The 72,089-nt window shown below is 40.2% G+C and overlaps 1 protein-coding gene and 1 non-coding gene across 3 annotated transcripts; both read left to right on the forward strand.

Moving 5' to 3' along the window:
• The first annotated feature begins 2,660 nt into the window (after positions 1-2,660).
• Positions 2,661-39,763, forward strand: NDUFAF6 (NADH:ubiquinone oxidoreductase complex assembly factor 6). Of its 2 annotated transcripts, XM_065895454.1 has the most exons (9): positions 2,661-2,857; positions 7,999-8,098; positions 20,424-20,546; positions 25,341-25,397; positions 29,154-29,256; positions 31,131-31,264; positions 32,313-32,414; positions 34,906-34,962; positions 39,635-39,763. In XM_065895454.1, the coding sequence occupies exons 1-9, from the start codon at positions 2,661-2,663 to the stop codon at positions 39,761-39,763; spliced, it is 1,002 nt and encodes a 333-aa protein (XP_065751526.1). The 2 variants fall into 2 exon arrangements, with proteins under 2 accessions (XP_065751526.1, XP_065751527.1); XM_065895455.1 differs by lacking the exons at positions 2,661-2,857; positions 7,999-8,098; positions 34,906-34,962 and having other exon boundaries at positions 20,430-20,546.
• On the forward strand, positions 33,012-33,134 carry LOC136137401 (small nucleolar RNA SNORA14). The gene has a single exon (XR_010656735.1). It is a non-coding gene; the product is annotated as a small nucleolar RNA SNORA14 (small nucleolar RNA).
• Positions 39,764-72,089: the final 32,326 nt, after the last annotated feature.

Here is a 72,089-nt window from a genome sequence, read left to right on the forward strand (position 1 = left end):
CAGCTTGACTCTTAACATAAAGAATGAAACTCACTTCTTAACAGAGGCCATGGAAAAAGTAAGAGGTGGAGCAATATTCTGGAACAATAATGCATAGCTCTTTACAACGTAGCAACAATCATAAAACAATCTTTATTGGGCTAAAGCTTGGAAATAAATTTTATTATATTTCATTCACAATTACACAGATGAATCAGTTATAGTCACCATGAAGAGAGTCATAAACTCAAAGATGACAGAGTAAGCAACTGCCACAGCTAAAGGCCAAGTTAACAAATTGTGCTTCTGTGGGCGTTAATTTCTTAATGTTAATTTTTTGTTAAGCACTGAGCTTCTGCCTTGATTATAACCTTGATTGAAGAAAAGTGTACGCATATTTCAAATACACTGATTTTAATACCAAGAAATTACACTAAGGACATATTTTCATGTATTCATAATTCTAAAAAAAATTAACTTCAAGATTGGCAAATAATAGATGCTCAATAAATGTTAATTGGTGACAGTGTGTTATCCACAGAATAATTTTAAAGGTTCTTAATTTTTCCTCTATTGCCATTAATTGAAATTCTGCCTTCAAGTTTAAATATGTAAAGGCTCATAACATCTTTAGTATGCATTTATGATTATGTGAATTATTAGAAACGGCTATATTTTTTGATATAGATTGACTGGCCTGGAGACAAGAAAACAAATGAAAGAGGTCCATCAGAAAGATGTGAAATTGGGTACGGGAAATAAGACAAGAGAAGTTAATAATAGCCAATGATAACTGTTAAGAAATAATTTTTAACAAGACTGTATAGTCATGATCTCATACAGATATAAAGTCCACACATGTTAAAAATTTCATTTAACTCATTAATTAGTGGGGGAACCAGTAAGATTTTGCAACCAATTCGAAGAAGTATTTTAAAAAAATGTATTCAAACTACTAGACATCTATAGGCAGTCAGGAATGCTTAAGTAAATCTGCTTAATAGATATGAAACTGGCAAAAACAGATAATATCCATAGAACAATAACCAACTGAATCTCCTATGGATATAATTTGCATAAGTTATGGACAAGAATTATTTGCATTATTGTCAATATTCTGCAACTTACAGAATTGTAAAATAGTTCAAAGACAATGAAAGGCACAAAACCCCCATAAAATTAGATAAACTGGACAATGTCTAACTTTCCCTTCAGGCACCCAACAATCCTTTTGGTCCCTTTAAACAGCCTTTCTTCATGGTTTCCCTACACAGATGACTTGTTTTGAGTGCTATTTATGGGCCAGGCATTGCCCTAGATGCCTTGAAGATATTAACTCATTTAATTCTCACAAGACCTTTATGAGGCAGGTTCTATTACTATTACCATTTCACAGGGGAGGGATCTAAAGCACAAGAAAACGTAAGTCTGTCACCCAAGGTCACAGTGATAGTAGGAGGTAGAACCAGGATCTGAATCCAGGTAGTTTTGCACAAGTTATGCTGCCATGCATGTGAGTATATGAAGATAAAAGAATTGACAGGACCTGACAAGTTAGATAACATTAGATATAGAAGCAGGATAGAGGTAATGGTGACTCCAAAGTGTTTCCCCTGGTTGTGAGAAGGGGGACACTGTCCAGATAAAAAGACTAAGAAGAGGAGTCAGTTTAATTTGGTTTTTAGACATATACTTTGAAGTAATGGCAAGATGTGGAGATGGAAACGTCCAGCTAGGCAGGAGACCAGAACTAGAGATGTAGATGTGATTTTTTTTAAATTGAGCAGGTTTATTAGACTTTGGTATCAGAAACACTAGTGTGTGTCTGTCAGAACTAAAGGACAGAAGCCCAGAGAGAAAAGAGAATATTATGCAGGAGGACTGAGGTCCTGCATAGGCTGAAGAGAGCCAGTGTCAGGGAGTAAAACCAAAGCAGGGTGAATTGACTGGAGTTCTTAGGTCCAGACAACAGAGTACTCTCCCATGGGTTTAAGGAGAAACATTAAAATGGAGTCACAAATGCAGATAGCTAGGGTTGAGGCTGAAAGGTAAAAAGAGGCTACTATCGTGGAGGAGCTTTATCCAACACGCCGTAAAACTGGTCAAGCAGGGAGGGGTCATGATCAGAGGCACCCTTTAGAAAGAACAAGTGTGGCTGCAGCGCGAAAAATCTGGTCAAATCTGGAGGCAGGAGGTGTTACTGGGAAACAAATGTAGGCAGCTGCTGGCTTGGACCAAGTCAGGTCGTGGCAACTAGACCCAACGATAATATTTGAGGTGCCTGATGGTAAGAGTGCCAAAAGAGGCTCATATACCATGTGAATAAGGGTTTAAAAGTTATAAATCAAGGTAGTAAACTGTCAAATTATTCTCTTTCCTACTGCCTCGATGAATATCAATACATCCTCAGAAGAACCTGGAAGGAAGGGGGAGAGCCCGGGCGAGATCCGTCGAATTTAGGCGGGGCTTTCCTGGAACCTATAAGGCCGAGGAGCGCGGCGGCGGCGGCGCAGATGCAGGGGACCACAGCGACACCTGTCTCATCTCCGACGGGCGCCCAGCGGTCTCCTTCCCGCCACTAAGAGGTGCGCAGACAGAGCTGCCGGGGGCGCGGCGTGGCGAGGAGAGGCGTGTCCGCGCGCTAACAGCGCGAGGTCGAAGGGCACGGCGGCGTCCCTGTCATGGCGGCCTCCACGCTGGTGTCGGCGTGGGGCCCGCTACGGCCCGGCGTCCCCGGCCTGTGCCGCTGCCGGCAGCCCAGGGGCCTGTGGGCGCACGCATGGCGGCTCCCGGAGCCCGCGGGGTCCGGGCGGAGCGTGGCCGCGGTTAGCGGACCTGGCATCTCGGGCACTGACCGCTACTGCTTGGAGCTGCTGCGGTGAGCGAGCCGGACTGCCCCCGGCCAGGAGGTCGGGGAGCAGGCCGAAAGGGACGCTGGTGGGCGCGGCGGGCCTCGGGGCGGACCTGCACCTTCCCTGTGTCCCTCAGCGTGTGAGCTCGGGTTGATGGGGCAGTGAGGCAACAGGAGCTTTCACACTGGTCACAAATTTGTGGCAAAATGCCTTCGTCTGTCACCTTGCCCGAGCCTTAACTCTACCTAATTAAACGCTTTGCATGAATAGCTTTTTAAAATTCGAAAGATGGCTAGTAACTAATTTCGATTAAGCAGTAGTTAACTTTGAGTTCTTCCTATGTGTCGGGCACTATACAAAGTAGTTTACAAGTAAATTATCTAATTTTCGTTACAAAGTGTGAGGGAACAGTTGTAGACCTACCACTTACAGTTATGTGGATTAGAGCATTTAGAACAATGCCTGGCGCAAAGCAGGGGTACAGTGAGTACGGTATAAACTTTGTTATCTCATCTAGCAGACATGGAAATGAAGGTTTAGAGAGATTATGGAATTTACCTGAGTTCAGTGGAATCTAAGCCTCATAAAGTCAGTTATTCTGGTAACACGCGAAAGGTATAGCAGCACATAGCAGTCGCTGTTAATCATTTTTGGGATAAATTGGATGAATCAGGTTACCTGGTACATGTGGGCAGGGGCCTGCCTTGGAATCCAGGCCTGACTTCAGGAGTGAATGGCTTACCACCACCACCCCCCGGCCCCGCCCCCGCTGCCCTTTTGCTGCCCTTAATTCGTAACAGTGGCAAAAAGTCTCAAAGTACCTGGTCTCAAGGACTTCTGAGAAGTGCTAGAATAGTTAAACTATCTTGAATTTGATTGGGCTAGTATATCCAATTTTTTTGAATTCCATTGTAGCAAAATGTAGCATAACGACAACATTCCCATGCATTTCAGTGTTTTGTTTCGTTTTTAATCACTTTTTAAAATAGTGTTCCTACCCCACCTTATTTACTTGTTGATTGCTTGTAGGAGAAACAAGGTAGCATTAGTGGAAATCGGGTCGTTAAGAATTGTAAAAGCCAAAAAGATTATATTCATCTATATAATTTTTTTTTTAACATCTTTATTGGGGTATAATTGCTTTACAATCTATATAATTTTTAAGTTATCATTTTTTGATGGTAAGACATTTAAGTTACCAAAATGTATACCATCCATATCCACTCGTTCAGTGCAATTTTTCTTTGACGCCAGTAGTATCCTAACTTTCCTATCCAGGGTTGAATCACTCTTACTAATTTCTTATATATTCTTTTAGAAATTGTCTGTGGATATCACATAACAGCTTTTCTCAAATATATGTTTATAAATGGCCAGATACTTAATCTGTCCATATTGGTATTTAAGTGGAATGGAGGCTGTTGACTCTAGCGATTTATTGAAAAGCAGGCAGCAGGCAGACCTTATCTGAGTTTATTAATCCTAGCTCTGTCACTTGGGAAAGTTAATTACTTTAAGAGTCAGCTATTTCCTCATTTGTAGATTTCTACTTCTACTTTATAACATGGTTGTGAGGATTAAATTACATGATGTATATAAAAATGCTGGTACATAACAAATGCTCAATAAATAGTTTAAAATAAAAACAAAATGAACTTCAAAGGAAGATTAGAACGTTTAGCTTCTAATTGTCCATTAATCTTTGCAAGATTTGGCCTCCGAAATTGTGTGTGCAGGGTTGTTTTGGACATGTATCTTATGCAAGGCCTCCAAATATCAGACAAGATACTAGGCTATAACTTCAGATTAAGCCGAGGATCTTCTAGGAATCAAGGTTCCTGGGAAAATCTCAAGCCTAATTTACATAGGCTTCTTGGGGTTTGGTTTGAGGAGCACCACCTCAGGCCTTGGGATTAGTGTTATAATAAGATGAGGAGGTGGCAGTGGTGATATCTGGAAGTGCAGTTCTCCAGCCTCACTGAGGAACCACTTCTTCTTTTGTGCTTCAGTGGCACAGGTCCATGGAATTAGCATAGCAGTCCTGGCACTAGATATGCTTACTTCTCATATGTCTGTCTCTCCCTGCTAGATTGAAGTCTATACCTATCTTCAGTGTCTAGCGCAGTGCCTGGCACGTGCTAGGCACTGAATAAATGTTTGAATGAATGAATGAATGAAAGGTTATTGACCCTGCTGCTGTATAAAGCCATCATAGCATAGCATTTCTCATTATCTGGAACAGTTCTTAGGTAACTGGACCTTGGTTAGCTATTTATAGGTTATCCTTGTATACCAGTAATCAACGTTGATAACAATGATCCTGATTGATGAAGAAATGGTTAAATAGTATATCCTATTTAATGTAAAGAAGAGGGTAATGTTGTTTAGAAAAATTTCCAAAGTATTTTAAAAATTGTTAACAGGGCAAACCATTAGCTGTGTAGAATATCTTATTTCCCAGAGACTGTTACAGTTCTGTTATGTCTTCATTTCATTTTTCATTTTCGTGTAAGAAACTTGAAGTATTTCACATGTTGGTTATTTTTAAGGAGATACGAAACAGGTAGAATATCAAGCCTCATTTTTCAAGTTAGGAAATACACATGACTGGTATCATTTCTGTCAATAACTAGTTGAATGATGGAAATTAAGATTGTAGTTTGATTCCTGTTCAGTGTTTTCTTACTGTCTCATATTAACTTTCACATGTTTTAAACACTTTTGAAGTTTAGAGACTGTTTATAATAAAATAAAATTTAGAAATGTTTACATCTGTATATATTTACAAGTATGAGCTATAAAGTTTTGTCTGAACTCTCCATATTGTAGCTGAAACCGCATATGGTGAGATTTTTTAGTAGAGCTGTCTTGTGATAACAAGGTTACTGCTATCTATTCATGATCTCTCCCTTTTGTTTATGTGGAAGTTGGGGGAATTGTGAAGGTTTAAGGTCTCTGTTAGCTGCAGGACAAAGTGTGAACCAATTGAAAAGTGGGAGTAGTCTGAATTTCAAACCTAAACTCCGTGGAATGAGGTTGGACCCATTTTATACTGAGTACTGTTTTATAGGAAATGCTGTTATATTAAGGTTCCAGTGTATTACAGTGAAAATAGGCTTGTCAATAGGCAGTCTGGTAAGCACTTTATATTTATGTATGTATGTATGTATGTATGTATGGCTGCACTGGGTCTTCGTTGCTGTGCGCAGGCTTTTCTCTAGTTGTGGTCAGCGGGTGCTACTCTTCGTTGTGGTGCGTGGGCATCTCATTGCAGTGGCCTCTCTTGTTGCGGAGCACCGGCTCTAGGCACGCAGGCTTCAGTAGTTGTGGCACATGGACTTCAGTAGCTGTGGCTCATGGGCTCTAGAGCGCAGGCTCAGTAGTGGTGGCGCATGGGCTTAGTTGCTCTGCGGCATGTGGGATCTTCCTGGACCAGGGCTCGAACCCGTGTCCCCTGCATTGGCAGGCAGATTCTTAACCACTGTGCCACCAGGGAAGCCCTGGTAAGCACTTTATACTTAAGTCATCCTAGAATGAATATAGTTAAGGATTATATATTTTTAACTTTTCATTTTAAAGTAATTTCAAATTCACATAAAAGTTACAGAAATAGTACACAGAGCTGCAATGTACTCTTCACCCAAATTCCCTCACTGTTGACGTTTTGAACCACTTGAGAATAAGATGTAGATGCCCCATTATCCCCCTTTTTATTTTGGTTAAAATTGATCCAGTATTACCATCTAATCCACAGACTCCATTGACATTTTGCTAATTAGTCTGTTATGTCTTCTGTGTATCCAGGATCACGTGTTACATTTAGTTGTCACGTGTCTTTAGTCTTCTCCAATCTGGAACAGTTTCTCAGTCCTTATCTTTCATGAACTTGACTTTTTTTTTTTTTTCTTTAAGAGAACAGGACAGGCTACTTTGTAGACTTTCAGTTTGGGTTTATTTAATGTTTACTCATGATTTATACAATTTTTGCAGGAATATTACAGAAGTTATGCTGTTCTTTTCTCAGTATCATGTCAGAAAGCACATGGTGTTGATTTATCCTGTTACTGTGGAGTGAACTTTTTGTTACTTGGTTCTCAAATGTCTTTCAGGTTTCTCCCTTGTAAATTAATAAGAATGTTAGCAAATAATATTTATTTTGTGAGAAGATACTTTAATACTATGTAAATATTCTTTTTCTATCAAACTTTCACCTGTTTAACATTTTCAGACATTTAGTGATATTTGCTTGAATCAGTTTTTACTTTGATAGTTATCAAGTGGTGATTTTAAAAATTCAATCATGTCTTCTAGTTTTATCAGTTGGCATTGTACTGGTTGTCAAATTTTTCCTTCTCTTTGCATTTATTCATTCATTTATGTTGGTATGAGCTCATTGGGTCCTGTTACAATCTTTTACTGTCATTATTTTTTTGATGCTCAAATTGTCCCAGACTTGGCCAATAGAACTTTATCAAGCCAATTTCTTTGTCCTTTTAACAAGTCTCTCCATTCTTTGAACATTTGTTTACTTTCTGCTCAAGAAGATGTTTCAGGCTTATTTGGTATTTTCCTTCCACCAGCCCTGGAGACAGTCATTCCTTCAAGGAGCCTTAGTTTCTTTCAGTGGAGAAATCAAGGTGTGTTCTCTGATACTGCAGGTATGGGGGCGGATATCATTGTTTCTAGGCTTTGTCAGCAGATGCTGTAGGGAAATAGAAGTAAGTGTGAGTGTGTGCGCATACACACAGGCGCACCCTCCCACACACCCCCCACATTGTTCTCTTTGTCTTATGTATATATCTATCTATGCATTCAAAACCGTGAGTTCATACCAATACTTGCTGGCACTGTTTTCTTGATTTCTATATCTGTAACTCATTTGAATTCTTACTAAAACCAAAGTGATTCTGAAACAGTTAAAATTATATATATATATATATATTATATAAGTCAAAATAAATTAATAGAGATTGATTATTCATTTTAACTGGTCTGGGATTGGAAGCAGATAAACATTTTATAATTGTAGAGAAACAGATATAAAATATAGGAAACTTGGGGGCTATTTTGAGTTGAAGCCTTGTTTTCGGTTCATTTTGGTCAGTATTTTTTTGTGTGCAGTTTGGAAAGTGAAAAGTAATTATCTTTTTTTGCTTATTTATTATAGGAAACGAGATTATGAAGGCTATTTATGCTCCCTGCTACTCCCTGCAGAATCCAGAAGCTCTGCTTTTGCACTGAGAGCTTTCAATGTGGAACTGGCTCAGGCTGGTATTAAAATACCTTAAAAATGATTTGTAAAAATAGTGATGTAATATGTTTAATGCTGAACAATAAAGAAATATAGCAGTAATTTATATGTTAGATGTGTTTAAGGTTTCTGCTGGTGATTTCTTTCTCCTGCTTAACAGTTCAATTCCAACAATAAAACTAGCTAATGAACTTAATGTTTTTGGAAAGACCATCCTGGAATTTCTTTTTTTAAGGATATTATAAAACTATGCAGTTAACATTGCACATTTGTCTGTTAATTGAATAGGTTAATCAGAGTATTACTGCTTATTCTTTACACATTTGCATAATTCACTTGTATATAGCAGTTCTTCAAAGCACTTTTTAAATTGAGTTTTTAGCTTTAAAGTGAAATGGAAATTGAAGCAATTATAGCAAACCCAGACCTTATATCATACTTATATCTTTTCTAAAGAATATATCTTTTCTAAAGAATTACAAACAAAGGAGTGACTCTTCTTTTTCTTAGACTGGAAAGAATGTGTGCTGATATAAGAGAAATTGAAATGGAGAATGTAAATGAGGGAGTTGAGATAGAATTGCATTGATCTTCTCAGTAAATGAAATGGAGAGGTTGGTTATTGAGAGTGAGGGAGCACGGGAGGGTTTGGAGTCTTCAAGAGTATGACAAGTTTTGACACAGCCTCTCTGGTGAATATGATAGGACGTGAAGTAGGAGCACATGAAAGGATGTGAGTATAGTACTGAGGCATAATTGTGGTTAAACACTATAAATCTGCAGAGAGTAATAGAGTCTGGCTGTTTGTCCTCGGTGTATTTCTAGAAGTCATGGGTGTGTATTTTTTTACTTCATCCTTTTTCAGGTATAAACTATACTTCAGCATCTTAAGTCAGTCACAATTTAACGATAAATAGTACCCAATGTGATCTTCCATTATAACTGTAAAATAATTAAAATTCCATTTTTAATAAATAAATCTTCCATATTTTCCCTGATTCTCTGTCACCTTATAGGAATGTCTTGCTTTTTTTTTTTTTTAATTTAAATAAATTCAACTGTGCAGGTAGCCTTGCACCTGTGTGCCACTCCAGGCAGTGTCCACCTGGCTGCCCCTTGGTCCCACTGCCCTGCACAAGATGCCACTTCCGTCTCCTGATGGCTGTCTGTCTGTCTTACTGCTTTTTTGTACACACAGTCTTGTTCATTCATTCATTCAACAAGTATTGTCCAAAATATGCTAGGCACTATTTTAGGTACTGGGTTATAGCATTGAATAAAACATATAAAGTCCCTGTATTCAAGGAACAAGTAAATACTGTACAGAAAAATTAAGGAGGATATGGAAGGCTAGGTATAGCAGGGGTTCCTGTGTTAAGTAGGGTGATCAGGAAAAACCTCACTGAGACAGTGGCATTTTAGCAAAGATTTGAAGGAGGCAAGGGAGTGAGATATGTGTCTGAAGAGTCTTCTAGACAGAAGGAGCAGCAAGTGCAAAGGCCCTGAGATGTAAGTGTGCCTGACATATTCAAAGACAAGAAGGCCAGTGTGGCACAACAAAGAAAGGAGGGAGAGTGTGGGAGGAGATTAGGTTAGAGGTATCTGGGACAGAAAAGTAAGGTCTTGGAGACCACTTCAGTCACTTTGGCATTTACTCTGAGATGGAAAACCATTGGAAGGTTCTGAGCAGAGAAAGACATCACATCTTTGTCATGTTTCTAAAGGATTACCCTTAAAAAAATTTTTTTTATTAAAGTATAGTTGATTTACAATATTAGTTTCATGTGTACAACCATGGTTCAATATTTTTGATAGATTATACTCCATTTAAAATTATTACAAAGTATTGGTTGTATTCCCTGTGCTGTACAGTGTATCCTTGTATCTTATTTATTTTATACATAGTAGTTTGTACTTCTTAATCCCTTATCCCTATCTTGTCTCTCCCCTCATCCCTCTTCCCACTGGTAGCCACTACTTTGTTCTCTATATCTGTGAGTCTGCTTCTCTTTTTTTGTTGTTTTATTCATTTGTGTTATTTTTTAGATTCTACATGCAAGTGATAATGTACATTATTTTTGATTAATTTGGATATATATCCAGGATTGGAGTTGCTGAATCATATGGTAGTTCAGTTATTAGTTTTTTGAGGAACCTCCATACTGCTTTCACAGTGGGTATACCAATTTACATTCCCACCAACAGTGTACTAGAGCTCCCTTTTCTCTACATCCATGCCAACATTTCTTAATTTGTGGTCTTTTCCATGACAGCTATTCTGACAGATGTGAGGTGATATCTCATTGTGGTTTTGATGTGCATTTCCCTGATGCTTAGTGATGTTCAGCATTTTTGCATATACCTCTTGACCGTCTGTATATCTTCTTTGGAAAAGTGTCTATTCAGGTCATCTGCCCATTTTTTAATTGAATTGTTTGTTTTTTTTAATATCGAGTTGTATGAGCTGTTTATATATTTTGGATATTAACCCCTCAACAGACATACCATTTGCAAATATTTGCAAATGTTTTCTCCCATTCAGTAGGTGGTCTTTCCACTTTGTTAATGGTTTCTTTTGCTGTGCAAAAGCTTTTAAGTTTAATTAGGCCCCATTTGTTTATTTTTGCCTTTGTTTTCTTTGCCTGAGGAGAAAGATCCAAAAAAATATTGCTATGACATAGGTCAGAGGGTGATCTGCCTATTTTCTAGGAGTTTTATGGTGTCCAGTCTTACATTTAGGTCTTTAATCCATTTTGAGTTTATTTTCATATATAGTATGAGAAAATGTTCTAATTTCATTCTTTTACATGTAGCTGTCCAGTTTTCTCAGTACCACTTATTGAAGGGACTGTCTTTCCCCATTGTATATTTTTGCCTCTTTTGTCAAAGATTAATTGACCATAAATACATGGGTTTATTTCTGGGCTCTCTATTCTGTTCCATTGATCTATGTGTCTGTTTTAATGCCAGCACCATACTGTTTCGATCACTGTACCTTGGTAGTATAGTCTGAAATCAAGGAGTGTGGTATGTCCAGCTTTATGCTTTTTTATCAAGATTGCTTCAGCTGTTCAGGGTCTTTGTGGTTCCATATAAATTTTAGGATTATATGTTCTAGTTCTGTGAAAAATGTCATGGGTATTTTTATAGGGATTACATTAAATCTGTACATTGCTTTGGGTAGTATTGACATTTTAACAATATTAATTCTTCCAATCCATGGACATGGGATATCTTTCCATTTCTTTGTATTATCTTCAGTTTTCTTCATCAGTATTTTTTAGTTTTCAGAGTATAGGTCTCTCACCTCCTTGGTTAAATTTATTCCTATGATTTTATTCTTTCTGATGTGATTTTAAATGGGATTTTCTTTTGTTTTTTCTTTCCTATAGTTCATTATTGGTATATTAGAAAGACAAAAAATTTCTGTAGATTAATTTTAGATCCTGTAACTTTACTGACTTCATTTCTTAGTTCTAATAGCTTTTTGGTGGAGACTTTAGGATTTTCTTTCTTTAGTATCATGTCATCTGCAAATAGTGACAGTTTTACTTCTTACCTTCCAGTTTGGATGCCTTTCATTTCTTTTTCTTGTCTAATTGCTGTGACTAGGACTTTCAATACCATATTAAATAGAAGTGGTGAGAGTGGGTATCCTTGTCTTGTTCCTGATTTTAGAGAAGAAACTTCTCACCATTGAGTATGATGTTAGCTATGGGGTTGTCATAATTGGCCTTTATTATGTTGAGATGTTTCCTCTATACCAACTTTGATGAGCGTTTTTATCATGAATGCATGAATGTTGAATTTTGTCACATGTTTTTTTCTGAGTCTATTGAGATAATCATGTGATTTTTATCCTTTGTTTTATTAATATTGTGTATCACATTAATTGATTTGTGGATATTGAACCATCCTTTTCATCATTTTAGTAAATCCCACTTGGCCATGGTGTATGATCCTTTTTACATATTGTTGAATTTGGTTTGCTAATATTTTGTTGAAGATTTTTACATCTACATTCTAGATATATTGGCCTATAATTTTCTTTTTCTGTAGTGTCTTTGTCTAGTTTTGGTATCAGGGTAATGGTGGCCTCATAATTGGGAATCTTCCCTCCTCTTCAGTACTTTGGAGTAGTTTGAGAAGGATAAGTATTAGTTCCTCTTTGTGTATTTGGTTTAATTCCCCTGTGAAGCTCTCCAGTCCTGGACTTTGGTTTGCTGGGAGTTTTTTGGTTACTGATTCAATTTCATTGCTAGTGATCTGTCTGTTCAGATTATCTATTTCTTTTAGTCTAGTTTCAGAAGATTGTAGTTTCTAGGAATTTATCCATTTCTTCTAGATTGTCCAATTTGTTGGCATATAACTGTTCATAGTTTTCCCTTCTGATTTTTTTTGTGTCTGTGATATCAGTTGTAATTTCTTCCCTTTTATTTCTTACTTTGTTTATTTGGGTTCTCTCTCTTTTTCTTAATGAGCTTGACTAAGGGCTTATCAATTTTGTTTATCTTTTCAAAAAGCCAGCTCTTGGTTTCATTGAACTTTTTTCTTTTTTTTTCCTGGTCTCTATTTTATTTGTTTCTCCTCTGATCTTTATTATTTCTTTCCTTCTGCTGACTTTGGGCTTTGTTTGTTCTTCTTTTTCTAATTCCTTTAGATGGTAGGTTAGGTTGTTTATTTGAGATTTTTCTTGTTTCTTGAGATGGGCCTGTATCACTATAAACTTTCCTCTTAGAACTTCTTTGCTGTGTGTCCTATAGATTTTGGAAAGTTGTGCTTTTATTTTCATTTGTCCTCAGGTATTTTCTGATTACCTCTTTGATTTCTTCATTGACCCATTGGTTTTTTAGTCTCCATGTGTTAGTGTTTTTCCCATTTTTCTTCCTGTGATAGATCTCTAGTTTCATACTATTGTGGTCAGAAAAGATGCTTGATATAATTTCTATCCTCTTAAATTTTTTCAGACTTGTTTTGTGGCCGAGCATGTGATCTGTCCTAGAGAATGTTCCATGTGCACTTGCAAAGAATTTGTATTCTGTTTTTGTATGGAATGTCTTATAGATATCTATTAATTCTAACTGGTCTAATGTGTCATTTAAGACCATTGTTTACTCATTGATTTTCTTTCTGGATTGTCTGTCCTTTGATGTAAATGGGGTGTTAAAGTCTTCTACTATTACTGTGTTTTTGTCAATTTCTCACTTTATGTCTGTTGATATTTGCTTTATGTATGTAGATGTTCCTATATTACGTGCATATATGATAATGAATGTTATATCCTCTTGCTGTATTGGTTCCTTTATCATTATACAATGCTCTTCTTTTTCTTTTGTTATAGCCTTTGTTTTAAAGTCTATTTTGTCTGATACGCGTATTGCTACTCCTGATTTCTTGTTGTCTCTGTTTGCATGAAATATCTTTTTCCATTCCCTCACTTTCACTCTGTGTGTGTCTTTATCCCTGAAGTGAGTCTGTTGTAGGCAGCATGTTGAAGGGTCTTGTTTTTTTAATCCAGTCAGCCACCCTGTGTCTTTTGACATTTAAAGTAATTGTAGTCCACTGACATTTAAAGTAATTAGTGATAGGTATGTACTTATTGCCATTTTATTACTTGTTTTCCAATTGTTTTTGTAGTTCTTCTCTGTTAATTTCTTCTTCATTTTGTTTCTTCCATTGTGGTTATATGATTTTCTTTTGTAGTATGCTTGGGTTCGTTTCTTACTGGTTTTCGTGTATCTATTGTAGGGTTTTTTTTTTTGTTTTTTTTTTGTGTGTGTGTGGTACGCGGGCCTCTCACTGTTGTGGCCTCTCCCGTTGTGGAGCACAGGCTCCGGACGCGCAGGCTCAGTGGCCATGGCTCACGGGCCCAGCCGCTCTGCAGCACGTGGGATCTTCCCGGACCGGGGCATGAACCCGTGCCCCCTGCATCGGCAGGTGGACTCTCAACCACTGAGCCACCAGGGAAGCCCTATTATAGGTTTTTGATTTGTGGTTACCATGGGGTTCATATATGTTGACCAATAATTATATCTACGTGACTTAAACTGATAGTCTTTTAAGTTAAAACGCATTCTAAAAGATCTACGTTTTTTACTCCCCTGCCTCATATTTTGTGTTTTTTATGTCATATTTTACATCTTCATGTCTGTCTCTTTACTGTTTATTATGGTTATGGTTGCTTTTACAGTTTCTTTTTGTTTTATAATCTGCATACTGGCTTTAATATTTAAGTGGTTGATCCACAGCCTTTACTATATGATTTGTCTTTATTAGTGGGATTTTTTTTTTTCGCCTATAAATTCTTACTTCTTGTAGCCTTTTCTTTTCCACTTAAAGAAGACCATTTAATACTTCTTGTAAGGTTGGTGTAGTACTGATAATCTTTTAGTTTTTTCCTTATCCAAGAAGTTCTTTATCTCTCTTTCAGTTCTGAAAGATAACCTTCCTGGGTAGAGTATCCTAGGTTGTAGGTTTTTTCCTTTCAGCTGTTTAAGTATATCATGCCACTCACTCCCTTATGGCCTGCAAAGCGTCTGCAGAAACATCAGCTGATAGCCTTAGGGGGATTCCCTTGTATGTTTTTCTGCTTTTCTCTCTCTCTCTCTTTTTTTTTTTTTCTCTTGCTGCCTCTAAGATTCTCTTTAACTTTTGCCATTTTAATTATGATGTGTCCTGGTGTGGGTCTCTTTGTGTTCATCTTGCTTGGGACTCTGTGCTTCCTGTACCTGGAAATCTGTTTCCTTCTTCAGCTTCAAGAAGTTTTCAGCCATAATTTCATCAAATACATTTTCTACCCCTTTCTCACTCTCTTCTTCTGGAATCCTTATAATGTGAATGTTAGTACACTTGATGTTGGCTCAGAGGTGCCTTACGCTATCGTCATTTTTTAAAATTTGTTTTTCTTTTTGCTGTTCTGATTGGGTGATTTCCATTATTCTTTCTTCCAGATCACTTATGTGTTCTTCTCTATCACCTAGTCTGCTGTTCATTCCTTCTAGTGCATTTTTCATTTCATTTATTGTATTTTTCATCTCTGACTGGTTCTTTTTAGTATTTTCTAGTTCCTTGTTAAAATTCTCAGTGTGTTCATTCATTCTTTTCCCAAATTTAGTTAGCATTCTTTTTACTATGGCTTTGAATACTTTATGTGGTAAATTATTTATGTCTGTTTCATTAGGGTTTTTTTCAGGGTTTTTTCTTGTTCTTCCATTTGAAACATATTCCTTTGTTTTCTCATATTGTTTAACTTTCTCTGTCTCTATGAGTTAGGTGATAAGATTGGTTACCTGTCCCAATCTTGAAGGGGTGTCCTTGGGTGGGACTGCCCCTATGCAGTCTGCTTGCCCAGTCACTTTGGTGGGAGAGCTGGATCTGAAGTGAGCATAGGTCATGTCTTCTCCTGGGGTGTGCTGGCAGCTACCACTTTGGTGGGAGGTAGGGCTATAGATGAAGGGGCTATAGCCAGAGCCAGGTGTGAGCTGGGGCTTTTCCTTTGCTCTTCCAGTGGCAGTCACCATCCTGTCTGGGTGGGGTCTGGCGCCCAAGGTGCTGGAGCACAAGCCCTGACGGTTGGTCTGAGCCAGCTCCCATCCTTCTAAGTGTGTGCACTCCTCTAGCAATGGCACCTCATCCCTAGTCGAGAGCAAGAGGGGCTGGAGCAGGCGCCTGGTGTGGGCTGGGGTGTGTGCTGGAATGGTCTGGGAAGCCAGTCAGAGCCCCAGGCAGTTTTCAGCCTGCAGCCTGATGTGCATGCTGTTAATGGCTGCCTTCACGCTATTCAGAGGCAGAGTCAGGTCCAAGCTGGCTTCCTTTTCTTTAAGTGTGTGCACTCCCCTTAGCAATGACAGCCTTCGCCCTAGTGGAGAGCAGTGCTGGAGCAGGAGAGGCTGGAGCAGGCAGCTGGTCAGAGCCTCAGGCAGTTTTCAGTCTGCAGCCTCCATGCTATTCCCGGGAATAAGTAAGTGTGTGCATACTCTTCACAAGCAGAGTCTTGGTTTCTTACAGCCCTCCAGTAAGTCCCACTGGTTTTCAAACCAGCTAAGGGTAATTGTGTTACCGGTGTCAGACCCTTGGGCTGGAGTGCCTGGTGTGTGGCTCAAACCCCTTGCTTCCCAGGGTGGTTCCCTGAGGCTGTGTGTGATATCCCCCTCCTTTTCTGTGTCCCCTGCTAAGGGCCTGGGTCCCAACCTAACTGGTTCTCCTCCCTTCCTCCCCGACTCCATGTGCATCTTTCTTCACAGCCTTGGTTGTAGAAGAGCCTTTTTGTCAGTTTCCAGGTTGTTTTCAGTGATGTAGATGTATTTTTGATGTGTTCATGGGAGCAGGTGGGCTCAGTGTCCTACTCTGCGTTCTTGATCTCCCTCCTAAAAGGATTAACTCTTTTTTAAAAATGTATTTATTTATTTTTTCTGTTATGGTTTATTACAAAGATACTGAATATAGTTCCCTGTGCTATACAGTAGAACCTTGTTGTTTATCCATTCTGTATATAATAATTTGCATCTGCTAGTCCCAAACTCCCAATCCATCCCTCCCTCTTGGCAACCACAAGTCTGTTCTCTATGTCTGTGAGTTTGTTTCTGTTTCATAGATAAGTTCATTTGTGTCATACTTTAGATTCCACAAATAAATGATATTACTTTGGTAAGTAGTAGTTGTCTTTTTTCTCACTTACTCTATTTAGTATGATAATCTCTAGGTCCATCCTTACAGCTGCAAATGGCATTGTTTCATTCTTTTTTATGGCTGAGTAATATTCCATTTGTGTGTGTGTGTGTGTGTGTGTGTGTGTATACATATATATGTGTGTATATATATATATACATATATATATGTATATATATGTGTGTGTGTATATATATATATATATATATATATATATATATATATACATGCCACATCTTCTTTAAAGGATTACTCTTGATGCTGTGTTGAGAATAGACCATATGCCATGGGATCTGAACACTAAGCATTGCAAAGAGACCCACCCAGCACCAAGACCATAAAAAAAAAAAGACAAAAAAAACCCCAACTTTTTATTTGGAAATAATTTCACACACACCAAAGTAAGAATAGTACAAATACCCATATACCCTTTTGTTAATATTTTGCCCTATTTGCTTTATCATATTGTGCCCCTCTCCCTTTCTCCCTCTCTCTCTCCCTCTCTCTCTGTGTATATACACACACACACACACACACACACACACACACAAATATGCACACACATACATGCACTGGTTGTCTTATGAATCATTTTGCAGTAACTTGACTACACCATGGCCCTTATCCCTGTACACTTGAACTGTATTTCATTACCATAAGAATATTCGCTTACGTAACAGTTACCAGTTGGAGTAAATTTGAGATTGATACAGTACATTTATTTAATCTACCTTCTGGTTTCCACTTTTGTCAGATGATTTCAATGATGTCCTTTATGGCATTTTTTAACCCTTCTGTACAGGATCCAATCTAGGATAATGTATTGCATTTAGTTTTCATGTCTCTTTGGCCTCCTTTAATCTGGAACATTTCCACAGCCTTTCTTTGTCTTCTCTTATTACATTGACATTTTAAAAACAGTATTGTTCCTTTTCAAAAACTGAGTATTTCTCATTTGGAGTTTATTTCTTGTCATGATTATATTTATATATATATAGTCTAATGCTTAACTACCTAAATGGTATATGTCCTTCTCAGGGAATCACAAAGAGGCATTACATGTCTGTATGCCTCTTATTGGCAATACCAATTTTGGTCACTAGTCAAGATGTTAACATTTTTTTCCTTGTTAAATATAAGGAAACATTTTAAGACCATGGTCCTCATCAAAATTTACCTCACATGTGGCAAATAGGTATATGAAAATGTGCTCAGCATCACTAATATCAGAGAAGTGCAAATCAGAACCACAATGACATATCCCCTCACACCTATTAGGATAGCTGTTATCAAAGAGACAAGAAATAACAAGTGTTGTAGAGTGTATGGAGAAAAGGGAGCCCTTGTGCACTGTTGGTGGGAGTGTAAATAGGTGCAGCCACTGTGGAAAACAGCATGGAGGTGCCTCAAAAAACTAAAACTAGAACTGCCATATAATCCAGTAATTTCATTTCTGGGTATTTATCCAAAGGAAATGAAAATATTAACTTGAAAAGATACATGCACCCCCTTGTTCATTGCAACATTATTTACGATAGCCAAGACATGGAAGCCACCTAAGTGTCCATTGGTGGATGACTGGATAAAGATGTGGTATATCTACACAATGGAATATTACTTAGACATAAAAAAGAAGGAAATGTTGCCATTTGTGACAACACAGATGGACCTTGAGGGCTTTATGCTAAGTGAAATAAGTTAGAGAAAGGCAAATACCATATCATCTCACATATATGTGGAATCTAAAACAAAAACAAAAGCAAAACAAAAAAAACCCCAAACTCATAGATACAGAGAACAGATTGCTGGTTGTCCGAGGCAGTGGGTGGGAGATGGGTGAAATGGGTGAGGGTGGTCAAAAGGTAGAAACTTCCTGTTATAAGTAAATAAGTCATGGGAATGTAATGTACAGCTAATACTGTATTATGTGTTTGAAAGTTGCTAATAGAGTAGATCTTCAAAGTTCTCAACATACACAAATTCCTAATTATGTGTGGTGATAGATAGTAACTAGACCTGTGGTGATCATTTCACAATATATACATACATATACAAATCATGTTGTACACTTGAAACTAAGGTACTGTTATGTGTCAATTATAGCTCAATTAAAAATAAAAAATTTACCTCCTAGATTTAGCATGCATTGGTGATTCTTGCTTGACCCAGCACCATTCTTAATCAGTAGTAAGTGAGAGAGTCTAATAATCTTCTTTTAAAAAGTTACTTAGTGAATAAATAAATGAGTTTATTTAAATGTACCACAGTAAAGTTCACTTTTTGTGATGTACAGTCCTATAGGTTTTGAGAACTGCTTCGAGTCACGTATTTACCACTAGAGTCGTGATACAGAGTAATTCCATCAACCCTTATATGTCCCTTTGTAGTCAACCCCTCCCCTCTCCCACAATCTTTTACATATCCTTCTGGTTCCATTATAAGAGCTGTGAGTATGCAGAGCATGGGATAAACTTCTACCTTTTTGAGCCATAATTTCTGTGTTTGTGAAATGGGTGTATTCGTAAGGATGCTGTGAGTTTGTTGTGAGGATTGTGATCAGATAACCTCTGGTACAGTACCTGGTACTTGTTGACATTTTTTTTTTTTTTTTTTTTTTTTTTTGCGGTACGCGGGCCTCTCACTGTTGTGGCCTCTCCCGTTCCGGAGTACAGGCTCCGGACGCGCAGGCTCAGCGGCCATGGCGCACGGGCCTAGCCGCTCCGCGGCACGTGGGATCTTCCCAGACCGGGGCACGAACCTGTGTCCCCTGCATCAGCAGGCGGACTCTCAACCACTGTGCCACCAGGGAAGCCCTACTTGTTGACATTTGATAAATAAATATTAGTTCCTTCTCTGCTTCCTCTAAAAAGCCTCTGGTTCTATTTCCTAGGTTTATCTTCAGACTCAAAAATATTTTTACTGTCCCTAACCCAGTGAGAATTGTTTTTCTTCTCTTCCACTTATTATTGAAAAACTTTGTTTTAGAAAACTTCAGTCATATACGACATGAAGTATATTCATATGTAGAGAGAGAAGCATAATGAACCCCCATATACCTCATTACCCACCTCCAACTGTTACTAACTCATGGGCAATCTTGTTTTCTCATCTTTACTCCCCACCCCCCTCATCCCCACCTCCAGGTTATTTTGAAGTAAGTCTCAAATTTTTCCATCTGCAGATATTTCAGTTTGCATCTCTAAAAGAACTCACTTAAAAAAATAACCACAATACCATTATTATATATTAAAAATTTAACAATAATTTCTTAATATCATTAAATGTCTGGTGTTCAGATTTTCCTAGTTGTCTCTGTCTCTTTAAATTAGGATTCAAATAGGTCTACATGGGACTGGTTGATCTCTTTCTTAAATTTCTTTTAAACGAAATGATCCCCCTCCCTCTCTTTGTTTTTTCTTGCAATTTTTTTCTAGAAGAATTGCTCCTGTTTTTGAATGCAGACCTTGAAAATATTTTTGAATAAGCACCAAATAATTTGTAGCTTTTACTTAGGAAACTCATAATGATGATAATTTAAATGATACATAACTTCAAGGAAAAAATTAAATGTAGAGAAACTTAATTTTTGGCTGAATTATATGATTATGCAGTTACAAATGCTGGTTTTTGAGACTGAACAGTGCATTTATTAAAGTTTTAAACACTATTTACAGGTTAAGGACTCTGTCTCTGAGAAAACAATTGGACTGATGAGAATGCAGTTTTGGAAAAACACTGTGGATGATATATACTGTGACAGTCCACCACATCAGCCTGTGGCCATTGAACTATGGAAGGTAAAAAACAAAACAACCCCCCAAAAAGACCCCTACTTTTCATTTGTAAGAATGTTATTTGAGCATACTTTTTGTTACATACAATTTGGATAGTGTCAATGGGGATTCTATCCTGAAAATAATTTAGGCTCATGTAATGTTCAGATATATGTTAGATTTGACAGAATTTAAAATCATCCACGAATAATTTGCACACATCTTCAGTGTATTTCTTTATAAAAGGAAGAAGGAGAAATCTGATCGCTATATGTTATAAGTTATTTTCCACATATTTGATTGCAGAATTTAAGCCCTACAAATTTTGAAGCAGTGGCAGGTACATTTTCTGTCTGCCCAGCAGCTCCTTATTCCAGTGCTTTAATCCGTACTCTGGGCAGTAGAAAATCACGCATTGATCTTTTGTGACAGGATACGTGCTCTCATCATTGTCCAGACACAAATCTAAAACTGCCTTGTCTAGTTTGATAGAATTGCATATTTGTTGATGAATTTTAGGTGTCCGAGAATGGAAACCTATGGACTAGGGTATTATTTGTAAACTAGATGTATTTAGTAATTAGTTTTACATTAAAGCTGTATGGATTCTTCATTCACAAACAGCCATGCACAGTTTAGAAATACGCTGAACTGTGAACAGAGAAAGGGAATTAGGTACCTTTCATCACTGATCTGTGTCCCTATTGTAATATGATGAATGCCAAAGATAGTTTCCATCACAGGAGCCACTGACAGACCTGACAGTGGTACGCCTCTTCTCAGGTCTGCGCCCCAGCAGAGGCAGGCCCCATTTGTGGGCCCCAGATTGACTTCACAGAGCCTCAGTAAGGATGGAAAGCCAGGCCCCTCCACTGGGGACTGAGAAGAAAGAGTGGATGGGAAGCTTGTGAGTATTAGATTAGTTGTTTACCTTTATTCATCCCACTTCAAGAATCTCATCCTAGGTGACTCAGTTTAGAAAAAAGTTTCTCTAAAAATCCAGAAACTCTTATTTATTTTATATACAAACCTGACTGCATTAGAGGTTTATGCTAAGATGTGCACTGAAGATTCTGACCTTTGTCAGGAAATAATGTGAAAGGTCAGAGATTTCTTTAACACAAATTTATCTTGCCTTCGCTTCTCTTAAAAAAATTCTGGAAAACATATCTAAATTACACAATGTTTACGTATATGCCAATTTGTCCAGTTTTAATAGCTGCTTAAATTTTGTTGATTAATGTTGACCAGCTTTCTTTTTTTTTTTTAAATTTATTAATTAATTTATTTTTGGCTGCATTGGGTCTCTGTTGCTGTGCACGGGCTTCCTCTAGTTGTGGTGAGTGGGGGCTACTTTTCGTTGCGGTGCGTGGGCTTTCCATTGCAGTGGCTTCTCTTGTTTTGGAGCACAGGCTCTAGGTGCATGGGCTAAATAGTTGTGGCTTGCGGGCTCTAGAGCGCAGGCTCAGTAGTTGTGGCACATGGGCTTAGTTGCTCTGCAGTATGTGGGATTTTCCCGGACCAGGGATTGAACCCATATCCCTTGCATTGGTAGGCCAATTCTTAACCACTGTGCCACTGGCTGGAAGTCCCTGGCCAGCTTTCTGATATGACAGGTATTGAAGGTTAATATGAGTATTTGAAAGAAGCAGGTAGTGTTCAGACCAGTTGTCCTGATTGCATATTCCCTACCCCTCCCCATTCTGTTGGAACATACCCTATTGCGCCACTGTCCAGTCAAACTTTCAGTTGATTCTTTGAAGAGTTTCAGGTTCTTTAGAAGATTAAATAGGGAAACAGTGACATGTTGTCCAAAGAGTACATTCTTGCCACACTGTTTCATTGGTGCCTTTAGGGTACAAAATAGTTGAATATCTATAATTTCTAATATTTATAGCCAAGGTTTTTTTTCTATTTGGCTTCTGTTTCCAAAGTTTTGATAGTTTTGTTCAGCAGGTTTTCAGCTTCTTATAAATATTTATTTTTTATCTTGATCTCCGATTTCCTTCAGAATCAGACAAGAGAGCTATATTTTGTGGTCGAGGAACTGCAGCTGTTATAGTGTCAGTCTTGAGTAAATAGGAGTCTGACTTTTCAGTGGTTAAGTATTTATTGAGTACTTTTCTGTGCCAGGAATGGTGCTTGATGATGTGGTTACAAAGATCAAACAAGTCCTGCCCTACTCAGACATGTGCAAAATAAAACAAGAGCAGAACTCTAATGACTGAGGTATCCCAGGCTGATTCCTGGGACTGGGGAGAGAGGCCTGTAGAGAGTCCTGCTATGTAATTGTAACAATGCTGAGAGCACTTGGAAACCAACTCCATGTAGCCCTTTTAGCTTCTGTTAAGTTTCTGTAGGGCAAAGTGGGCTCCATTCTCCACAGATCCACCCTTTGTCACATAAATGTGTATTGATGATCATGTCAGCCTTTACATTTTAGTATCAGTGACATCTTAGAGTCTCAGTTGAAGTATAGGATATATTCCTAAGACTTTGTTTCACTACTATATTTATTTATTGTGAAAATATATTATACTTAGTGTTGACTTGGTAAGAAAACAATGTTTTAAAAACTTATTTGGAAAAAACTTCAACATTTCAGAAAGGTTACAAAATTAAAAATAGTATAGGAACATTTCTATATCCTTTACCTAGATTTACCTGTTGTTAACATTTTATCCCATTTGTTAATCATTTTGCGTGCTCACTCAAGTGTGTGTGTGCTAGCATGCTCTCTCTGTATATATTTTCACATTCATAAGTTTTTAAATCATTTGAGTATAACTTACATACATCATGTCCCTTTGTCCCTAAATACTTTAGTATTTCCTAATAGAGACATTCTCTTATATAACCAGAATAGTTATTGACTTTAGTAAATTTAACTTTGATATAACACTTTTCATCTATAAATTTCATCTAATTTTCCATTCATATTCCAATTTTTTTTTTTTGGCGGTACGCGGGCCTCTCACTGTTGTGGCCTCTCCCGTTGTGGAGCACAGGCTCCGGACATGCAGGCTCAGCAGCCATAGCTCACGGGCCCAGCCGCTCCGCGGCATGTGGGATCTTCCCGGACCGGGGCACGAACCCGTGTCCCCTGCATCAGCAGGCGGTCTCTCAACCACTGTGCCACCAGGGAAGCCCTCATATTCCAATTTTGTCACTTGACCCAATAATATCCACTAATGTATTTTTCCCCTCCAGTGTAGGATCCAGTCAGGTATTTTTTTTGTTATGTCCTTTTAGCTTTAATCTGGAACATTTCCATAGCTTTTCTTTGTTTTCTATGACATTGATATTTTTGAAGAATGTAACCCTTTCTTTTTTTCTTTTTCTCTTTCTTTTTTTTTTGGTAGTAGAACATTCCTCATTTTGGATTTGTCTGATGTGTTCTCATGATTAAATGATTCAGGTTATGCATTCTTGGCCAGAATACTGCATAGGTGATGTATTCTCAGGGTATCCCATCCGGAGACACATTTTGTCCATCTTTCCTTTATTGGCATTGTTCATTTTCGTTAACAGTCAAGATGTTGCCTGGTTTTCCCAATGTGTAATCTACTGTATAATTATAGTTCCCCTTGTAACTAATCAACTTTAAGACAATGCAAATACGCTGTTCCTCATCAACTTCTTGTGAAGTTTCCTGCATTCATTGATGGTTCTTGTCTTATCCAGTCTTTACTATTATGATTGCAGAATGATAATTTCGCAACTCTGATGCTCTGTTCACATTTACCACTTGGCACTCTACTATAGGCAAATGCTCTCATTCTCCTATATTATTTATTTGTTTATTAATTATTGGTATAAACTCTACTGTTTTTTTCAGTAGTTTATAACTTATTACTATACTTAATTATTTTGGTGTTCCAATAGTCCAAGATTTGGACAGTGGCAGTCCCTTCAAACTGGCTTCTGTGTCCTGACATGCCTCCCATTGTTCTTTTGAGCACTTTCTATTTTCTGGCGCAATAAAATAGAATCATGTTGAATCTCCCTTGCTCAAGCTCTGGAATCACCCATTTTCTAGACTCTTGTTTCCTTTGCGGGGAGTGGTATTAGAGGCCAAGATCTGAGCACTAGGTGTTCTCTTTCCTACTAGAGTGTCTTTACTTGTAAGATAACACTGTACCCTGCAGATTGTTTTCTTTGGAGCTTTATTACTGTTTTCTTTTTGGAAAGTGTTTATTTTCATTAAATAGAGTCTTCATTTTTATGGAAAAAAGTTTGTGTGTAATAAGTAAGCATAGAAGTTGGGGCATATCACATAGCAGAGAAGCTCCACTCTGCTTAATTCTTGTTCCGTTTTTGTTTTGAAAGTGGAATCACTAAATTACCAATAATATAAGAAAAAAAAGACAAATTAGTGGAAAAGTTTTGGATATATTATCCTTACTTGGAAATGTTTTCTAGGGACATTCTCTATTTTTCCCTAGTTCTTTAACATAGCTATCTATCTGGTGATGCGTTATTACGAATGCTCCCTTACCTAGTTTTTTTTTTTTTTTTTTTTTTTTTTGCGGTACGCGGGCCTCTCACTGTTGTGGCCTCTCTCCCATTGCGGAGCACAGGCTCCGGACGCGCAGGCCCAGCGGCCATGGCTCACGGGCCTAGCCGCTCCGCGGCATGGGGGATCTTCCCGGACCGGGGCACGAATCCATGTCCCCTGCATCGGCAGGCGGACTCTCAACCACTGCGCCACCAGGGAAGCCCCCTTACCTAGTTTTGTATTTGGTTTGTTTATGTTATTCAGGTCTACAGAAGTCATTTCCAGTACTTTCTAAAACTTACAACTCTTGTTTTTTTTAGGCTGTCAAAAGACATAATCTGACTAAAAGATGGCTTATGAAAATCATTGATGAAAGAGTAAGTTGAAATTGCTCAAGTCTTAAGTTTTTTCTTCCTTTTTAATCCTTAAGCTAATCTTCAGGGAGGAAATGTTTTAGTATGTGTATTAATATTTGGAGAAAGGAAACTTTTAGAGAACTGTACCATTTTATCCATTCTCCATCACTGCATGCCACCCACCTCAGCCGCCCAGCCCCGTACCTAGAGACAGACAAGCAAAGACAGGCACCCAGGCAGAGGCATGCGTGTGCACACCACACTCTACTAGTTTGTTTTTTTAAAACAGAAAGTTTTTAAAACAGAAATTTTCAGGCTTATATAAAAGTAGAGAGAATAGTGTAATATACTTCCATGTGTATGTCACCCAGCTTTAATAGTTATAAATACATGTCCAATGTTATTTCATCTATATTCTACCAACTTCCCTCCCTAAACCCTATTAGATTATTTTAAAGTAAACCCCAGACATGTTATTATTTGATCTGTACATATACATGTATCTTGAAAAGATAAAAACTTGTATAAAACAGATAATCAACAAGAACCTGCTGTATAGCACAGGAAACTCTACTCAATATTCTGTAATAACCTAAAATGGGAAAAGTGTCTGAAAATAGGTGTATGTATATGTATAACTGAATCACTTTGCTGTATGCCTGAAACTAAACACAACATTGTAAATCAACTATACTCCAGTATAAAATAAAAATTTAAAAAAAGAGAAAAAAACTTGCATAAAACGTAACTATTATATGATTACCAGACCTTTAAAAAGTATGGATAATTCCTTAATGTCATCAAAACTTGAGTAGTTGTACACATATCATTATGCATACCCAGTGCTTGGATCTCTGTCCAGATAGAGGGAATAAGGAAAGTTCAACAGTTCTAGCAAATGGAATCTTATACTGAGTTCTTAGAACTAAGTTCTAGTTCTAACCAAGCATGCAAATTGCTTGATGATCTGGGCTGATTTGTTTAATCTTTCTGACACATTGTTGGCTAAGTGTCCTTGTTGGCCTGATATTTATCACATCTTCTTGTCCTGAAAATGTAAGTTTACTTAGTTTATTTGGATACCATCTATTAATAACCATAGGCTATAGTAGTAATAATATAAGCAAAAATGAGATAATGACTTTAACATTTAAAAAATTGCTCAGTTGGCCTATAGAATTAATTAGTACTAAGAAAATGTATTTTTCAGGTGTCTTCAGTTTTCATGAGGTAAAGAAAATTTGAGAACTCAAGACAGAGATAATGGAAAATCTCTCTTTTTTTCTTAATGAAAAAATAGCAGTTTTTCCATTGTTTAATGGAAAATAACATTTGGCTTTTGTATGGAGGGATAATTAAAAGTAAAGGACTGGGATCAATCTCCCTGCATTGATCTGAAGATTCAGTATAATCCTTATAAAAATTCCAGCTGCCTTTTTTGGAGAAATTGACCAGCTGATCCTAAAATTCATATGAAAATGCAAGGGACCCAGAATCATCAAAAGAATCTTGAAAAAGAAAAACAAAGTTGGAGGACTCACATTTCCCAATTTTGAGACTTAACTATGAAGTTACAGTAATCAACTGTGTAGTATTGACCTGCCATAGACATGTAGATCAATATATACTGATCATATAGATCATCTTTATTGGCATGGAATAGAATTGAGAGTCCAGAAGTAAACCTATATATTGATAGTCAGCTGATTTTTGACAAGGGTATGAAGATAATTCAGTGGAGGAAAGAATAACCTTTTCAACAAGCAGTGCTGGGACAACTGGATATCCACATGTGAAAGAATGAATTTGAACTCCTGTCTCATACCATGTACAAAAACTAACTCAAAATGGATTAAAGACCTAAATGTAAGAGTTAAAGCTGTAAAAGTCTTAGGAGAAAACATAGGCATAAATCTTTTTAACTTTCTGTTGGGCAGTGACTTCTTAGGTATGAGACCAAAAGCACAAGCAATAAAAAAAAAAAGATAATTGGACTTCATCAAAAGTAAAAACTTCAAGAAAGCAACAAGACAATCCACAGAATGGGAGAAAATATGTACCAGTTATATATATGATAAGGGACTAGTGTCTAGAATATGTAAAGAACTCTTATAATTCAGCAATAAAAAGACAAATAACCCAACTTAAACATGGGCAAAGGATTTGAGTAAACATTTCTCTAAGGAAGATATACAGATAAGTAATAAGCACCTTAAAAGATGCTCAACATCTTTTCATGAGGGAAATGAAAATCCAAACCACAATGAGATACCCCTTCCTACCAATTAGGATGGCTATAATAAAAAGAATGAACAATAATGAGTGTTGGTGAGGATGTGGAGAAATTGGAACCCTTCATACGATGCTGATGGAAATGTAAAGTGGTGCAGCTGCTTTGGAAAGACTATTTGGCAGTTCTTCAGAAAGTTAAACATAGAGTTATCATAGACCTAGCAATTTCACTCCTAGGTTGGTATGAGAAATGAAAACATATCCACACAAAACTTGTGCACAAATGTTCACTCATAATAGTCCAGAAGTGGGAACAACTCACAGTTGAATGAATAAACAAAATGTGTGTATCCATACAGTGGAATATTATTCAGATTTTCTTCGATTAAAAGGAATGAGATACTAAAAGATGTGCCAACGTGGATGAACCTTGAAGACATGCTAATTGAAAGAAGCCAGATACAAAAAGCCACATATTGTATCATTGCATTTTTATAAAATGTTCACAACAGACAAATCCATGGAGACAAAGTAGGTTAGAGGTTTGTCAGGAGATAAGGAAAGGGAGAACTGGGAAGTGACTGCTTAATAGTTACAGGATTCTTTCTGAGGTGATGAAGAGAAAACATTCTGGAATTGGTGGTGATAGTTGCACAACTTTGTGAATATACTACAACCACTGAATTGTATACTTCAAAAGGGTAAATTGTACGGTATATGAATTACGTTCCAATTTGTTTTTAAATGTAGTGGAGCTGGAACATATATTTTCCCCTGGGATTCATTGTTGGTGCCAGTTTCTCCTGATTGTAAAAAAGGAGGAAGGGGTGGAGGAATAATATTACCTTGGCCATCAAGTCTTTGTAAATGTATTATTATAAAAGTTGCTAGATGTTCTAAGATTTACATTTTTCTGTTTCTTGAATATAGTGTGTTCTGGTAATCAACCGTTGGTGTATTGAGCATAGTTTCTTTTATGGGGAATGGGGTGTAGGGCCTGGTTGTGATCTCCTTTCTTTTTCTAGGCACCTTTTCCTTATTAAGAGCACGGGCTTAATGGTCAAAATATGTGGGTTTGAATCTTTTCCCCACCACTAATTCGCTGTGCGACCTTGGGTGTATTCCTTAACTTGTTGGTAACTCAGTTTCTTCATCTGCGAAATGAAAAAAGTATTAATTCCTTTTGAGGGAGTTGTTAGGATTAAGGAGATAATGTCTGAAGTACTTAAGTAAGAGCTCAGTTGTCAATTTCTCATGATACCTCAGGCTTTTAGAAGGAAGTAAAAATTAAGCCAACCCCATGTTCATGGTGATTTGTGCATTGAGGTTATTCCTGAGGTATTATTTTGAGGGGTGATTTGTAAGTATTGAACGTGTAGGTCTTTAATATTTTAATTTTATTTTAATCTTATTTTATTGTGTAATAAACAACTTATACTAAAAGTTTTTATTCTTTACTACTCAATTCTTTAGGGCAAAAAAATCGTGCCTTTTAAAAATAAAATACTGACAATTCGTCAAGCAAATAAAGCATTTTGTTTGTAGGAAAAAAATTTGGATGACAAAGCATATCGTAACATCCAGGAACTGGAAAATTATGCTGAAAACACACAGAGCTCTCTTCTTTATCTAACACTAGAAATATTGGGTAAGTTTTTCTTTTTATACTTCTCTTTTTTAAAGAAAACACCTTTTTTTTTTTAAATTGAAGTGTAGTTGGTTTACAATATTGTGTTAATTTCAGGTGTACAGGAAAGTGATTCAGTTATACATATATATATGTATTTCAGATTCTTTTCCATTATAGTTATTAGAATTGTGTTAATTTCAGGTGTACAAGAAAGTGTTAATTTGTGTTAATTTCAGGTGTACGGGAAAGTGATTCAGTTATACCTATATATATATATATATGTATTTCAGATTCTTTTCCATTATAGTTATTAGAAGATAATACGGTTCCCTGTGCTACACAGTAAATCCTTGTTGTTTATCTATTTTATGTGTAGTGGTGTGTTATCTGTTAATCCCGTACTCCTAATTTATCCCCCTCCCCTTCTTTCCTCTTTGGTAACCATAAGTTTGTTTTCTAAGTCTGTGAGTATGTTTCTGTTCTGTAAATAAGTTCATTTGTATTATTTTTTAGATTCTACATATAAGTGATATTATATAATATTTGTCTTTATCTGATTTACTTCACTCAGTATGATAATCTCTAGGTCCATCTGTGTTGCTGCAGATGGTAATATTTCATTCTTTTTTATGGCTGAGTCACATTCCATTGTGTGTGTGTGTGTGTGTTACACACACACACACATGCACGCCCCACATCTTCTTTATTGACTCTTCTGTTGATGGACACTTAGGTTGCTTCCATGTCTTGGCTATTGTAAATAGCACTACTATGAACATTGGAGTGCATGTATCTTTTCGAATTAGTTTTCATCTTTTCCAGATATATATGCCCAGGAGTGGGATTGCTGGATCATGTGGTAACTCTATTTTTGGTTTTTTAAGGAACCTGCATACTGTTAAGAAAACACCTTTTAGACTTCACTCTTTTATAATTTGACAATCTAACCAGTTTAACACTGAAGTTTTTCTTTGCACCAACTAGAAAGGAATAGCTTTTTTTTTTTTTTTGAGTTAGAAGGGGAAAATAATATATACCTTTCTTTGGAATGGAATGTAGACTAATTACAATACCCCGGCTCTCATAAAAGGACTTTAGCTACCTCATGAGAATGCTGTAATTAATAATCTGGTAATTGCAGATGATTCTATTTTTTTATGCATCTCCTACAATTTGGAAGGCCTGTGGCCTGACTCCTTCCTTCTCTGTCAATAATACTTCCCCATGTTTAAAAACAAAAGGTAGAAGAAATAAAACTGTATATCTAAAAGTTTTATGAGATTTGTCTTAAAAAAAAACAACTATGCCACTTAGATGGTATTTTTCCTACTTTGATTTTGTTCTAAGTTGGTGAGGTCTTATTGTAATGAGGAAATTATTTGGGACAAGGACAATATCATCCATTTGAAGAAGGTAATATGTCTTTATGTCACCCTAAAAGAATAACCCAAGTCCCTACCAAATTTCCCGGGCCTGTTCTGCCTGCACATTCAGTGACATGTTTGCCAACACAATGAAAGGAGGGAGCAAAGAGCAGAATGTTTGTTAAGCATATACTTAAAATGAGGTCATATGGAAATTGCACTGAGGAGAAGAAATGCAAGACTTGCAGTGTTTTTCCACGATAGCTAATTAAAATTCCAAATGTGCTCTTGGTGTGCTGTACTCTGAGGAAAACGCTTTTATTTAAAAGTTGAAGTTCAGAAACCTGTTTATGGTAAATGGTCAGCTTGTCTTTGTGCCCAGTTTTGCTCTCATACATCCTGTTTTTCAGATATAAAACATGGGAGAAACACCTTTTACATGTTTAGGTCATTTCTCTGTGCTGCTTCTGTTGACTTGTTATGCATTTAAAGAGAAAAGAGCAGCCCAGTTGATTTCTAAAATCACAGGTATAAAGGATCTTCATGCAGATCATGCCGCAAGTCACATTGGAAAAGCACAAGGCATTGTAACTTGCTTGAGAGCAACGCCGTATCATGGTAGTAGAAGAAGAGTATTCCTTCCCATGGATATTTGTATGCTGGTAAGGCCGTTGTTTGTACCCTTTAATTATTTACCTCAAGAATATGGGGAGGGACTTCCTGTCTTGGTTCTCTGCTTAGTCTATTCAAGTGACCGTTTTGAAACACATGCTTATTGCTTTTTTGCTCCAGAGTTACCAAGTCAGAATTTTATCAGTCAGGCATTTTAGGTCTGTGGTGGAGCTATGAGTAAGAAGGTTCAGAGAACCTCACTTGGTGTACTTACATGTTGATGCCTTACTCCCTTTCAAGCAATTACAGTAATTATTCCTAGTGGTCACCTTAGCCTGTTCTTTATTTTATTTTAAAGGAGGAAATAATCCATTAAAAAAGAATACTGTTTATGAGAACTTTTGTTTTCTGGAGGAGGTTCATTATTGTCTGTTCTATTAAACTTCTTATCTGTCTGTTTCTTGCTTTATTTTGTTTCACCTACAACTGTCATTAGTTAGCATCTTGTTGCATATTCTTCCAGGAGAGAGAGAGCGTCTGTGTGTGTGTCTATATATGCACTCACATACGTATAGATATATTTTAAAAAACAAAATAGGGGACTTCCCTCGTGGTCCAGTGGTTAAGAATCCGCCTTCTAATGCAGGGGACGTGGGTTCGATCCCTCATTGGAGAACTAAGATCCCACATGCCACGGGGTAACTAAGCCTGCATGCTCTAGAGCCCGAGCGCTGTGCCTACTGAGCCTGTGCGCTCTGGAGCCCCTGCGCCGCAACTAGAAAGCTCTCGCGCTGCAGCTGCTGAGCCTGCGCACCACAACTAGAGAGAAGCCCGCACACCGCAATGAAAGAGCCTGCCTGCCACGTGTGCCACAACTAAGACCCGGTGCAGCCAAACAAAGAAACAAATAAATAAATAAATATTAAAAAAAAAAAAGAAAACTGACATCATGCAAGCTGCACGGCGTGGCCAAAAAAACCAAAAACCAAGGAAACAAAATAGGCATTATACTGTATATACTGTTCTATCACCAGTTTTCTTGAGCTAGTTTTAATTGTGCTTTTTGAATCCTGATGTAATGTACATTTTCCCACACAGCATGGTGTTTCACAAGAGGATTTTCTACGGAAGAGCCAAGATAAAAATGTAAGAGATGTGGTATATGACATGGCCAGCCAGGCACACTTGCACCTAAAGCATGTAAGTAGCCTCTTTTTGCCAAATCATTTAGGAAACTATCATTTCTAGCTGTGGCTACTCCTAGAGCATGGTTGTAGTGTTCTCTCTTTGGCAGTCCATATCCATCGCTCACTGAAATCCCAATAGATTTATCTCAGGGATTTTTATAAACTTTTTCTACTTTTAAAAAATCTCCTTCTCCCTCTCAGCTTCCTCAGTTAGGCTCCTCTCTGATCCATCCGATCACTATTTCTCTCTCAGGGGACAGTGTGTCTTTCTGCCTTGTTAAGGCTGATGCCTCTTCTACTCTTCCAGGACCTTGCATCGTCAGCAGTTCCCAGCTGGTATTTTCAGTTGGCCTTTCTGATAACTTGCCCCTTTTATCTTCTGGTTTGTTGCTACTGCCTTCTGAAGTTACAGGCAGCCCATTGGACCCTTATTTTCCCTTCCCAATTAACCTTTTTTGCATAAGTGTTCTACATTCATTTTACCTCAAGGCCCTCACCACCATGGTGTACCATTCACCATACTATAATTTGGCTTTCATCCTGCTTACTCAAATAATAATCTCTAGTATATAATCTCCTTACTGCCACATTTAAAGAAGTGTCTGATTTGTTGCATTCTTAAACCTTCTTGGTAGCTTTACTCTAAATGCTTCCAAGATATGAGCGAATGTAACTTATCTAGGTTGCTCAGTCAAAATAGTTTCTGAAACTAAAATTTACATGTAAGTTATTAGAGCCCAGAAAGTACAAACAAGTGATTGCCATATTTAATATAACTTAAATATATTAAAGCTATAATATTAAAACTTACCAACTAATTAAGCTATAATAAGTCATTAAAAAATAAAGAGTGATTTAGAGAGGGTAGATGTTTTATACGTATATGTATGTATGTGAATGTGTGTGTGTGTGTGTGTATATATATATATATATATATATATATATACACACACACACACATACATACATACACACATATAACAGAGGAAGAATCAGCTAGACTTGATAACTGATGGGATTGTAGCAGAATCAGGAAGGAGGAAAGTTGAAGGCTGCATGGAGTTCAAATATAGATGGTGATGATGCCAGTCAGAGACTACAATAAAAAAGCAGTGGTGTGCTGGGTGCTGATCAGTAGCTGCTGGACATCACTGAATGTAAGGGGATTAGAGGGCATTTAGGGAGGTGGGCTAAAATGCAGATTGTAGGATTGTGACTTTAAGAGGAGGTCAGAACTGGAGGTACAGACTGGGGAGTCATCCAGGCGGAAGGCTTATGTTTAAAGCTCTAAGTGTGGCTATGCTGTTGTCCAAGGAGAATATACATTTAAACCGAAAGACCAAAGGCAGAACCTTGAGCCCACCTCCATTTCTCAGGTAGGAGGAGGAAGGGCTATTTAATAGGAATAAGCAGAAGGAAAGAATGATCAAAAGAAGTGGGAGAACTCAGAGTCAGTGTCTTGGAAACCTAGGGAGGAGCAAGTTCCAAGAATGGAGAATACTGAAATTTTGCATTTCTTGGAGAGATTGAGAGAAAAGATAGGTATGATGATTAGTAAATTGTGGATGGTCTTGCAGAGAGCAATTGTAGTAGGTGGGGTAAGTGAGTCAGGAATAAGAAGCAGTATCTGACAGTATAAGCAAAGACCTTTAGACAGAAGTGGGCTTGGTGAGGGCTGGATGACGGGCATCGGCCTGAGTGGATCAGGGCACTATAGTCCAGAGTAGTAGGGTGTTAGGGTGGATAGATGGGGTTAGATTCAAGATGTGTAGGCCTTTGAATTCCAAGATGAATATTTGGGACATGATCTATCAGGGAGTTAAGTTAAAGAAAGAAAAAGTAAAACAGTGACTTCAGGACATGAATTTGGCTGGCTCTGGCTCTGGGGCATGAATTAAAGGTTGGGGAACACAGAGGCAGGAAGATCAGCTAGAAGGATCTTATATTCATCTAGACAGGAGGGAGTGACATCCTAGCTGGGAAGGTGCTGGGACTTGTATGTAAGTACAGTTGACCCTTGAACAATCATGGGGGTTAAGGGCTCCAACCTTCCACGCAGTTGGAAATCCACGTATAATTTATAGGTGGTCTTCTGTATCCAAGGTGGATTCAACCAACCAAGGATCATGTAGTGCTGTAGTATTTACTGTTGAAAAAAATCTGCATGTAAGTGAACCCATGTTATTCTAGGGTCACCTGTATGTCTTCATTTACCCCTTACCACAGAGCTGGGGGGGTCAAAGTTATAAGGCAGTTGGAAATGTCAAAACTAAATGTAAGAAAGAAGAGAATTCTTAATATAATACCTTTTCCTGATTCCTTTAGGTTTGGCAAATTAATCTCAACCGGCAGGAGATGAGAACTATTTTCTTGCTTTCGAGAGCGTCCCTAGCAGTGCTGATTTAAACTGCTGGTGTTGCTTTGTGTTCACTTTCAGAGGGAGAGTGTTTATTTCCAGAAATATTTGTATTTCAAACCAGTTTCCTTTTGTCTTCCTTTTTTAGGCTAGGTCCTTCCACAAAAGTGTTCCTGTGAAAGCATTTCCTGCTTTCCTTCAGACGGTAAGTAGATTAACAGAGAAGGTTGTTTAATTAATGAAGCAGATGTGTGTAATTTTTTTTTTTCTATTTTATAAGGTTCCCAGTGCAGTTCTTTAGTTTGGCGTCTTTGTTTTGTTTTCCTCCCTGTGGTATGTTTTGTTAGTTACATTCTGCTTTTGGTGAAGGTCATGCCTGTGTTCCCCAGAGGCAGGTGAGTGGAATTGTCATTAGCACTGGCTGCAGCCATACTGCATCGTTTTGAATCTGTTTTGCCACTTACTAGCTGTGGAACAAGTTCCTTAATCACTATGTACCTCAGTTTATTCATAGGTAAGATGGGAATCATAGGAGAAACCACCTCATAGGAGTGTTAGGCTACTTATAGCCATATAAGTATGACCTAATAGTCTATTATATTTTTTCTCCTTAGTGACCATATTGTAGCACTGGTTCCCGAAAGTGGTTCACAGACCAGTGCTGAGCTGGCTGCATCAGAATAATCTGGAAGGCTTCTTCAAAAATACAGATTCCTGGGGTCTTCTTACTAAATAAGACTCTTGAGGTTGGGGAGGGGAGCATTTCTAAGAGGATCTGTGATTTTTAAAAATTCCCCAGGTGATTCTGATGTGTAGCCTGGTTCAGGAACCATTGTGGTAAAATACATAAAGAAATGAGAATAGCTTCCGGTTAGTAGCACCTACTGTGGGACAGGTTCTGAGCTAGGTCATTGCATACGTTATTCCTAGGTGTGGTTTACTTCATTTTATAGATAGAAACCAAGGTTCAAAGATCTGTGATGTTTGAAAATGGAAAATTCATGCATTTTCTACAGTACCAAACATACCTTCTACATTTTTCCCTAAAATATATTTAAAGATTCATTTCTATCCTTTCACATCTTCTATCCTGGGTCTCAGATCTGAGTGTTTGAAATCATTTTCTTTCTTTTCTGGGTTCACTTATTATAAAAGTAATATGTTAATGTTTTAGATGTTCACATAAGAGGAGGCGAAAGAAATTAGAATGCTCTCACAATTCTATCCTTTCCAGAGATAATGTCTGTTCATCTTTCTGGACTTCTTATGTTCATGTAATTATATATGTATTTTTTGTATAAATGAGGTGTCGAGCATCTCTTTCTGTGTCAACACATTGTTCTACATCACCATTTTTAATTGTTATTTATTTGGTTATTTGGTGATGTACTATCATCTCTTTTGTCTTTTTTTTTTTTTTTTTTCTATTTTTTTCTTTTCTTTTTTTTTGGCTGCACCACACAGCATGCAGGATCCTAGTTCCCCAACCAGGGATCAAATCCACACCCCATGCAGTGGAAGTGTGGAGTCCCAACCACTGGACCTCTGGGGAAGTACCCCATCACCTGTCTTGACTTACAAGCTCTAAGAAAGTTCAAGACTTTGTCTGTTTTGTTCACTTTTGTGAAATAGGTTGTTCTCAGCTCTGCTTGTCCATTAGAATCACTTGGGGAACTTTTAAAGCAAAACAAAGCAATATTGGGCCTGTCCCCAAACCAGTTAAATCATATCAAAGAGGTTGGATCTAGGCACTGATACTTCTTAAAAGTTCCCCCAGTAATAATGAAGTGCAGCTAGGCCTAAGAACCAGTATCTTAGGCTAGTGGTGTGGTCCCCGGGCCAGCAATATATGCCTCGGATACTGTTAGAAATGTAGATCTTGGGATCCACCACAGACCTAATGGATCAGAAACTCTAGGGGCTGGAGCCTAGCTCTGTTTCCATCCTGTGCCAGGAGAAAGTGGAGGGACTACATGGTAATTTCCGAGGATCTGCTTCTATCCTACACCCTCATTCCAGCTGGGGCACATCTCTTCTCATTTGTTTTATATATGGAGCATCTGTTAATTACTTTGTTCAAAGAAAAGGTTTTGCTGTTTAAAAATGGTGTGAAAATGACTAGTCTAGGGTAGAGTATGTTGTGCTCTATAGATGAGGTTTTAAGAAGCTATATTCAGAAATTGTAACATCTTTTTTTTTTTAAATGTCGGTTCATTGGTTTATTTATTTATTTTTGGCTGTGTTGGGTCTTAGTTTCTGTGCAAGGGCTTTCTCCAGTTGCGGCAAGCGGGGGCCACTCTTCATCGCGGTGCGCGGGCCTCTCACTATCGTGGCCTCTCTTGTTGCAGAGCACAGGCTCCAGACACACAGGCTCAGTAGTTGTGGCTCACGGGCCCAGTCGCCCCGTGGCATGTGGGATCCTCCCAGACCAGGGCTCGAACCCGTGTTCCCTGCATCGGCAGGCAGATTCTCAACCACTGCGCCAGGGAAGCCCAGAAATTGTAACGTCTTTGAGAATTTCGCAATGAATTTGTTACTTTGAACAATTTATTTACCATTAACCATGAACCAAATCCTAATTTGTGAATGCCCAGTTGGGCTCTAATTTTGAGGTCATGTTTCATCTGTATTTTAATGGAATTTTCTCCTAATTATAAAAGCATTACATTCTCATAATAGAGATTTGGAAAATATAAAAAGAATATTAGAAGAAAATAACAATCACCTACAATTCCCAGACCCAGAGGTAAATGCTATTTACACTGTTCTTTCTTTTAAATGAATTTCTGTGTATATTTAAAGTCACACTTTATATGGCAGTGTCTTATTTATCAAACATTTAACCACATCATTAGAAATATTAATACCATATTTGATGGCTGTATAATACTCTCTCGTGTGCTTGTATATTAATTTCATTAACTATGATTTATAATTGGATATTATAAACTATTAAAATGAACATAATAAAGTTCTTAGAGATGGAAAGTTAATAACAGTATCTGAATTAAATTTTTTAAAAAGTAGGTTACAGAACATTATGAATAACATGAGCTCTCTTTTCCAAAAATAACAGAGAACATGTGAAAGTACACTAAAATATCTTCAAAGTTTTTTCTCTTAACGTGTTTTTATTTGATATCTACAAATGAATATATATGTACGCATGTATTATAAAGGATAACATAATGAACACCCATGAACTCACCACTTAATCCAGGAACTAGAATGTCACCATTAAATTGCACTCACGTGTTTTCCCAATTTCATCCCCTTGACTCTGCCTTCCTCCTCCAAGTAGCTATCCTGAATTTTGTATTTATTATTATCTTGCTTTTATTCTAGAAAAGCTTTTCCCTATTTTATGTATTCCTAACCAAAATGTTGCTTTTTTTTTGGCTGCATTGGGTCTTCATTGCTGCGCGTGGGCTTTCCCTAGTTGCATAGAGCGGGGGCTACTCTGTTGTGGTGCGCAGCCTTCTCATTGCGGTGGCTTCTCTTGTTGTGGAGCACGGGCTCTAGGCATGCGAGCTTCAGTAGGTGTGGCATGTGGGCTCAGTAGTTGTGGCTTGTGGGCTCTAGAGCCCAGGCTTAGTAATGGCACGTGGGCTTAGTTGCCCTGCGGCGTGTGGGATCTTCCTGGAACAGGGATCGAACCCATGTCCCCTGCATTGGCAGGCGGATTCTTAACCACTGCACCACAAGGGAAGTCCCTTAGGTTTTTTGGGGTTTTTTTGAGCTGTATAAAAATGGATTATTTTCTGTTTATGTCTTCTGGGTTACACACACACACACACAGAGTGTTTCTAAGATCTGTCCATATTATTGCATCTAGCTACATTTATTTCATGGCAGCTTAATATTTCATTGTGTGAACATTTATTTTTTTGTCAAAGAACTTCTGGATTGTTTCCAGGTTTTTTGCATTTGTGCACATTAATGCACGTTTCTTGCCATACATATATATAAGTGCAGGGTTTCAAAAGTAGAGAGTGAATTTGTTTGTATGTACACTCATCCGTTTATAGTGTATGCAAGTCTGGGAGAACACACAGTCCTTTGGACAAGCATATGCTCTCTGTGGGTCACACAGGTTGAGCTGCAGAACTCTAAGGGGAGCTGTACACGTGGGCTGAGAAGGTGGTGGGGCCGCTTCACATCGTGCAGTGCAAAAGTAGGTGGCTTCTCTGTTTAATAAAAATTTACAAATTAATAAGATTGAAAAGCATAAAGAGCACTGCCCATCGTCAGTGTTTTCCATCCTGGCCCCCGGTCCCAGAGAAAGGCTTGTCAAGTTTTGTCCTGGCCCCCGGTCCCAGAGAAAGGTTTGTCAAGTTTTGTGTGATGCGGGGAGCATGGTGTGACGTTTATAGGGACCTGTGATTGTTCTCCCTGGCTGCAAATTGTTTTCCAGCAAGAACATGGACACCCTTTAAACTTTTTCACAAAATAATTTTTTAAAGAAACAACTTGAGCTCCCCCTCATGGCACTGTGTGTTTCTGTGTGTGGGGGGGAAGTGTTCATTTTCCTCAAATGAAACACCCCTTTTGTATTCTACAGAATCTAGTAATAAGACCTGGCAAATAATTTCTCTGTCACATTTTGACCAGAACACTAAATTATGATCAGAATTGGCTTGATGTTTCTAGTACTAGATCTGTGACATAGTTTTACTGGCTTCATAGAAAACTTAGAAGATGTCTTTATTCTCTCTCTCTTTTAAAATTTTCATTTACATTCTTAGTATATAGAAGGCCATCTCAGGAAAACTAAAATAGCCTTAATACCTGCTGGGTTTGTTTTTGTTTCTTTTAAAGACTTAATCATTTTTTTTTTTTCATTCTTTAATCTAGTGACCATTATTCTCTTTTTTCAGGTTGCTCTGGAGGACTATTTAAAGAAAATTCAACAAGTGGATTTTGATATATTCCACCCATCTTTACAGCAGAAGAATACTTTACTTCCATTATCTTTGTATATTCAGTCATGGAGAAAAAGATATTAAAATAATTTCGTGGCACTGATATTTACTTTTATTAGTTTTACAAAAGTGTACTAGTTTAGGGTTCTTGTTTACAAACAACAGGAACTTTACATAAGGAGAAAATTCACTTATTGGATGAGTGTGTAGGTCACAGAATTAATGAGACGTTGCTGTGGGGCCGTGATGCCCAGATTCTGCTGCAGGCACCGCCCTTGTCACCAGCAGCCCAGACAGTGTCTGCTGTGCCATCCCTGCAGAGTCCGAGCCCCAGGAGGGAGTATTGTTCTAGCTGTGTTTAGGCTGCAGGCCATGCTTCAGCCACCAGAGGGCAGGGGGAAGCACGTCTCCTCCCGTCCTCACCCTTAGAGAAGAATGGGGAAGGGGCTCAAGAAGTACTAGGTTTGCATGCTGAGCAGCCAAAACCCAGGCGTCCAGGACAGCTGGGAAATGCATTTATTTAGGGATCATGAAGAGTGAAGTTAATATTTGAGGAGTGTCAGTCGCTGTGTTGAGGGCCTTGTATCTCTAACATTTAATCTTTACCACCCTGTGAAAATTTGTCCATGATGATAAAATAACTTATTTCAAGAGCTCCAACCCTAATTTGACTTTAGCTCTGGCCGATTTGAAGGCTTTTACTTTTTTGTTTACCCTTTTGCTTCACTCTCTATTACTGAGCATTATCATCATGAACAAAACTGTATTAACAAAATGTGTATTAATGGAGGGCTTCCCTGGTGGCGCAGTGGTTGGGAGTCCGCCTGCCGATGCAGGGGACGCGGGTTCGTGCCCCGGTCTGGGAAGATCCCACGTGCCGCGGAGCGTCTGGGTCCGTGAGCCATGGCCGCTGAGCCTGCGCGTCCGGAGCCTGTGCTCCGCAACGGGAGAGACCACAACAGTGAGAGGCCCGCGTACCACAAAAAAGAAAAAAAAATGTGTATTAATGTAAATTAAATTAACAAAATTGTATTGAACATTCATTAAGGGGATACTACATTTTTTAAAACTACTATACTAGTTGAGCTTCCCACTAAAAAGCTCTGTGCTGTATACTTTACAGTGTTCTCATCTGATCTTCAAAACTGTGAAACAAGGAACATTTTTGGTAATTAAAAATTTTTAATTATAACATACGTACTAATTGCAAAAACCAAAATTGTTTACATTGCTGGTAGTTGGCAGATCTGGACTCTGAATGAGTCTCTGACTCCTAAAACCAGAATTATGCCCTAGTTTCCTTTTCCTTTCTTTTTAGTGGTCATGTTTTCTGCCCACTCCCACCTCTGTTGTACCATTTCTCTATGCCATCTCAAGCCTTTGATTTCAGCTATGAATTAGTGCCTACTTCAATTGTGAATTAATGATGGCTTAAAGTATTACAACTTTGCAAATAAAATTCAAATGGAGAGCTGCTTGAGGGCAAGAATACATAGTTTTATTCATCTTGGGATTCCCCCAGCACCTCGTATGGCTTCTGATTTAGAGCAGGTGGAGATTAATAAATGTGTAAATGAATGAACGTACAGTACTGTTGTTTATGTTAGTGTACTTTTGGTTTATACTGATGCTGAAAGAATATCCTCTTATTTAATCCTGTGGCTTTAGAGAGCTTAAAGCTTATCTAAAAGAGGAAAATCCAGGGAAGTGGGACACATTTCCTCTTGGGATTCTGAATGGTCCAGAGTTGAAAATTCATTAGAGATAGTCTTTATTAGTAAGAATTGTCTGTGGCTCTTACCAGGTTAAATCTGGCAGCAATCAATCGCTAAGCATCTTAGTTCCTATCTAAGAAGGGTTAAAAAGAGGGGTTTAAACACTCAGCTGGATTACTGGATTTTTTACTGGCTCAGAAGCCAACTTACTTTAAATAATTTCAAAATACTTCTCTAAGCCATTTGAAATTTGATGCTTAGAGAGTTGGATGAACTGACGTTTCCAGTCTCCTAGAGATTAAGATAGGGTCTTATTCGGTGACATTTACTGTACTATTAATTTCCTGGCATAAAAGATACTCCCGTAGATGGTGCCAACATTGTTCTTCAGTTTTCAGATCTCTTTTTTAGAGCATTTAAAGGAGTCAGATACATTTTCAAACCATTTAAGATGTATTTTGATACTGAATAGGTAGAGAGCAACAGATAACAAATGTTAAGTATTAATCTCAATGTAGGTAAAGTTGCTTATCATAAAATGCATTTGAGCAGTTCCAAATCAGCTGGCATTATTTTTTCTCTTGGTTAAATCTCTCCTTTTGATGAAATTAAATTACTCTTGAGAAATACAACAGCAGTTAACCCTTAGCACGAACTTGGACAGGTGATGTGCTCTTGCGTTCCTAAGCTTTAATATTCACAGAGCAGTAGGTCTTTATTTTCCAAAGGATAAAACTGCCTCAGGGCTTCCCTGGTGGCGCAGTGGTTGAGAGTCCGCCTGCCGATGCAGGGGACACGGGTTCGTGCCCCGGTCCGGGAAGATCCCACATGCCGCGGAGCTGCTGGGCCCGTGAGCCATGGCCGCTGAGCCTGCGCGTCCGGAGCCTGTGCTCCGCAACGGGAGAGGCCACAACAGTGAGAGGCCCGCATACAGCAAAAAAAAACAAAAACAAAAAAAAACAAAAAAAAACAAAAAAAAACAAAAAAAAAACTGCCTCAGTTCAAGGTCACACAGCCATTAGAACTAGAGCTGGATGCCAAACCCACATTAGTTCAATGCCAAAGCCCACAACCCATCTATTTTTACTATTCTTGAGATTGTAAAATAAACAGCCAAGTTTAAAAGCTCAAGGGCACAACTTTTTTCCAGAAATAAGTGTTAATGCATAAATTTCAGGTACAAATTAGGTTAAGAAGTATAATTACTACATAAATTCCAACTACAAATTAGAGAAATAAGTAAACAACTGAAATAGATATTAAGTGCTGGTCACTGGGTATATATAGGAAGGACACGTAACCACTTTGGAGGTCAAAGTTTTCTCAGGGGAGGGGGCGTGTGAGGAGTTTCAGGAAGGTCGGGTAGGAAGCAGGGTTTGGGAAGGGGGTGCAGATGTTGTGGGGAGGTCCTGGCCGAGGAAGCAGTCGCAACAAAGGCCAGGAGGCCAAACCAATAGCCTGTCTAAGATTTCATGTTTTGGCTTCAACTTACTTAAGTAAAAAGAATATAATGTAACGTCCAGAGTTCTGAGGAAAGTTTGTGAATAAAAAGTGTCTGCATCTCCTGGTCTAGTGAAACATTTTGACTTAAGATCACAGACTTGGGAGTTTATATTTTGCCTGTTTCACCAAATGCCTAGGTGTCCTTGGATTTGTTTTAGCTCATATAAATAGGACTTCCCTGAAGACACGGCCTGATTGATTGCCTTGTCCAGAAAGATCCACAGAGTTGTAAACATTATGCTGATAATTATTGAAAACAAAACAAAACATTGTCCTACTGTTTGGAGGACTAATAATCCACATACACCCAGAATTGGGAAGGATGTCGGAGGTAGACTGGAGGGAACGGAGAGGAGATGGGGAGTCATTGTGAAAATACCTTAAATAACACTTAACTCTACCTGCTTTCTCCTATAATGAATATGTATTTCTTGGAGTATAACTGCAAAGTTCTTTCTAAAGAATTAAGATCTTCAAGTGAGAAAGATGGTGGTAAGCAAGGACTGTAATGAAATTTATGGAGAGGTGAACAGATAGATGGTCAAATTTTTACATCATGTCTGTTTATACCAATTAAAAAAGTTTGATCAAAATAAAGGAATAATGTTTGGCACATTTTAAAATATGTAATTCATTATGTAGTTCAAGCTGAATAAAGGAATTTTGAAAGTTTAGATACAGAGCAGTATAGTGCTATGAAGTACTTCTTTTAAGAGTGTGGGCTGTGAAGGAGCCTGACTGGGTTCAGTTCCCAGTTTCACCACCCTAATAGATGTGTGACCTCAGCAAGTTATGAGAACCCTCCTGTCCCTAAGTTGTGCCTTTGTAAAATGGGCAAAATCATAATATCCACCTACACAGTTGCTGTGAGGAGTAAGTTAATACTTGCAAAGTGCCTAGAAGAGGGACCTACATGTAGTAAACATTAAACGACATTGTTAATCTTAGTATACAGAAGTCACAAACCGGCAGCCTGAACCAAGTCAGGCCTTCAGGCATATTCTGTTATTCGGGCATGGCATTTGAAAAAGAGTGAGATTGAATGCCTTTAGACAGGACAGGTACTCTCCATTTGGCTACAGGTCTCAGCATGAGCTACTATCTCACACCCAGCTTGATTCATAAATTCGTGTTACCTGCTTACTCTGTAAGCACTCGAGTTTACAAGCAGTGGTTTAGGAGAATTTGTGGATGATGGATTAATAAGTGATCACCAACCGGAGGCTGGTTTCACTAAGCATAGCCATGCTTTCTCCCTGCAAGCCAGCTGTATTTTAACTATTGTTTACACATCTATCCCTCACTCAGCCAAAGTTCTTTTGAGTGCAAGACAATGTTCTATTCATCTTTGTGTCCCCAGAACCTATCATAGATCCTGATGCTACTCCGTAAACCTTTATGGTCTGAATGAACATACCAGAGTATAAGGTGGGATAGTGGGATCCGAGGAAATGGGTTGGGGCTGATATGTACAGGATAAACTGGAAGTTCATGTCAAAGATGTGGTGGGCAGGGCTTCCCTGGTGGCACAGTGGTTAAGAATCCAGCTGCCAATGCAGGGGACAAGGGTTTGAGCCCTCATCCGGGAAGATCCCACATGCCATGGAGCAACTAAGCCCGTGTGCCACAACTACTGAGCCTGCGTGCCACAACTACTGAAGCCTGTGCCCCTAGAGCCCATGCTCTGCAACAAAGAGAAGCCACTGCAATGAGAAGCACATGCACCGCAACGAAGAGTAGCCTCCATTTGTCGCAACTACAGAAAGCCTGTGAGCAGCAGCGAAGACCCAATGCAGCCAAAAAAAAAAATGTGAGTAGACAGTGTATATGGTGTTCAAGCAACTATTATCAGGTACAGTTGGAAAGCAGGGTGTGAGGAAAGAAAAGTAAGGCTGGAAAGGTAAATCATAGACATATTAAGGTGTTTGGATTTGAAGAATGGCATGAGATTTGGAAATAAATCACAAATGGTCCATAATACATTTTGTGTATATGCTTATGAATATTGTTTGCGTTATTTCTAGTGTAATCGTATCTTTGATAAGCGTACCTTTTGAATCGGATATGAGATAGAATATTTTTATTCTTATTTGATAAGTCTGTGGGTTGACTTTTTATTACCCTGTACAAATACTGTTTTCCTTTGAGTTACCCTTCTCTCATTAAACAAGTCCTGCCTTGGTGTTCTGTGTGTTTTCCTTTTAATTTTTAATCACGATTAATCTTCCCAGCTGCTTAGTTATATAATAATAACCTGTGTGTTTAAACACAGGCCTACAGATTGAATTTCTCGGAGAGCAAGTTTTAGAGCTTTTTAAAACCACAAGATCTCTTTTATGGGTGCTACAAAGATTCTTTAGGACTCTAATGATTTGAGAAGCTATTTTACTATATCTTACATTTGTTTCTTGCTGCAGTGGTTTTATCCTATGTTAATCTTCTAAGTGGACTAATAAGCTGAGAAAGTTCTCAGGCAATATAAAGACACCTCCTCCACTCCTTTCTTATAAGCTATTCCATGTGGTCGTTAGAATTAGATCTGTTTGAGTCTTGGTTAGGGAGAGTGTGTAATTCTCTCTTTACTGAGAGATCATTTTCTAAAATTAATGTATTTTCTTTTTACACAAGTAACTTACATGTGCTCATTGCAGAAATCTTAGGGGAAAAATAAACACAAAAGCATAAAGGAAAACCTTTTTAAAATCAACTATAATTTTACCGGGTAAGAAATAACCACCATTAACGTTTTAGTCTCTGTCCTTCCAATATTTTCCTTGGCATACATATAATACACAAAGTTGGTATATTTTGTGTAGTTTTTTTTAGTCTGCATTTTAGCTTAATAATACAATTTGAAAAGGATCATACTGGAAAAATATTCTTAATTTTTATTCTAAGAACATTATTTTAATTTAGTGGGAATATGTTATCTTATTTTGCAATTGTAATCAAATACAGCTAAGGCCTCCGGCCTTCTGAAGTCAAACCTTCCTTTAATAACTGAAGTCATTTAAGCCACCATTCCATGTAGTGTTCTGTGAAAAGCCAGCATAATAGCCTTTGTCAATATTTATAAGGATTTCCTGGGTAGAATGGAACACAGGATTTATGTACTTACATCACTTCTCAGAATAGTTTACTTTGTCTTTGTCTTATTATGGATGAATTTGAACACCTTTTCATATATGTAAAAGCCATTTTATTATCCTTTGATTTAATTCTTTATATTCTTTGCCTACTTGAAGATTATAAGAAAATCTTTTCTCCCATGATTTCTTTTAGTATTTTTTGTGTTTTGATTTCTTACGTGGCATGAATTTGAAGCAAGATGTGAGGTATAGATCCACGTGAACCAATATCATCAGCCATCTTAGGCATATATTCAATTTCCATCTGTATTTGACTCTGAAGTGTATTTTAAATACATTAGAGGAGGTCACTTCTTGAAGAAATGTTCTCATAACCCCCTTTTATTAAAAATAAAAGACTCTTTGAGAAGTGAGTGGTCACACTTGATCATTCTTCATAAATCTTTTTTTTTTTTTAAATTACTGTTTGTCCAAAATGGCATATTCTGGAGCATCAATCAAACATTAGTCCACCCCATCAGCTTTCTCTTTCACCGTCTTGGTTTCCTTTTCTTCCCCCTCCTCAAACAGTGAAGAGGCAACAGAAGAGAGGAGGAGAATAAACTAGAAGCCTGTAAACCACACTGCAAGTTACCATGCCTCTGAGCAAAAACTTGAAATAGAGTTCTAAATCATCTTGACACTCTTTTTAAATTTTTTTTTCTCTTGGCTTTGGACAGATACGAAGTAAAACAAGATTTCCATTTTGTTTTCTGATTGGTTAGCTCAGATATGAACCATAATAAACAAGAGAAGTGGGCACTTGTACTCGACCAAGGAATATGAGGCAGACTAATAATTTAGCCCATCCAAACATATTCATTTAAATCAATTTTCAAGATTAATTTAGTGTGGATGGAGCTGATGCTGGTGAGGACTATTTTCCCCACACTTTCTGTGGACGTGGGACCAATTCACATCTACTGGTTATGTGAGGAATTGCTTGTGGGACCTGAGTTAATAGAAACGCATTTCTGAGTTATTCTAGTGATGTCCTGTATGCACTGATGCCCCACACAGCTGCTCAGCTCACCTTGTAAACTTGCTGTGGGGAGCTAGTTCTTACTCTCTCTGACTTTTTTCATGTCTATGCCTGTAAGTGAGAGTGAGAGAGGATGGATGAGCAATAGAGGGATCTATGCTGAACGTCAGAGGGAAAATTAAGCCACTGTGTGCCTTGGGGTATGGGCTCTGACGGACCAATTCAGCTAGGTCCTGGTGAAAAACTGGAGGTCAGAGATACCTATTTTGCTCCCACCAGAAAAGACTTACTATTGCAACTAATCTGCCCCCCCACCCCCGCCAGTCAGCTGCACTGGTCCAGGTTCATAGAATGTTCCAAGAAAATGCATCGAGCAGGATGGAGAAACAGGAGGGAAAAGGAAGTTGGGGCAGGCGTGGCTCTGAGGGATGGCTGCTCTGCTGAAAGGCCACTCTCCTGTCTTATCCACAGAGCAGTCCATAGGCCACTGGGAGGTCTGAGCTTGGTTCTGCAGTTGCCCAGAGCTCCTAGATGTGGAGAACTTATTATCTGGGGCAAAGGGCATCTCTCATCCAGGGTAAATTTTCTCCCACTATTAAAGAAAAAAAAATCACTTGGCTCTTCCTTCATCTTTTTCCCTCTTTGTTCAAGGGGGAAAGGGGAAGGGTCCTTTTTGCTTTGTGTGTGTGTGTGTGTGTGTGTGTGTGTCTTGAGTTTTAAATTTTTTAATCTTGATGCAGACTCCCTAGATGGGAATTTTTTTCAATGACATTTCTGGGATGTAACTGCTTAGATATTTAGTAGTGATTTAAATCACTATTGAGGTTGACATGACACTTTCTGTTTGGAGTTTTATCTCTCCTGAACCAAGGAAACCACACTAGGGAGTAGAGAATGCAAATTAAATGCTAAGTGTGACCTTAGCCTGGGGCAGGCCTTTTCCTTCTTCCTGGGTGAACATCAGCGATTTCTTCTGCTACTGTAGTCACTACTTCATGCACATTAGTGAGCACATTGATGGTTCCAACTACTCATTGTCTACACCTGGAATGAGTTGTGCAATGGGTTTTGTTTAAAAAAAAAATCGTCAGCAGTCATTCAGCAAACTAGCTGCCCTGTTAGGGTGGGAAAGCAAAGATGTCTATGATGCCAGGTTCCAGTAGAAAGAGACCTGTAAACAAATAAGCAAAATAAAGCATCACTGGATCCATGATAGAGGTAAATACATAGAAGGTATGTAGGGATCCAAAGAACAGTGTTAAACTATATTGTAAGAAGACACTAGAAAAGAATTTCTTAGAGGAAATAATGCTTAAATGGAACCTTTAAAGTAAACTAGGTATTCATCATGGGGATTAGGGTTTGAAGAGGTGTTTGTGGCGGATGGAACCATGAGACTATAGCATATATCTACCACCTGCTGTCTTATGAACCAGCATCTCTCTCATTTCCCGAAATTATTTGAGCTGGAGCTGGGGAAACAGACACATAGATGGCAAGAGATGTGAGTCTCAAGAACCACTGGTGGCCATGTTTTCAGCCACGTGGAAATCTGAAAATGAAATTCCTATTTAGAAAGAAGTAGAAATAAAGGAAAGAGAGTGGAAGAGAAAGTCCTAAAAACATCTAATTCATGGTTCCATTGTACCTGATTTCCACTGACACCCCTTGTCCTGCCAACAGTTGGGTTTTATGGGCCTTCCAGGAAGTTCCTCCCTTTCGCTTAAGCAAGTTTGATTTGAATATCTGTCACTCATAACCAGAGCAGTCTGGTCAGTTGAGGGGCTGGGAGCTTGAAGAAATGAAATGTATGTGCATATATCCTTTGCTGAATAACAGGTTCAAATTTCATCTTGCTGCTGTGTGACAATAGTGATCAAATGTGTGCTTATGAGTTTATGTTTGTGTGCCCAGAGAAGGTAAATGACAAACTTTCATCAGAGCCACTGTACACGTGCCTTAATGTAGGAAACTGCCTATAGAAGTGGAATGTAAACAGTACTATTCAGTTAGGAGAGAGAATTTGGGCTAAAATTGGGGAGCTTCCAATAAAACAATATTTTGGCCAACCTTTTGCGAAAACATCTGGGAATATGAAAGTATCTTCTCTGTAAATCCTGATTTTCATAACTTTTGTTTATTTAAATTGTGTGCCTCCCTTGCCTTAATTTGCTGTGCCCCCTCTGGGCAAGAAAGAAAGAAGTTATCGGTGATGGCAGATGCAGTCAACATCATTCCCAATGAACGTGAAATAAATTTCATTTGAAATCTTTGCTTTTGATAAAATAACTCCAAAAAACCCCAGTATTTATATCTAGATATTTAAAGTATCAATAGGTCTGATTAGTGGATTTTTTTAAATGTGAAATTTGGATATAATCCTATCTTTGCATATGTTCTATGAGCACTTGAAAAGAATATGTATTCTGCTCTTGTTGGGTGAAGTGTTTTATAAATGTCAGTTAAATTCTGTTGCTTGATGATCTATATTCTTGCTGACTCTATGTCTAGTTCTATCCATAGTTGAGAGAGGGATGTTGAATTCTCCAACTATAATTGTGTATTTGTCTGTTTCTTCTTTTAATTCTATCTTTTGCTTCATGTAGTTTGTAGCTCTTATCGTTTGGTGCTTCCATCATATTTAATATTGATATGTCTCCTTGGTGGATTAATCCTTCTGTCATTATGTCATGTCCCTCTGAATCTCTGGTAAATTTCTTTGCTCTAAAGTGTTCTTTATTGATATTATTATAGCCACTCTGGCTTTCTTTTGATTAATATTTGGATGATATGTCTTTTTCTATCCTTTTACTTTCAACCTACATATATAGTCATATTTAAGTGAGTTTCTTGTAGACAACATTCGATTGGGTCATATTTTCTAATCAATTTTGCCAATTTCTGTCTTTTAGTTGGTATATTTATTTTTTAATTTATTTTTTAAATGTTTATTTATTTGGTTGTGCTGGGTCTTAGTTGTGGCAGGAGGGCTCCTTAGTTGTGGCTCGAGGGCTCCTTAGTTGTGGCTCAATGGCTCCTTAGTTGTGGCATGCAAACTCTTAGTTGCGGCATGCATGTGGGATCTAGTTCCCTGACCAGAGATTGAACCCAGGCCCCCTGCATTGGGAGCATGGAGTCTTAATCACTGTGCCACCAGGGAAATCCCTCAGTTGGTATATTTGGATCATTTATGTTTAATGTAATTATTGATTTAGAATTTAAATCTGCCATTTTATTTTCTGTTTGTTCTATTTCTTATTTTTCTGTTTTATTTTCTTTGCTTTTTTATGGATTACTTGAACTTTTTCTTGAATTATGTTTTATTTATCTATACTGTTTTAATTTTAATTTCATAATTACGTTAATCTGTACATTTTCCTATGGCTATAGTGTTTTTGAGTGTATCTCTTTGTAGCTTTTTTAGTAGTTGCTCCAGGTATTACTTTACATATGCATAATTTATTACAACCTAATGGTGTCAATATGTTATCAGTTCAAGTCAAGTGTAGAAACCTTATCTCCCTTTACATTTCTTTGCCTTCCCCTGCTCCTAATTGTCTTAAATATTTCCTCTACATAGAAGAACATCATACAGTGTTATAATTTTTGTTTCAATGTTCAAAAGTAATTCAGAAAACCTAGGAGGAGGAGGAAATGTATTTACTCATATTTTTTACTCTTTTTGTGCTATCTTCCTTTTTTATATTCCAAGATCTCTTCCTTTTCCATTTCCTTTCTGTTTAGAGAACTTCCTTTAGCCATTTTCTTAAGATAAGTCTGCTGCTGGTGAACTTTCTTAGTTTTTCTTCAGCTGAGGTCTTGATTTCCCCTTCATTCTTGCAGGATAGTTTTACTAGATATAGAATTCTGGGTTGACAGTTCTTTTATTTCAGCACTTCAAAAATGTTATGCCGGGCTTCCCTGGTGGCGCAGTGGTTGAGAGTCCGCCTGCCGATGCAGGGGACATGAAAGATCCCACATGCCGCGGAGCGGCTGGGCCTGTGAGCCATGGCCGCTGGGCCTGCGCATCCGGAGCCTGTGCTCCGCAACGGGAGAGGCCACAACAGTGAGAGACCCACGTACTGGAAAAAAAGAAAAAAATTGTTATACCATTTCCTTCTGGCTTCCATGGTTTCAGATGAGAAATCTACTATTATTCAAGTTGTTTTTCTTCTTTAAGTAAGGTATTGTTTCTCTTAGCTTTCAAGATTTTTTGTGTTTAGGGGTTTTTGTTATTGTTGTTGAAATTTTATTATTATATTCAATGGCATAAAATTACATTGAAATAAATATAAGAAGAAATACTGTGTTTAGTTTTGAGAAGTTTAGCCTGGTATGGGGTTTCTTTGGGTTTATCCTGTTCGTGATTTACTTACATCTTGAAACTGTAGGTTTATGAATTTTGCCAAATTTGGAAAGTTTTCAGCCATTATTTCTTCAAGTGATTTTTCAGCCTTGCTCTCTTTCTTCTCTCCTATTGGGATTTGGACAACATCACTGTTAGAGTTTTGTTATGGGCCCATAGGTCCCTGAGCCTCTGTTCATATTTTTTTCCCCCAATCTATTTTCTCTGTATTGTTCAAACTGGGCAGTTACTATTGCTCTATATTCCAGTTCACAGATTTTTTTCCCCCTCTGACCCCTCCATTCTGTTGTTGAGCCCATTCACTGACTTTTTAACTTTAGCTGTATTTTTCAGTTCTTAAATTTCCACTTTGTTCTTCTTTACATTTTCTATTTCTGTGCTGAGACGTTACATTTCTTTGCTCAGACTTTCTATTTTTTCATGTTTTAAGCATTTCATAATTGCTTGTTAAAGCATTGTTGAGATGGCTGCTCTAGAATCTTGGTCAGATAATTGTAATATCTCTGTCATTTTAGTGTTGACATCTATTGATGATCTTTTCTCTTTCAAGATTAAATTTTCCTGATTCTTGGTGTGATGAGTAATTTTCAGTTGAAAACTGGACATTTTGGATATTATGTTATGAGACTCTGGATCTTACTTAAACTTTCCTGTTTTAACTGGCTCTTCTGATTCCTGGCAGAGGAAGGGAGGGGCACTGCCTTGTTGCTTCCAGGTTGGGGTGGAAGTCCAGATTCACAACTTGATCTCTGTTGACACTGGAGAGGAAAGGGGCTCCTAGTTACTGCTGGGCAGGGGTGGGAGGTTTGGATCCCATGAGGCATCCACCAATACATATTACCCTGGCTGGGAGAGGTAGGACTGCCTTGTTATTGTTCCCCATGTGGCCACTACTGACACCATAGAAAGGCGGCCTCATTATCTCTGAGCAGCAGTGGAAGTCCTGCCTCTCCACTCGACTGCCTTTGACACCACCCCAGCAGGGATGGAGAGGGTTGCCTTGTTACTGCTGCTGTGGGTGGAATTCAGATGCTCCATGTGGTCTCTACTGACATCATAGGGGCACAACCCATTACTGTCAGGTGGGGATGAAAGTCTGGCTCCCTATGGGCTTCTCTTATACCATTTCAATGTGTGTGTGTGGCGGAGGGGTTGCAGTTGGGGTCCTTTGATATACCCTGCTGGGCAGGAAGTCTAGGCTTCCGCTCCCCCTTTGCTGGTGTGGGTGGGAGTGGAGCCACAATTTTTTCTGTGGCTTTTGGCTGGGGTAAGTGGTTACAGTTTAAAAGTTTTTACTCTTGTTAAGTTGCCCCTTTCCTGGTCTTTTGACTTTTGTTGGGGACTTTTTGTTTGTTTGCTCCTTTTGGCATTTCTAGGGGATGCCAGCTTCTTCAGCTCCAGATCTGAGAACCACGAGGCTAAAAGAAAACCCAGGGAACTCATCACCAGGTTGTGCCTCAGATCCCAAAGTCCCTAGCCTGTCTGTCTTTTTCTCTCCACCTTTCAGAGTCTTCTCATGTCTTATATACAATGTCCAGGGTTTTAAGTTTTACTTAGCAACAGGGAAAAGTATATCTACTCCATCTTCCCGGAAACAGAAGTCAAGATATAATTTTAAAATATTAGTTAGCTTCATGTTTTTGGAATAGTACCGAGATCTATTTATTGCTGGTGTGTTAACTCCCTCACTAGAATTGTGTCTGGCACATGGTAGGAACTTAATAATATTCAGTGACTGAATCTCTACTTTACCAATGAGAAAACTTAGGGACTTAAGTCATTTCTTCTTCTTCAACTGGTAATAGGAAGAACTAGGATCTGAACCTGGACAGTCTGATTCCAAAGCCTGAGCTCTCAGAAGCATCATTGGGGCACTCGTGAAATTCAAGGCCCCTTTTGTTCTTTTAGGACAAAGGACAAGTGAGAGGGAGCCCCCACTTGAGACAGTGACAAAGTGGCAACATGACACTTTTCTACTGAATTAACAATGTCCTTGCATTCTGCAAGCAAATGCCCAATGCTGTCAACTCTCTTTCCTTCTATTCACTGCCAAGCTTCCTGCCTAGTGTCCTAATTATTCCTTAATTCCTGTGCAAATGGGGTTCCACTCCAATTTCTCTTCTGCAGCTGCCTTTTTTTCAGCCCCAAAGACCAAATGCAACAGTGCCTTCCCTTTATCACCCTTTAAATTTTTTCTGCAGTGTTTCCTAATGCTATTCACCACTTCCCAAACTTCTCCCTACTCTTGACTTTCATGGTCCTTCACTTTCTTGCTTTGCTCTCCATCCCACTGATTACTTTCTGACTCCAGTTTTCACTCCCATCCTCTGAATGGCAGAATTCCTCGAGATTCTTCCTTTCTTTTCATTGTCCACAGACTCACAGAGTTTATCCAAGCTCACAGCCTCAACAAGGCTGGTAAATACACTCATTCATTCATACATTCAATATTCATTTATTGAGCACCTGCTACGTACCAGGCATTGTTCTATAGCAGGGAGCAAGGTAAACAAGGTCTTTATTCTCAGGGAGTTTATATTCTAGTGGAAGACACAGAAAGCAACAAACAACAACAACAAATCAGTTAGTTATGGAGCCATATGACATTTTTTCAACAATGTTAATCAAACTTGTAAACTTGCATGTACATTATCTCAATTATTAATTCTAAAATTACTGAGGGTAAAAACTGTGTTACTTCCATAAAACTAATGCTACCACCTTATTTTGATGTATGAGGTTTACTTTAAAGACGTGCTTTAACGTAGTTGGTGATTTAAAAAAATCTGTTGATTTTAAAATATTGCTGATGGTTACATATTCATTTTTTCTAAGGATTTTACAAATATCTAAAAGCAGTTTAATATGTTCTTGATGTTCCACAATGACTCTGAAACCTGTGCAGCCACGTAGCACCCGCACAGGCTGGGGCAAGTTACTCAGCATCTCTGCACCTTCATTATTCTTGCCTCCAGGAGCCCGTCAACTCATAAACCTCATATCCAGACAAGGACTCAGCTCGAGTTCAGGGCAGCTCCCCTGAGGGACCACTGTGTCCTAAGGGAAGCTCTTTTTAGTTTTGCAAGTCATAGCATATGGGACGAGAATATGGCTCTGACCCCAGGCAGCTTGAATTTATGTGCTGGCTCCTCTGCTTCCTAGAGTGTGACCCTTAGCAAGTTATCTAACCTCTCTGTGCCTCAATTTTTTCACCCTTAATACGGAGTAATGACGGTGCCTAGTCTGTAGAACCTTTACGATGATGAAATGAGTCAATACCTATGAAGTGCTTAGAACAGTGCCTAGTACTTAATAAGTGCTACATGAGTGTTTGCTATTTTAATCTATTTATATACAAACTTCTGTCACTCTAAGAGAGAACCAGGTCACTGGACTTCATCTGTTGGGATCCATTAAAGTTGGAATCTTGCACTTTTACGTTTTGGATGCTTTAATAAATTGAGGTTATCAAACAAATAAACTTAAGAGAAGAAACACATTTTTATCTCTTCAACTTTAGAGAATGGGCTTCTAAAAATGAATGCTGGGTTTCTTTCCACTTTGAATTTTGAGAAGAAAAAAAAGATTTATATAAACAAAACAAAAGGCACATAAAACTCCATTAATTCAGAGGTATGTTTAAAAGAAATAGGCCAGATGGCAGGTAATTAATATACACTAAAACTGTTCATGTCACACATAAGAATTAAAATGTATCAACACCCAGAAGCTGGGCAGAGAATTTCTGGTGTCGTAATTCACTTCTATAGCGCTGTGCTATGCAGTTGAACTGCAATTAAAAACAGAAAAACCCTCTCTCCCTCACTTCCCCTTTTCCTCAGGTTTGTGGTTTTGAAGCATATCTCCCAGGATTCCCCCCCCCCTTTTTCTTCCCCTCCAATCACCTTCCCTATGCTATTTGTCTAAGTCAGAGGGAGAAAATAACTTCAGAAAAGCAACAAGCAGTAAAAAGTAACTTCTATAACAGGGAGACAACATTGATGATAATTCAGATCACTTAGAAGTTAAACATACCCTCCTTGCCCAGTCAAACCAACTAGCTTTGCATCTGTTAGTACCATATGGCTGTTTATCTGAAAGCCTAAGGCTGACGTCATCAGCACAGGGCCCCTAGCCAGCCAGGCTTGCAGGCTAGCATAGCATTCAGGCCTGTCCTGGGGGCTCCTGGGCCTACAGAGGGTTTAAGACATTGGCCATCTACCAGGCCTGACCCAGTGACCTTTGCAGCTTCTTTGTGAGGGCTTCAGGGAACCTGCGTCCTGTCCAGTGGGCACAGGGAGAATGGTTTATGTGCTGGAAATGCCTAGCTTGGCTCCGTTTGCCGGTAAGTAGTTCCTGCAGAGATGAGTTTGGATGTGAGACACGTCCTTCCTTCTTTAAGAGGTGGGGACTGAGGGGCCTGCGGGAATCTCGAGAGCATGGGGCTGAAGTCATTCCTGAGCCACGGCTCAGCTCCAGCAGCGCCCCAGGGCACCTCCGAAGCAGCTGCGTCAACAGTGCCAGCCCTACGCCCTGTGCCTTGTTTGAGGCTGAGATCCTATTAAGGGGCTTTTGCTGAGGAAATGAGCTGTGTTGGCAGGGGGTTCAGTGCCAGGCAGAGGGGTCTCCTGCTGCTGGCATCCACTTTCTTTCAAGACCTCTTTCACTCTGCACAGATTGGCTTTATTTTATCGGGAGAGGAGTAACAAAAAGTGCCCGTTTCCACCTCCATAGTTTTTAACGCTCTCCTTCCCAGAAGTTAGTCTTTGCATGTATCTCAGCACCAGCGTAATGCCTGTCTCGATGTTCAGTAAAATGACAGTTTCCTTTCCTTCCACATCTCCTGCCTCCCCCCATCCTGGCCGTTTACTAAGAGCCAGGGCCTTCATGTTAGGGTACCCCCATCTGCAGACACACCCAGATCTGTGCAGGGCTGCTCCCCATGCCAGAACCCTATCTGCCCCCATCCTTTATTCCATTTCCTGAAAGTCTAGATATTCATGGTTAAGGCAATCAAATCTTTACACTAATCTACATTGGGGGTTAACGAGTGCTATCCGGCATCTGTTGGTATCGAGTTAACCTCGTCACAGAGGCCTTAGATGCCAAGCAAAGCAGCGACTGACGCTGAGATTTGGGGATGCCTGGGCAGTTAGAGAAGGGGAACTGATTGACAGTGCTGGTCAGCTCACAGGCTTCCTACTAGGGCTCAGAAGCCCTGTGTAGCATTTTCCTCTGAAGAGAGACCTTTGTGGCAGGCCCAGCCTCTTTCCAGGACTTTCCAAAGCAGAGAAGGACATGTTGCTCCTGGCTTTCCAGCGAGGCTGGCCCAGCCAAATGGGCATTGCTGGGGCACAGGTGGCCAAGTTGGTCTGATCCACTGACCCGAGGCCAGGTGTCTGTGTGGTGGTGCAACCCACTGATTTTGTAAGAGTCCAAAAGTTTTATCATTGAAAGCCTAGCACAAAGGTGACTATAAATACTGCCATAGGCAGCAAGAAAGTGGTACACGGCAGTGAGGATACTGCGTAGCGGACACCTTGAAAAAGAGCAGGGTCCCTGAGCAGTGAGGGAAGGCAGGCCAATCGCTAGGATCTCTCTAGCACCTGAAGGAGAAGCAGCTGGAGAATCAGGAGCCCTCTGCAGGGAGCCGCCAGGCCGGCCAGCGGGCGAGGGTGTAAATTGCAAAGGCAGATGCAGGGACTGTTGCAAGAGATGGCCACACTGAGGGCCAGGAGGACACCGCCTGGCCTCGTCATATGGCGGGGTATCCGGCAGCGAGCCTCCTCCCCTCCTCCCCCTCCCCCCCGGGTGCCGGATCAAAGCCAGGAGCTGTGCGTGTTTGCTTCTTAGCCCTGTCCCTGAGGCTCGTGTTGCCCATGCATCCGGCAGTGTTCCTGCCTGTTTTCTCTCTGGGGCCACCAGAAGCCCCTGCCTAAGAAAGGTTACTTTCTACTGCAGGTAAAGAGGGGTCAGCAGCTCTGCCACTGCCCGGGTCTGGGGTGAAGACACTTGCACGCTCTACCACCCGGTCTGAGCCTCAAGGTCCTACCTCAGCCTTGGCCCGGCTGCGCCTCTGCCCCTCCTTACCAGAAGTGTCCTCCTCTGCCTGCCCCTTAAATGTCACCCTCCCTAAGGGGCCTCAGAGGTTCTCAGAACCCTTCTGCTTTACACTGTTTCCCGCTGATCCTATCCGCTGCCGTGGCTCCCTCCAGCACCTTCACTGGACATCTTTTTGCATAACATTTGAAATTAAAGTGGGTCTGAATCTGATCAAGGCTTCCAACATATAGACATAGCGAGCCAGAGGAGCATGCCAACATACACCAAGGGAATGCAACCAGCAAAGTCCAGACTGTGTGAAATTCTATGGGCAAACAAATTCATTTCTTCACAAATAAATTGGAAGCGGGGTAGGGAGTGGGGGTGGGGTGAGGAATGAGGATAGGGGGAGAGAGAGAATCCATAGAGTAAAAGAGACTTAAGAGCCTATCAACCAATCCCAATCTGTAGAGTAATTTGAATCCCAATTGAAATAAACTGTTTTTTAAAAGATGAAAATTTTAACCTGACTTGGTATTTGGTAATATAAGAAATCATTGCTAATTTTTAAGGCATGATAATGGTATTGTGCTTTTCTGTTTTTAAAGAGTCCTTATCTTTTGAAATTCATACTGAAATATTTATTGTGAAACCTATGATGTCTGGAACTTGCTTCAAAATAATAATGCAGGGAGAAGTGGGTGAGGGTTGGGATGAAAAAGATTAACCACAATCTGATCATTATGGAGGCTGGGTGATAGAGACATGGCGGTTCATTATATTATTCTTACTTTTGTTTATTTTAAAAGTGTTCCATAATAAGAAGTTAAAAAAATAAAAGAAAGAGAAAAGGAGAGAAAAAATAGACCTATTCCCACTGATTAATCTCAACATTTCCAGGGCCACGTACAAGTATGTGAAGATCACCTGGGAATCCTTTCTGTCACTGACTTGTGTGGCCCCTCTGGTGCCCTCTGACCCCTAACTGGGTTGGTCTTTGACCTGGTGCCGGGGTTTCCACCTCTCTGCGCTTCCCCTCCTGAATGTTAACTACAAGTGATGCTGGGTTTCCAACCACCTGAGATGGTTTTCTGTCTCGTCCGATCTCAGTATGTCTAAAACTGTACAGTCCCGTGCTCTCACTCCCAGCTTCTCCATTTCTATTAAAGGTTGAGCATTTCCTTTGCCTCTACCACAGATTAAAGCCGTTTAGCGGTCTCTGACTCTCCCTTCCTCTTCTCTCTGGAAGTCCACTTAGTCACCAAGTTCTACGGATTCTTCTTTCACAGTGTTTCTCAGGCTTGTCTCTTCCTTTCCACTCTCACACCTATTGTCTAATGCCAGGTGTGGTTTTCCCCTGCGTGCATTAACTTCCTTGCCCATTTCCTGCCCTTACTGTCCTCCTTCCAACCATTCCTCCCTGCCACCAACCATTAGAGATGCCTGCCGTTAGATCAAGAGTCTTGTATTTAGTTGCAGCCTAAGAGGGGATATCATGATTTGGACTCTGCAAACCCCAAATTCCTGCCCTCACGATCTCAAGAGTCTCATTCAAAGAAGTTTGGAATGATGATTTAACAGGCAGCCAGCAAAAAAAGCCTCACACCCCAAATAGAGTCTAATGCGGAAGACATTATTTATCAATTGCTTAGCAAACATATCTTTCACCGATTGTTTGTAGGTCAACAACACCTAGACCTGGACGATCAACAGAATCTAAGGTCATGAGGATCCCATTCAAGTGGGTCAACAGACAGATGAAAGAGATCAGAAGTAAAGAAGAAAGATCACGGGCTTCCCTGGTGGCGCAGTGGTTGAGAGTCCGCCTGCCGATGCAGGGGACATGGGTTCGTGCCCCGGTCCGGGAGGATCCCCCATGCCGCGGAGCGGCTAGGCCCGTGAGCCATGGCGGCTGAGCCTGCGCGTCCGGAGCCTGTGCTCCGCAACGGGAGAGGCCACAACAGTGAGAGGCCCGCGTACCGCGAAAAAAAAAAAAAAAAGAAGAACGATCATGAGATTCTTGCTAATTTTGCCAGTGTGTTCAACAGTAGAGCAACCCACCCAGTTTTCTGAAACCAAGGGCACAAGGTTTGACAAATGACTTTCAGATTTAGTCACTCACTCATCCATATGAAATTGTACAAAGGTGTACACAAATCATATTTAGTTATACACTTTATTGAGAAAAAAATTACATTAAATGAAGTGGAGACTGTCTTGGAAAATTTAACCTATCAGGTCACCAGGACCAAACATGTAACCTCAAAATGCTTGAAAATAAAAATAATTTCTTTGAGGTCCCAAAACAGACATTTATTATTTTATCAGTCTAGGTTAGCACCCCCCTTTTTTGAGGAGGGATTTTCTCCTCCCCAGGTCAAGCATAAGCATCTTTTTGGGCAGGAGTGGGTACATGACCTAATCAGTGTTTCTCTGGAATTTTCCAGTTGGTTCTGGTGAAGAAGGGTCCTCTTTAATCTTGTTTCTCCCAACCCTCACCCACTTCTCCCTGCATTATTATTTAGGAGCAAATGCCCAACATCGTAGCTTTCACAATAAACATTTCAGTATGAATTTCAAAAGATAAGGACTCTTTCAAAAAAATAAGCGCAATACTATCACCCTGCCTTAAAAATTAACAACGATTTCGTACATTATCAAATACCAAGTCAGGTGCAAATTTTCATTTTTTAAAACAGCTTATTTGAACTGGGATTCAAATTAGACCAGAGGTTGGGGTTGGTTGATAGACTCTTAAATTTTCCTCTGGTGAGGAAGGGAAGGAAGTTAATGATGTAACCATTGAGGCTGTGAGTCCTGTACAGCCAGGCAGCCTGAGAGAATGAAGCCCGCACAAGAGAGGTTTGAAGGACCAAAGTTCCTGGTTGCAGGCATGCCTGAGGCCAGCTGCACCCCTATCTCACCAGTTACTTAAGCCTAGAAATCTTTCTGCCTTACTAGCTCCTGGGTTTTTTTGGTTAATTACCACGAGAGAATCTTTGTCAAACACAGATCAGTGGTCTTGTGAGCAGGGCGAGGTAACCATATAAAATCAAACCAATAAAAGAAGACAGAGCCACTTGCTGGGATCTCCCAGAGGGCCAGTGGAATGAACCCTTTGAAAGCTCTAAACAAGGGTGGTGACCCACCCCTCTAGAAATTGACCTGGTTATATCATAAAAAAGATCAATTTTTAAATGAGGTCTTAATGGTCCTGTTACCTAATGCGTTATTATTAGAAAAGTCAACCTTTGACCAGAAAGAGGCAGGGTTTGGTTTTGTTTTTTCCTTGCACTATTCACAATTTTCTGGAATTCTTAATAAAAATTGCATGTCTCTAGGCAGAAGCTCTCCAATGCCAGATTTCCCACTAACATTCAAAGTTCTTCCTCCGCTCATGACCTCTCAGGGCAGCTCTGTTGCTCGCAGTGTAAATTCCAAGTGCCTCATCTGGGCACTCAGGACTTCAAGTATTGGGCCTAACCTTCAGTTTCATTTCCCACAGCTCAACAAAATGAACATTTGTCTTGGTCATGCCGTTCTCTGTATTGCTTCACACTGGCCGCCTCACTTTTCTCCACGCCTTGGGTTAAGCTGCCAACTCTGAACCATCCCTCCCACGTGTGCTCTTTCTCTTCATCTTAGTCTCTTTTCCTGCCTTTAGAAAAATTGAGTGCACACTGTGGGTCAGGTAGTCCTGAGGGCTGGGTATAACATGACTTACAGCATAAGGTTTTGTCCTTGAGAGATATTTTGGGCTGAATCATATCCGCCACAAATTCACATGCTGAAGTCCTAACCCCAAGTACCTCAGGATGGGTCTGTATTTGGAGACAGAGCCTCCAGTGAGCTCCTATGGGTGGGCCTTAATCCAACATGACTGGTATCCTTATAAGAAGGGGAGGTTAGGACACAGACACTGCACAGAGAGAAGATCACGTGAGGATACCTGAGGATGACAGCCACGTATAAGCCAAGGAGAGAGGCCTCAGAGGAGATGCTTCCTACCCATGCTTTGATCTTGGACTTCTAGCCTCCAAAACTGTGGGAAAATAAATGTGTGTTGTTTAAGTCACCCAGTCTGTGGTACTTTGTTATGGCCACCCTATCAAACTAACACGCTCCAGGGAGGGAGACAAATGAGAAAAGAAGCAAATATAATACAGCCTTGTGAGTGCCATGACCCCGATTGTGGGAGGTGAAGGGGAGTTACTTTGGGTTGTGAAGCTCTTGAGAAGTGCGTGCCTCGCCAAAGGAGCAAGGGTGGCCAGAGGCAGGCCCTCAGACGCAAGAGGTCTTGACGCCTGTCTCACTTTTCCTGCTCCCACCGACCTAAATGCAGCAGCTCCAGCCAGGCCATGGGTGCAGACGTGCACCCATGGGAGGGCGCTTATGGACAGTGACCAGCTGAGCCAAGTGCATCTCCCTCAACAGGTGGGGGAGCCAACAGGGCAGAAGCAGCTGAGAGCCTCAGAAAGGTGGCAGCAAACAGCAGCCAGCAGAGGCCACTCATAAAGCAAAGCCACGCGGCGCAGCAGAGATCAGAACAAGCAGTCAACAGGGCAGAAGCAGCCGCAGAGAGATTGAGAGGTGGAAGTGCAGCCGCAGGCACCCTGGGGCTGCTGGAGCCCAGGGCAGGGCTGTGAGGGCTCCTGCTGGGACCAGTGCCCACCTCTAAGGCTGGTTCTGCTGCTGAGAAGCCTGTTTGGAGTCTTTGCTTCTTTTCCTCAGTGGTAGGGAGAGGACTTCAAGTGTGGCTAGTTAAGTTTGAGACACTTGTCCCTTTCTGTGTCCTTCTTCCCAGACTCAGCGCATTGGACGAACTGGCTAGATGACCGGAGCGGTGAAGGGGAGGCGGAGGCCAGGGCATTTGCTCACCAGGCTCCCTGAGCTCTGCCTGGCAGGGCTTTCCGTCCCGTCTCGTCCCTTGGATCTCTACAGAGCCTCACTCCCCCCAGGGCAGCACATCCTCTCCCTTGTACCTTGGTAGTGTGAATTGAAATTGTGATCATTTTGCTTTTGCTTATAACTTGATTAATTATTAGTAATATTAATTATCGTGGACCATAAACTCCATGGGGGACAGAGACCATTTTGCACTTGTCTGTCTTCCCATGACTTAGCACAGTGCCTGGTACACAGTGGGTTCTCAGTACATATTCACTGAGTGAAGGACTAGATTCCCATCATGCATATAAGGGAAAGTTAGATAATTTGCTCAAAGTCACATAACTAACAAGGGACCTGAAGGGAAAGTCAGACAAATGCTACTTAACCAGCACTTAGGCAAACACACGGGCACACACACACACACACACATACACACACACACACACACACACACAAACCAAAACCCTCCAATGGGCCTTTTCTCAAGAGAATGGAATATATCATGATTAAAGTAATTAGCCGACGGAGGTGAAGGGGCCCATTTGTGGCAAAAGCAGTACTTAATTTTTAACAAATGACAATGCAAAGCTTTGACAGTTTAAATATATGCCCTAAAAGAAAATGAAATTGAAATCAATCAAGAGAAAACTGTCCCCAAAAGTCCCTGTGGTAATGAAGTATACAGGGGTGTTTAGCCTTTTTTATTTTTTTTGGAGGGGAGGGGTAGAAACGCACACCCCGTTTTAAAAATAAACTTCTAATTACATTATTATTAACTAAAGTCCATAGTTGATTCAGATTTCCTTAGTTTTTACCTGATGTCTTTTTTTCTGTTCCGGGATCCCATCCAGATACCGTATTAAATACATTTAGTTATCACGTCTCCTTAGGCTCCTCTTGGCTGTGACAATTTCTGACTTCCCTTGTCTTTGGTGACCTTCACAGTTTGGAGGAGGGCTGTATTTTGTTGACTTTATCAGTACTTTGTAGAATGTCCCTCAAGTGATATTTGTCTGGTGTTTTTCTCATGGATTAGGGTTCTGGGTTTTCTGGAGGAAGATCAAAGGAGTAAAGCACCACTCTTATCACATCTTATCCAGGGTACCATCAATAAGACTTAGCACTGCTGATGTAAATCTTGATTACCCGGCTGAGGTAGTTTTGTCAGGTTTCCGCCCCTGTCTTTTCACTGTGTTCTTTGAAAGGAAGTCACCATGTGCAGTTCAAGTTTCAGGAGGGAGCGGCGTTATGTTCCACTTCTTGAGGGAAAGTATCTACATAAATGCTTTGAAATCCTTCTGCATGGGAGATTTGTCTTTTCTCTCCCAGTTTTTCATCTATTCAATCATTTATTTATATCAGCATAGACTCATGGATATTTATTTTATACTTTGAGTTATAATCCAACAGTACCTTATTTTCTTGATCAAATTTTTCCGGCTTTGGCCATCGGGAAAGCTGGAACTTTCCCAATGCCCGAAGTTTTCAGTTGACCTGTGTCCCTTCATTGTGTGTCCATGTGTGTTTTCTTTCTCTCTCTCTTCCTCCCGCTCTCCTTCCTTATTTCCTTTTGGAACACCTATTTACTTTCTGGCACTGCAGGCTGTTCCAGGTTTATCTTGTATTTTCTGCCCCAGTCCTAGAATCAGCTATTTCTCCAAAGAGCCCTGATTTCTTTTATTGAAGAATGGTATTAGAAACCCAAATCTGGGCAATAGGTGTACCCATGGTTAGTGGAGTGTTGCTTCTAGGCCTCCCCAGCTGACAGAGCAAAGAAAAATGTGTATAATTAGCCATGTATGTATAATATTTATGTAAATATTTCTACATGTAACCTTCTGTATCTGTATTAAGCTAAACATGAGTTCATACTCAGCTCACTTTAGCTAATATCCCTGTGTTTGGTTCTACAGGCTCTGCAGAATGGGGATGGTACCTGTTCTTGATACAATTCTGAGTCAATCTGGATCTTGGTTAAGAAATAGATTATACACCCTGATCATAATGTATTCTGCTAGTGTTGTCTGTGTTGCAGTATTCAAATGTGTGGCCTCCAGAATCCAAAGGCTAACGCACAGCCATTGTCCTATGAGATGATCCACAGTTTATTGGACAACAGAAGGAATGAGAAGCTTTCTTTTATCTGACCATACAGGAGGTTCTCTGAACTGCCTTTAGGTCGACCCAGATAATGAGGAAGATCTGGATTTCACAGATTAATGTCCTAAGGGCTGACATTGTTTACCCTTGGCCAAGACAGGATTGAAAGAGAAAAACCTAACCAATAATGAAAGAATAAAAATCAGCTCAAACTGAGAAAGCAAAAAGCAGCCCTGCCTTTAACCAGGCTGGGAGGACAGAGACGGATAAAGCAAACTGCAATTAGCAGAAAACATCTTTCGTTCTCAAGGATGCAAAATGCCATAATAACCCTCTCTTGGAGTGATTGACTTGTACCAATGACACCCCCAGACCCAGTTTCCTATTTTCACTTATTGCCGTGGATAGCCCATTGCTTAGCCACAAATAGCACTCAATCCTTAGTTAATCCCTGCTTCTCCTAATCCTGCCTGAGAAATGGCAACCAATCCAGAAGTGGTCCCTTCCCTTAGACCCTCCTCAGAATCCTTTGGTGGGAATGCAAGGCTGACAAAAGATGCTTCCCTCTGTACTCAGTACTCAGCTCCTCTGTAGTGCCCTCCCTGCATGCAATCAGCAAGGCAATACATTCTGAAGTCCTCAAGTGAAGTCTATGGCTGTGGGGTGGTGGCTGTCATTACCTGAGAGAGGGGTGTGCCATCCACTGGGTGTGCCAGCAGAAGGTTAGAGGAGTTACCAGGAGCCAAATAAAACTTTTCATTCTTTTTTTTGTGGTACGCGGGCCTCTCACTGTTGTGGCCTCTCCCATTGCGGACGGAGCACAGGTTTCGGATGCGCAGGCTCAGCGGCCATGGCTCACGGGCCCAGCAGCTCCGCGGCATGTGGGATCTTCCCGGACCGGGGCACGAACCCGCGTCCCCTGCATCGGCAGGCGGACTCTCAACCACTGCGCCACCAGGGAAGCCCCTTAGCACTTTTATTTTAAAACATTTAAAGAATATTTCTCACCATTCTGTGCCTCCTTGAAAAGAGATCCCCAATTCCTTCCCTTGTCCTTTTATTTTACTTTGCATTTCTAACACGCAGTTGCTAAGTGCTCCATGACGCTGGCCCCTCACCCGGCTTTTGAGACCTTTCATTTCCACTCTTAACACACAACTGCAGGCAGCGACTTCTGAGTTGCATTTCACAACCTCCAGTCTTTCTTTCACATTCGATTCAGGGCTGGGGAGTGGCAAAACTCACTGTTTCTTAAGATGTGCCTCCCCGCGGTTAACTGGAAACCTCAACCTTCACCTGCGTGGTTGGGAGTGGCTTTGGAAGCAGAGGGTAGACGATGATCAGCGCTCATCAACTCTCCCTGGCAGTGCTGAGCAGCTAACCCTGCAGGTGCTGCGTGGGCCTGGTGCCTCGGGCCAGCTGCCATCCACCAGCAAGGCGTCTCCACTCAGGTGCCTGCCCTTGGGGCCCTGCCATCTGCGGTGCCACCTGCAGCCCTCATTGCTGCAAGGATGCTAGAGTCCAGGCCGCCCACCTGGGTTGACAGCCTCGCAGATACGACTGCTTCCCCCACTTCTGCTGCACACTCGCCCGTCTTGGACCTCCAGTGCCCTGGCAGGAGAGAGACAGGCATGTCCAGCACATGGGGTCCTAACGTGAGGCTGCCCTTGCCCACTCTAGGTTCTTTCCAGATTCCGTCTGGAAACTGGAACTGGTGGGATCAAAGTCGTTACCACCCCCAAGTTGTACAAGAGTGAATATTCTTCCACTGTGCTTCCTCTGGCTGGTCTCTGATCCTTTCTACCCCAACTTCGCTTATTCCCACCCCTGAAACACACCTGCTCCACGGGCAGTCTCCCACACTTTGTAACCCCACCAGGATGGGCCTGCAGGGGCAGCTCCTCTCTGCCAATTTCCCTTTGATATGGGCCCTGTATTCTCACATAATGACCTAAGGCTTGGCTTCAGAAGTCAGCTTTAGGTTATTTGCAGCCGAATCACTTTCCTAATGATCCCTTTGAAATTCCCTTCCGGTATCACTTTATATAGAAGAAATGTCAATACAGTATAAACAGTATTTAGGAGAAAAAGGAAGGGGGGAGTTATCAGTGTTCTTACTTTTTACATTTCGTAATAGAATCTTTCCCTCCACAATTTTTATCTCCAGCCATTCTCTTAAACCTCAGAGCTTTCGTGCTGTGAGGACTCCCATCGTGGGGAGAACCCCTCAGCTGCCTCTCTGTGCCTTCTTTGTATGGCATCGGAGTTCTCCCCTCTTGAAGCTCCCTCTCTAGAATTTTCCTTTCCTACACGTGGTACTCTTGCTACTTAAGTGTTACAATGTTAATATCTGTGTGATTGCAGTTACTTTGTTCTTTAGTTCATGCTCTGGATTTCTCTTCTCCTCCTGTGTTTGGCTAATCCTGTCCTGCCTTTATTTCAGGTTCTACTGGTGTCTCCAGCTCTTGGTCTAACACCTCTTTTCTTGGCGACTTGAGATTCCTACAGGGAAGCTCTGACTCTTCTCCTCCCTCACCTCTTCCTACTAATTCCTCCTCTCCTCCCCTTCTCCTTTTCTGCAGGCTTGAGACAAACTTCAGTCACGGTCCTCTCAAGAGCTATTTTCTCCCATTTACTATTTCTTACTGCCACTCTGGTTCATTGCTTAATATTACGAAAGTCCTCTGTTCCATCTCCAAATACCCACCACAAGCTGAAATATATCTTCTTTATTTTCCCCTGGAAGCTCTTCCAGGAAACCTCCCTTTATCTTACTTACCCCTCCCGCCCCCCAAAAAACCTCTTCCCTGCATTCTTCAGACAAATGAAAATAACTCCTTGGTTCCTCTTCCACTTTCTTTTGTATGCCCTTAAAGCAAGCCCGACTCTGCCCACCTCCTTCCTATTATGTAATGCTCTTGGGCAGTTTGCCTAACTGCATTTTATCTGTAAACAGATGGTGGCATCACCTTTCACATTTACACCTTTCTTATTTACACCTGGGCCAGCGTTCCCACCTTCATATTGCACTTAAGAGTTTTGAATCACACTGGTGTGTCTTCCACTGTCTCTATCTTTTTTTTCATAAATTTGTTTATTTATTTATTTATTTATTTTTGGCTGTGTTGAGTCTTCGTTGATGTGCGTGGGCTTTCTCTAGTTGCAGCGAGCGGGTGCTACTCTTTGTTGTGGTGCACAAACTTCTCATTGCACTGGCTTCTCTTGTTGCCGAGCACGGGCTCTAGGCATGCGGGCTTCAGTAGTTGTGGCATGCAGGCTCAGTAGTTGTGGCTCACGGGCTTAGTTGCTCCATAGCGTGTGGGATCTTCCCAGACCAGGGATCAAACCCGTGTCCCCTGCATTGGCAGGCAGACTCCCAACCACTGTGCCACTAGAGAAGTCCCTTCTACTGTCTCTAAATGGAATTGTCTGGCATGTGGTCAACCCCAAGTTCCCCTTTGACATAATTTGATTCCATACTAATCATCTCCAGGCCAGACCCCAAACTGGTCAGCATCTTTTGTTAGGGTTATTTAATACCTCAGGAAGCCTTTTCAGTAAATAACAAAGTCTCCTGTATCCATTCTTACATGCAGAAATAGTATCCAGAATAAATCCATTTTCTCTGCTAATCTGCAATTTCATGGGAACATTTGCCCTTAAAGAATGTGAATTATAGAAAACATGTTGAATTTACTGAGTTTCTTCTAAATAAGTTCATGACCATGGTGCCCACCCTGTGCTTCTCACTGGGTAGCTTTCCTTATCCCTGGAACAGTCAACTGGGAAGAGTGGGGAGGGGGGAGTATGGAGGACAGATGTCGCTCAGGTTCTAGTCAGCCTTGGTGGGCTTGCATCCTGACCCCACCGGGACCTTGAACAACTGACTTCATCTATGCCTCCATTTCCTCATCAGCAAAACCCCCAAATAACCTATCTTTTGCAGTTGTTGGGAGGCTTAAATGAGATAAGATGCAAAGTCCTTAAAACAATTCTTAACACATAGTAAGTGCTCAGTAAATCTTAGCTAGGTTCTTCCCTCTCTTGATTAGCCTAAGCTATTCTCTTTGGTTTTCCCTTCATCAAGTCCTTTTTTTTTTCTTTTGCGGTACGCGGGCCTCTCACTGTTGTGGCCTCTCCCGTTGCGGAGCACAGGCTCTGGACGCGCAGGCTCAGCGGCCATGGCTCACGGGCCCAGCCGCTCCACAGCATGTGGGATCTTCCCGGACCGGGGCACGAACCCGTGTCCCCTGCATCGGCAGGCGGACTCTCAACCACTGCGCCACCAGGGAAGCCCCATCAAGTCCTTCTTTAGACCTTAAAGAAATACCTTTTTTCTCCCCTTTCCCTTCCACTTCTTTCTGGCCACTCTGTCCCTACTTTTTCCACATCTTTCTATGACTCCTCTCTTAAGTGTGTTTGCACCTGACAGGTGACAACCACCATCTAATTAGAGTCGGGGGTGGGGCGGGGGGAGAAAAAAGAAAAACATGTGACTTCACATGTCTGAGTTTGACCCGTGATTGTAGAGGGTTCTCTCCATCTTGCATGCAGGCATCTATGTTTAATTTACAAAGTATGCCTCAGTGGGTGAATGAGGAGAGTCAGGTGATTTGGGCAAACCCAGAGACTTAGGGCAGAGATCCATGAGAAGACTGTCACCTTTGTGCTGCCAGAGGAAGAAGGATATCAAGGTCGCGTGGGTCATGGGTCATCCTAATGGGGAAAGGGATCAGGGTCAGTAACCCACAGCCACTCCCATGGCCTCATTCTCTTAGCAAAGTGACAATCTAACTGCAATTGACTTTTGATCCCCAGGGTGGAGCGCCAGGGCAGGCAGGGCATAGGAGAGTCAGTCCACCAAGACTGTCCCAGGCTCTAGCCCAAGGCCGGTAAATCCCTGGGGGAGGGCGACTGCTCCTTCCAAGTTCTGTGTGATCTGTGCCCTCCTCCACCCAGATTAGTCAATGTCAGGGCTTCTTGTGTGTCTGCAAAAAGCTGATGGAGTCTTTAAATTTAAAATGGATATTCTGTTTATTATAGTAACATCTTTTAAAACCTAGCTTCAATTTAAGTTTTTAAGTTCGGCTTACTAACCTTTTTTATAAATGTAGCAGGTTTGAGCGCTCACTTTTATGAGGTGTTTGATACTTGACCCAATCTACACATAATTTAATTGCCCATTACAGGTCAAATCAGGATGCAAGTGCTCCTTATTTAGAAGAGCGTGCACATGTGGGAGCCCTGGGCAGTGGGCACAGAGACTTGGGGTGGGAGAGGGTCAGAGGGGAAGAATGCTGGGGGAGGGGCACCACAGCCAGGACTTAGAAGAAATTACTGGACCTTTCAGGAGGTCAGGCTGAGGAGTTCTGTTTCTCACCCACCTGCAACACCACCTCAACGCCTGGGGCTGGTCACCTGCCCCACATGTGCAGAGCTGAAACCACCTGCACGTTTATGAACAATTCAAGTGATCGCGATGAATAGGGATGAAAAGGAGTCCTTAGTTAGCAGACGAAGGAACAAGAGCTGATAAAACAGAGAATTCATATTATTACGCATATGTTGCTCATTAGGCCTCCCTATCACCCTAAGAGGCCAGCATAATTCTTCCCGTTTTGTGGATACGGAAACTGCACTTCAAGACTACACAGCTAGCAAACAGTGGAGACTAGATTCAACCTGTAAATTTTAAGACACACACATCTTAATAAAAACTATTTATAAATATCTTGCAAAAGTGTTGGAACTGGGGCTTCCCTGGTGGCGCAGTGGTTGAGAGTCTGCCTGGGGACACGGGTTCGTGCCCCGGTCCGGGAAGATCCCACATGCCGCGGAGCAGCTGGGTCCGTGAGCCATGGCTGCTGAGCCTGTGCGTCCGGAGCCTGTGCTCCGCAACCGGAGAGGCCACAACAATGACAGGCCCGTGTACTGCAAAAAAAAAAAAAAAAAAAAAAGTGTTGGAACTATCTAATCCAAATTGGAGCGTATGGTGATTTCTTCGCCTTTATCATCTTCTCTCAGCCCCTAGTCCACATTGACTTTTTCCAAAATTGCCATCTCAGGCTCATTATCTGAGACTCCATGGACCCCTCCATGGGGGACACAGAAAGGCTTTGTGCCCAGGAGCCCCACAGGGCCCTGCACCGTATCAGAAGCAGAAATATTGCACAGTTGGAGATGGAGCAGTCTCTAGTGGCTGAGCTGGGATGCCCAGCCACTCATCAGTAGCTGTGCTGGTAGAATCCCACCTAACGATGCCTGACAGGGAGGCAAGGAATCACCTAAGCTTTGCAGGTCCTAGAGCTCCTGGATCCAAGAACAAACTCATTTTTCCATTTTTACCTCTGGCTGGATATGTTGCTCCTTTAAAAAGCACATTATGGACTCAGAGAGAATCTTCTTTTCAAGCATCCATGGGAAATTACCAAAATATATAATGCACTAGGTCTCAAATTTCCAAACAGAGAGTTGTTTAGGCCACAGGTCTTGACTGCACATGAAATGAAACTAAACATGACAAAGATTAAATTATGACCTCTCAATTTGGAAAATTGAAAGTACTTCCCTTTTGGATAATGACAATCGGCAAAAGGAAAAAATTGGAAACAATGGAAATGTTCAACAGTAGAAGATGCAGTTGTTAAAATAAGGTTGGAGAATCCATCTTCTGCCTATATTGTTGACGCCTGAGATAAAAGTCAAGCTTTTAGAGGTTGGTGAACTACCTTCTAAAATTCATTCATGAAAATGATGAGAGGAGGTCCTTTATTTCCTACAGCTCCTTGTTTGTAAAGAGTTTAAGGTGAGAGCAGCTTCTGCCTTAGTGGTGATATTCCGATTTGGAGTCTCTTCTGCTTCCCCAAAGTGAATTTTCTTAATAGATTAAAAAAAAAAAAAAAAAGGAAAGTCTATTACTACATCTTGAGTTCTCAGAATTGAAGAGAGATGATGTATAGAGCACCGAACAATGACCCAACGAACTCACTGCAGTCATGGTGAAAGGTATGAAATCTCATCTACTCTCTGATACCACAGATTCTTACACCACAGGGGGAGGAGTTGGGAGAAAGTGCAGAGAAAATTAGGTGGCAACGGCCATGGGGACGCTGAAAAACTGTATGGGTATTGTGACCACACTTTCTGAATTAAATATCGACATTACAACTATGAGGATGAAACTGAAATCTCTTGGACTATTTGAGATATAGGTTTTCCTAATTCTATGAATTCTGAATGGGAAATTCGACAGACTGTGTCCCAAGAGGAAGAAAGCCTAGTGTCTGTGCTTGGGGAAATCTTGAAGAAGTTGAAAAGTAGACTGATGATTGAAATCTAAGAAAACTGGAGTTTGAAAAGAGGTGCTGAAAATTTTTTTTTGATTCAAAAATATTTATTGTGGAAAATTTGGAAAATCATATAGAAAATAAACCATCTGTAATCCCACCACTCTGAAATAATGACTTCTGGTATTTTATTGTATTTTCATCTAGACTTTTTTTTTTTTTTTTTTTTTTGCGGTACGCGGGCCTCTCACTGTTGTGGCCTCTCCCGTTGCGGAGCACAGGCTCCGGATGCGCAGGCTCAGCGGCCATGGCTCACGGGCCCAGCTGCTCCGCGGCATGTGGGATCTTCCCGGACCGGGACACGAACCCGTGTCCCCTGCATCGGCAGGCGGACTCTC

The sequence above is a fragment of the Phocoena phocoena genome, chromosome 17 (assembly GCF_963924675.1).
Source record: "Phocoena phocoena chromosome 17, mPhoPho1.1, whole genome shotgun sequence".
NCBI lineage: Eukaryota > Metazoa > Chordata > Mammalia > Artiodactyla > Phocoenidae > Phocoena > Phocoena phocoena.

What these genes read in the sequence shown, in the direction of transcription:
- NDUFAF6 (XM_065895454.1), top strand. Translation starts at nt 2,661, where the DNA reads ATGGCGGCCTCCACGCTGGTGTCGGCGTGGGGCCCGCTACGGCCCGGC. An exon ending in TCAATGTGGAACTGGCTCAG is followed by an intron (nt 8,099 to 20,423) that starts GCTGGTATTAAA and finishes CACTATTTACAG; the next exon opens with GTTAAGGACTCTGTCTCTGA. An exon ending in TTCCTGCTTTCCTTCAGACG is followed by an intron (nt 34,963 to 39,634) that starts GTAAGTAGATTA and finishes CTCTTTTTTCAG; the next exon opens with GTTGCTCTGGAGGACTATTT.